Source organism: Miscanthus floridulus, chromosome 16 (genome assembly GCF_019320115.1).
Source record: "Miscanthus floridulus cultivar M001 chromosome 16, ASM1932011v1, whole genome shotgun sequence".
NCBI lineage: Eukaryota > Viridiplantae > Streptophyta > Magnoliopsida > Poales > Poaceae > Miscanthus > Miscanthus floridulus.
Window position 1 is genome coordinate 106,453,601 of NC_089595.1, and position 71,579 is coordinate 106,525,179.

The 71,579-nt window shown below is 44.9% G+C and overlaps 3 protein-coding genes across 3 annotated transcripts; 1 reads left to right on the plus strand and 2 right to left on the minus strand.

Moving 5' to 3' along the window:
• The first annotated feature begins 3,511 nt into the window (after window positions 1-3,511).
• Window positions 3,512-5,750, plus strand: LOC136511760 (calcineurin B-like protein 4). Its single transcript, XM_066505794.1, has 8 exons — window positions 3,512-3,905; window positions 4,024-4,106; window positions 4,220-4,279; window positions 4,411-4,516; window positions 4,691-4,743; window positions 4,901-4,981; window positions 5,078-5,190; window positions 5,306-5,750. Exons 1-8 carry the CDS (start codon window positions 3,824-3,826, stop codon window positions 5,358-5,360), a joined length of 633 nt encoding a protein of 210 aa, XP_066361891.1. The 5' UTR covers window positions 3,512-3,823; the 3' UTR covers window positions 5,361-5,750.
• Window positions 5,751-35,763: 30,013 nt separating this feature from the next.
• Window positions 35,764-41,091, minus strand: LOC136514334 (uncharacterized). The gene is made up of 3 exons (XM_066508316.1): window positions 40,602-41,091; window positions 40,361-40,436; window positions 35,764-36,253 (listed from the first exon to the last, which is right to left on the minus strand). The coding sequence occupies exons 1-3, from the start codon at window positions 40,962-40,964 to the stop codon at window positions 36,120-36,122; spliced, it is 573 nt and encodes a 190-aa protein (XP_066364413.1). The 5' UTR covers window positions 40,965-41,091; the 3' UTR covers window positions 35,764-36,119.
• Window positions 41,092-42,185: 1,094 nt separating this feature from the next.
• LOC136512934 (protein MLN51 homolog) lies at window positions 42,186-51,813 on the minus strand. Its single transcript, XM_066506938.1, has 11 exons — window positions 51,140-51,813; window positions 46,438-46,540; window positions 45,392-45,798; window positions 44,599-45,296; window positions 44,059-44,173; window positions 43,632-43,754; window positions 43,482-43,534; window positions 43,297-43,342; window positions 43,027-43,204; window positions 42,626-42,711; window positions 42,186-42,533 (listed from the first exon to the last, which is right to left on the minus strand). The coding sequence occupies exons 1-9, from the start codon at window positions 51,658-51,660 to the stop codon at window positions 43,177-43,179; spliced, it is 2,094 nt and encodes a 697-aa protein (XP_066363035.1). The 5' UTR covers window positions 51,661-51,813; the 3' UTR covers window positions 42,186-42,533; window positions 42,626-42,711; window positions 43,027-43,176.
• Window positions 51,814-71,579: the final 19,766 nt, after the last annotated feature.

Genomic DNA, 71,579 nt, shown 5'->3' on the forward strand with positions numbered 1-71,579 from the left:
AATTGGCTATTTGAGATTGCTTGTGTTGGGACCCCTATTAGTTGTTTAGATCTACAGTTTGTCGCTAGCATTGGCATTTGTTAAGTGGACATTGTTTGTCATTTGGTGATTGCTATGTGGGCTAGATGCATCTTCTTTTGTGGCACTGTTACACTGGATTTGGTTCATTTGTTCAAGAGCCTGTTGCAAGTTTATTCATCTTGAGGCAGTTTTAGATGGTTTGTCATATTTAGCTATTTTGTTAGAATGACATCTTGGTTGCAGCTCATCTATACCACTCTGAATTATTTATGAGGAAGTGAAAGTTGAGCTCCTATTTGAGTCTGAACTGAAGGATTTTGGTGCATCATGGAGTTTGGTCTCTGCATGGATCATTAAGTCCAAATTGAGGTCAACGTTTGGTATTACTGATGGTAGTACACTATGGTTGCACTTGTTTGTGTGAGATCTAGTCCAGAATTTGTTGGTACTCGATTGGCTATACTTTTGATAGTTCCTTTCACTCAAGTTTCTTGGAGGAGCAGATGTAAATGTTATTACTTTCATTAATCGGTAGTTTGGTGCACATAGTGGTGTTCACATGTGCAAGTTGCTCATTCAGTGAGTGTTGGTTGCTGAGTTATGTGTTTCAGGTGAAGCACACTTGGAGAGCAGGGTTTTGCATTCTTCACTATTTGTTCAATACCTCAGGTGATTTCTTGGCATATCTTTTGGTGATCGAGCAATTTGTTCAGACTTAGGTTAGGAGGTTAGTTGTACATGTTCAGATATTTGCTGGGGGTTAGACTTTGTTGAAGACTCAATTTTGTTCGTCTGGATTTGGTGAGATGTCATTTGGACTTCCTAGTTATTCTTGCTTGCTCGATTTGGTAGCTTCTTGTGAAGCATTTCTTGGAGGTTTTTTGTTTGTGCATTTGACTTGGAGTTGGAGATTTAAGCATTTGGCATCATGATCATGGGTGTGTTTGCCATGTTGTTCACTCATCGGAGTTCACTGATGCGTTTTTTGTGGCTTAATCATTTGCCAAGTCAAACAGAGCTATCTCCATGTTGGAGGCGATGAATTTGTTGCTTATTGATTTGAAGATGAAGCATTTGAAGATTCGACTTTTGACATCAAGAATTTTGGTGTGTTTGCTCTATGGTCCAATCGTCGTTGAGGTGAAGAATTGTGATGTCGTAGCTCCCATTGACACCATTTCTAGCTTCACAAGACAAAATAACGATAGGTAAAAGATTCATTCAAGTAGTCCCTAAAGTCGTCATGGCTGCCGCCCGGCGGCCATGCACAGTCTCTCTGAGTCAGATATGATTTTGCGTCCACTCCCCTCACAAATTGAAACAACAACCCTGTTCACTTGTCTCATAAGTCATACTATTTTAGCGAACGAACAACGTTTTTCTCTCACAACAAATCAACGAACAGTACTTTCAGCTATGGCTTTCCAGTAAAGCGAACAGGGCCAACGACTTTTCGGCGTTTCAAGCGGTGTGCGTGCGTGCGTCTGCTGTGCAGATGATCTACCAAGTTTGACATTAATGACCCAAAAGCTTTTATTTATTAAAGCAAGCAGTCCTCAGATGGCCGTCTACTATGATACTCAGAGAAAATGCTTCAAACACAGTAGCCCACATGCTCCAGTGTCCAACCCGATTTCTGGAACGAGATCGTCTGCAATTGAGCTGGAGGACTTGTCTCTGTAGTTCTTCATCCAAGCCGTTGATATCGGATCTAAGGGTGAGCTCCAGAGAAACTAAACTATCAGGCCTCCAACAGGCCCATATCAGCCCATCCGACCATCCCACAAAACACTTTCCCTTCCCGACTCCAACCTCCATCGTAGTTTCTCGTTCCCCAGGCTACACGGCGTCGCGGCTCCTCCGTCGGGAGCGTCACCGGAGCACTCACTCCTCCGGTCCTCCCATCTTCATCAGGTGCGACACCAGATCTGGCGCATCCGTCCTCTCCAAGCGCAGCGAAGCGGGCAAAGCGGGGCAGTCATTTCCTCTGCAGGTAGCAGGCCGGCGCCGCGTCACCATCCTCGCCATTGCAGGCAGTAGGTCGGCGCCACGGCCCCATCCTCGCCAGGCGCATCACCAGATCGGTGCGGCGCTCCCTTCCTCGTCATGCACAGCACCGGGCCAACGATGCAGCCCTCACAGGCGCGGCGCGCCCGCCATTGGTGTCGGCACTCCTCTTCTACTTCTTGTACGGGAGATTCACCTGCTTAATGATGGAGAGCACCATAGCAGCATAGTCCGATCGCCGCCGCATCGCTGCCGCACGCCCTTTCACGCCAAAAACGTAGTCCCAGCGCCAAAAGTGGCGAGCAGCCGCGCTAGGAAATAAAGTACCGAGTCTCTAGTACGTGAAAGGCTATGTGATATTGGGCCAGCCCCAGCAAGCTAAGGGGGGCATCTGTATATGCTTTGGTCACCGTTAGATAGGAATGTGCGACCAGATTTCCAGCAACCGTAGAGAGAAGTTCTTTGGCCAACTGCAGACGATCTCATTCCCAATTTCCCTTCTCACCGTGTGGTGGTGCCTCTTGCCGTCTGCCATGCCCTCGAGGCTCATCTCATCTTCCGAGAGTCCCATCTGTGATGTCGCAGCTCGCATTGACACCATTTGGAGTCTCATTTGAGCATTTAGATTATGAAAAATGTTACTTATATGTTTGGTTAGGTGTCTAGGGACTTATTTGAGATAAACTGTAGCTTTGGGGGGCCTTCCAAAGGGTGCCCAAACCAGCCCAAAAGGGCTACCCGAGCTCCCCTTCTCTTTAGTGGCTTGCTCATTTGGTTTTGAAGGGAGAGAGCTAGAGTTTGAGAGAGGAGAGGTGGGGCTTTATCTACTAAATCCACCACTAGAAGAGTGAAATTTGTGGGGATTTAGAGCCTTCCCAACTTTGTTGGCTTTCACCTCTTGTATCCTTCATCTTCATAGTGGATTGCTTGGTTGTCGCCGTCTGTGGTTTTTCTCTGCAAGGGGATTCCATGTAAATCCTTGTGTCTACCTGTGATTTGGTATTTATCTTGCCATACTGGTTGATTGGTTCCCATCTTACTTACTATTGGTGCCATTTTGTTCAAGTTCATGGTGTATGTCGAGTTGGCATATGAGGTATATATGGGTTCTTTGATACGTTGATAATGGGATTGATGTGTTAGTGAGCTGATCTTTACAAGTGTATTTCTTACTGTGAAGTTTGGACAGCACCATGTAAGGAGAATTGACACGATGGGACTTTTTTTTCAAGTATGCATATAAGGTATTTTGTGAAATGCTTGTGAGTAGTTAGCTGGCTAACTTCTATGCTTCCGCGGCCCCTCTGCGCTCACACCATCGCTCCGGGTTCGGTTCGGCGCACCTGTCGCCAAGGCCCAAGGGTCCACGCCATCGCCAACTGTGCGTGAGCGCCGCAAGAAAAGCCTTTTTTTTTTTTGGGGGGGGGGGGGGGGGGGGGGGGCGCATCCTATCTCTGACCACGACGCCGCAGCCGGCAGTCGGCAGCCGGGCCGGGAGTCGCTTCGCTACAAAGATCGCGGACCCGCGACTCCAAGCAGGGAGACAGACAAAAGGAGAGGCGTGGACACGGGACGCGTGGGAGACAGCGCGCGCGCTAGTGGCGTGTCGTGGCGCGAGAACACGCGACTTCCTCGGCGCGCGCACCAAGTTGCAAGGTCTCCTCGCCGTCGCCGGCCTACCGTATCTCTTACCTCTCGAACGGTCGGCGGCTGCATAGCCTCGCTGCGTGGGCCGGCCGTCGCACAGGCACACTCAGCGTGTCGCGTCCCGATCGAGCGGCTGCACGCCGGCGCGATGGGCTGCGCGTCGTCCAAGCAGTTCAGCAGGAGCGCGCCGGCGCACGAGGATCCGGCCGTGCTGGCGTCCCAGACCTCATGTGAGCATCTCATGTCATCTCTCCCCCCTTCTCACACCGGCAACGACGGCGCCGCTGCCGATTGCGTGACGCTGACTGACCCCGGCTGCTGCGGTTGTTGTGGTTGCTTGTGTGGCAGTCACGGTGAACGGGGTGGAGGCGCTGTACGAGCTGTACAAGAAGCTCAGCTTCTCCATCGTCAAAGACGGGCTCATGCACAAGGTGGGGGGTCGACCGATACATGGATCCATCTCCACTCCATTCCATTCCCTAGTTTCTGATAGATTGCGCCGCTGATGAATTGGAGTCTGTGTCGTGCTGGTTTGGTCGGTCAGGAGGAGTTTCAGCTCGCCTTGTTCAGGAACAGCAACAGAGCGAACCTCTTTGCAGACCGGGTAAGCGTCTCCTGCCCATTTTCGGCCTTACACAGTTACATGAGGAAACTTTCGTCTGTGCCTCCTCCAGTCCAACGAGCGCAAACGCACTTCTCTTCATTAATTAACTCGGTTCGTGTTTACTGTGACAGGTCTTCGATCTGTTCGATCTCAAACGGAACGGAGTCATCGATTTCGAGGAATTCGTGCGGTCGCTCAGTGTATTCCACCCTAAAGCACATATATCGGAGAAGACACGTGTTCATTCATCGTCTTCTCATGCGTTAGGGTCTGCTTGGAACGGGAGAATTTTTTCCTTAATCTTGATTGCTTTTTCATGTGAAATTCCTGTACAATTCCTGCGTCTCTAATGGTTACATGGAGAAAGAAGGAATTGACATGTTTGATTTGGGTTTCTCATCCTCTATGCAGTCGCGTTCAAGCTGTATGATCTAAGGGGGACAGGTTACATCGAGAAAGAAGAGGTGATCGATCATGCATTCTCATCTGTTTTCCGGAAAAAAAAAACAAAACAAAGCAGCCAGGGTTCATGCCTTAATCACTCTGCAAGTCCTAGTGCCTGTCTAAACTGCACCTGTTTGATTCTGATTAAATATCAATTTTGTTCTTTGAGAAACACAGCTCAGAGAGATGGGCTTGGCACTGCTTGATGAGTCTGATCTCTGCCTTTCAGATAGCACTGTCGAGACGATTGTCGATAATGTAATTGATCTACTGCTACTCTGCTAGTCATCAGGTGTTTGTTTGCAAAGATCTCATTTTTATTCTATGTGCTGCTCTGTTTGGATTGGAGTGCAGACATTCAGTCAAGCGGACTCAAATGGGGACGGCAGGATAGATCCTGAAGAATGGGAGGAATTTGTGAAGAAGAACCCGGCAACATTAAGAAACATGTTTCTCCCCTATTTGCAGTGAGTAGCGCATCTTCCCTAGGAAACGTTGTTATTCCTCTCCTTTCCTTTTCATGTTATCTTTCCTTTCAAAAAAAAAAACTGATTACTTTTGAAATTATTGTTGATTGTTCAGGGACATTACCATGTCATTTCCGAGCTTCATAATGCATTCAGAAGCCAGTGACTGAAATATTTGAGTACAGCTGCGTATAAGGAAGCAGAGTTCCATCAGCTCTGTTGTGCCTTAGTTAGCTCCTGAGTTTGTTGGAGCCTACAGCCTAGTCCATGGCACGAAGCACTGGAGCAAGTTCAGAATGTAGCAGCAACGGCCAGCGGAGTACATGAGGGTTGCTGCCATATGCTGCAACTTAACAAGATGATGGCGAAAAATTCATCTGAATGATAAGCTTCAGATGGTACCAGGCAACAATTTTCTCGGTACCGAAACATCGATGTTGCGTTAAAAAAATGTTTCCACGATGTGAACATATTTCCTTGTAGGGCAGTGCCTGAGTTCATCGAAGCAGGAAAGGAAAAAATAACTTGTGAACATCGTGGAGGATCAACAAGTCTGTTTACATCGAAGCAGTGCCTGAGTTTGTTATGCTGATATGCTTTTGTCTAAATCTCGTGTATAGTTGCAAATGAAAGGAAATAGTAACTTGTGTGTGTGTGTCTGGGCTGGGTGGGTGGGTGTGTGTGGGTGGGGGTCGGTGGGGGTGGGGGGGGGGGGGGGGGGGGGGGGGGGGTTCTTGTTGATGAACTCTAGTAGTTTTTGGCTGGTCAGGTGTTTTCATCTTTCTTCGCTGCATGCAGTAGTTGTAGCTTAAATAAATTGGCGGATCCAGCTCCCCGAAGGCCTTCTCTTTCACTCTGTTCGCTTGAGCTTATCGACCAGAATCAGCCCTACTTTTTAGCCATGAAAACATGTTTTTCTCTTACAACAAATCAGCCCTATAAATCAATCGCAACAGTAATAAGTCCTGCCGAACAGGTATTTCCTTGGACTGTCATCTTTTGTTAATGCATGTTCATATACAACGGATGCCAATTTTTCGAAAAATGGTGGATCCTACATCTGTCAAATTGTTATCGAGCATTTTTCATGCGGGCTTCACATGGGCCCCGATGGGAAAGTCTGTACAGGGGCCATGGGCCATGGCGTATCCAAACAACAGTCTTCTCTGGTAAAAAGGATCATCGTTCGTCCATACCTAAATCAAAAGAAGAAAAGAAAAGCCACGGTCGGCCTACCGCCCGGACGTCCTAGGTGAGCACCTACGCGAGGCGCACGAGCACCCTTGGACGAGCACCTACTCCGCGGCGTGGGTCAGCGCACGCTGGGCACGGCGGAGGATGGGCTTGGCGCGGCGAGGGATAAAGGCGCCGCGGAGGATGGTGGCGGTGGCGCGCCGGAGTGGCTTGGCAGGGTTGGCAGCCGAGCCCTATGCCTCAAAGGCGGTCACGAGGCGCGCCTAGCTGGGCCAGCGGCCGAGCACTAGAAGCGGCGGGCGAGCAGATAGGAGCAAGTGAGTGGATAGAAACGAGTACGTGGATGAGCTGGTTTTTTTTATTTAGAAACTAAAAGTGCAATCAAGCCTTTAATTATGGGTTTTGGTGATAATGACAACGTAATTAGAGAACTAGTAAGATTTATCGAGATGACAAGCAGAAAATTTGTATTCGAGGATGCCACATGGAATGGAGGAGTCCCCAACTACAAATATAGATGGCTTCAAACTCAAAAGAGTTTTAAATTCATTCATATATTGAATTTGAGTATAGAAAAAGCCGTACTATAAAGGGTGGCACGATGCTTAAGTTAATACATACTACCAAGTGCTCAAACAACCACAAGCATTCTCAGATTCATAGCCAAGACAGTCTACACTTCACTATTGTCCTTTGCTGTCTTGCGGGGTGCGAACTACGATTCGCCCGACCCCTTGGGTGCGAACTGCAACTCGCCCGACCTTTTGGGCGCAAGCTCCGACTCGCCCGACCCCTTGGGTGCGAGCTCTGGTTCGCCCGACCCTTTAGTCGCGGGCTCCATCTCGCCCGACCCCAAGGCCGCGAGCTCCGGTTCGCCTGGCTCTTTGGTCGCGGGCTCTGTCTCGCCCGACCCTTTGGTCGTGGCCTTGTCTCGCCCGACCTCTTGGGTGAAGTGTCCCTTGAGTGCTAGAGGTATATATACCTTTTCCTTTTCTCCCCAACGGCTATCTGCAATTAAAGTGACCATTGGGGACTCGGGAGGTATATATATCTCTTTCCCCTTCCTCTCTAACGGGTACCGATGAACGAACCAACCTGCTCTCTTCTTCCTCACTTCAGCACTCCAAAACAGAGCAGGAGCTCTCTCTCTCACTCCATTGTTGACCTCAAGCCCTAGGTAAATCCATTGATTTCTCCATCAATCCTTAAGGGAAAAGGGTCCAAAACTCAAATAGAGAGCAGCTCCATTGATTCCTAAACTCTAAAGAGCACTTGGTTCATGTCTTAGCCAGCGGTTGTGTTTATTACTCTTGGAGCTTGTCTCCTAGCCGGCTAGAGCGTCGCCTGTGGAGCTTGCCAACTTGTGTGGCAGCCCCGAGAGGTTTGTAACTGCCTCTTGCAGCAAGTAAAATTACCCCTCATCTTAAGAGTTCATTCTCTTGACTTGAGAACGAGGAAAGGGTTGAAAGAGACCCAAAGCCTTTCTGGCAACCTCAACAACGTGGACATAGGCAAGCCTTGGTGATGAGCTGAACCACGAGATAAATCCTTGTGTCATCTTGTGCTTGTGTTGCTACACTTGTGTTTTTGTGATTGTTGAGGTGATTTCTAGGATTGAGACCGATCTACTTGTGTGTGGTGTTCCCACCACTTTCAGCTGTCGATCTGCGATCTATTATCCTGTAGGAAGCTAAGAAAAATACCCGATCCAAATTTCATTAGGTAGATTTTAAACTGAGAACTAATCTCTCCTACAGGTGCAGTAGTGCTGCGCTTACAGAGCGGCAGTGTCGTGGGTGAATTTAACTTTGGTTTAAGTTGAATTTTTATAGGCCTATTCACCCCCCCTCTAGGCGTATCAGAGATCCTACAAGTGGTATCAGAGCTAGGTTACGTCGTGTGCGCTTCACCGCGTGAGGTATGGAGCCCGGGGGAGGATCCGGTGTTGTGAGGCCCATCAACGTCGAGGACGTTGGGCTGCATGACACCGACAGCAATGAGCTTAGCGTCTCTACAACAAGCAACTCTAGGCTCCCGCAGCTAGAGGCAACCGATGTTGAAAAGCTCAAAATGAAGAAGAAAGAAGAAAAAGAGTAGCTAGAAAAGAGAAAAGAGAAGCAAGAGAGAAGAAGAAGAAGGAGTAGCAGCGGTTAGAAGAGAAGAAAGCAAGAAAAGAAGAAAGAAGACTTAAGAGAGAAGCTAGAAGAAAAAGAAGAGAAGCAAGAAAGAAGAAGGAACAAGAAGCAAAAGCCTCCAATGCGTCTTCAAGTGAGCTATCTAGCAACTCCGAAGATGGTGATGATGATGAGTCCTACCGAGTGCATAGCAAGAAGGACAAGAAAGGAAAGGGCAAGAAGAATGACAACAACAAATATGCCACCGTATCATTTAACTATTCTTCTATGTCTATGACTAACCATGATCGCAAGTCCTTCATCAATGTGCCCGCGGGCAAGTTACCTCATTTCGATGGGACTAACTTTGCCAGATGGAAACACTTGATGAGATCCTATCTTATAGGTCTTCATCCCAGAATTTGGGAGGTTGTTTGCAATGAATTTAAGCCACCTGTTGATCCCAAAAATCCAACCATAGAAGAAATGAGAATCATCCACCTCAACGGTCAAGCTACTAGTGTGCTACTTAGTGCCTTGGATGGTAATGAGTACAATAGAGTGATTGGTGTGGATGTTGCCAAGCAAATTTGGGATACTTTACATCTTGCACATGAAGGAGTTGACAAAGTGAGAAAGGTAAGAATTAATTTATTGATGTCCAAGCTCAACCGATTTGTTATCTTGGATGGAGAAGGGACACAAGAGATGTTTGATAGGTTGATGACAATGGTGGGCAAGATTAGAGGCTATGGTTGTGATGAGCTAGATGATCATAAAGTTGTCAAGATTATGTTGGAAGCTTATTCACCTAGAAATGAGACCGTAGTCACTTTAATTAGAGACAAGAAGAAGTTTGAGTACTTCACACCCAATGATGTACTTGGGAGGATCTTGACCTTTGATATGCAAAGAGAAGAAGCAAATAAGAGAAAGAAGCTTGGAGAATTGCAAGCAAAGCTAGAAGGCATCAAGATCAATAAGGATGTAGCTCTCAAGGCTAACAAATCAAGCAAGCAAGGCTCTACTAGCAAGTCCAAGACCAACAAGCAAGTTTCAACTAGCAAGCCCAAAGCAAGCAAGCAAGTTCAAGAAAGAGTAGAGACCACCTCATCCTCTAGTAAGAGTGAACATGATGATGACCAATACGAGAAAGTGGATGATGTTGCTCTCTTTATGAGGAGATATCACAAGGGGCTAAAGAAGCAAGGCTACAAGGTAGTGAAGAGAAGCTTCCCAAACAAGAAAAAGAGGACATGCTATAATTGTGGAAGCACCGATCACTTCATTGCCAAGTGTCCATATGAGATCAAGGAGAACAAGCATAAGAAAGAGAAGAAGGAGGACAAGGCCGATAGGAGAAAGAGCAAGAAAAACTTGGGAGAAGCTCACATTGGGCATGAATGGGATTCATCTATTGGAAGCTCAAATGAAGAAGATGATAAAGTTGCAACCATTGCTATCCATGAACCATCTTCTTCACCAACATGTCCGATGATGACTACAACTCCCCTCACATTTGTCTTATGGCAAAGGGTGAGAAGGTAAAATCTAAATCCAAGGCTAAAGCTTCTCCACCTCCATCTCCTAGTGATATCTCTAGTAGTGTTCTTAGTGATAGCTCTAGTGACGGTGAATCTAGTGATGAAGAAATAAATAAGATAACAAAAAATTTGGATGGAAAGACCAAATTATTCATCACCAATCTAATGGAGGACTTAGAGAGTGTCCAAGCCAAGCTAGAATCTAGAGAGGAAACTCTTATCTAATAAGAGGATCTCTATATTGCTAGCAATGAAGCTCTTGCATTAGAGAAAAGTGAGGTAGAATCCTTGCGCAAGGCCTTGGCCAAGGAATAAGGGGACCATGCTATCACAAAGAAAGATAATATTGCTATTAAGAAAAAGTATTGTGACTTAGATGAAAAGCACAAAGAACTTGAGCTATAATATAACATTCTTTGGGACAGCAACTCACATCCCTCTAAGGCAAAGGATGCCTCTACTACCTCCACTAGTCAAGGTTGTGGAGAATATTATAATATTGGTTTGAATGCTTATTCCACCAACCTTGCAAACATGGAGGCAATGAGAAAAGAAATTGCTAGACTCAATGAGATCATTGGCAAGGGCTGCTTGAGTGGTAAGGCTCAAGCAAGTGACAAGAAGGCAAATAATTCAAAAGTGCCTCAATTCAAGCAAAGGAGACACCCCTCAATCAAGCATGGGCTTGGGCACACTGCAGGAGCCAAGACAAATGGAAGAAATATCATAAATTGCTATGAGTGTGCCAAGTTTGAGAGGAAGGAGAGAGTTGGTACAGATCAGCCTACACAGACAGTGGCAGTGCCGTAGTCCAGAGTGGCAGTGCTGCACCGTGGCAGTGCCGCAGTGAAGGCCGGCTATGCCGCTCCTCGCAAAAATTGGAAGGCTACCAATTCTGCTCCTGATCAAACTAAGCCCAAGAAGGTGTCACAGTAGAAACAGATTTAGCAGAAGCCAAAGGAATCAGTGTGGGGCACTATGAACAAGTATGCCAACCAACCAAAGTTTCAACCACCTCGACAAAGCTTGACATCATGCTTTGTTTTGAGGAACAACAGCAGTGGGAAAGTGGTTGCCAAATATGTTGGAAAGGAAGCCAACGTATATAGGAATACTTCTATTTGGGTTCCTAAATTTCTTGTGACTAACATGTAAGGCCCCAAATCCAATTGGGGACCTAAATCAAGCAACTAAATCTGTTTTGCAGGCATACTCCTCCGGTGGCTCAAGTTGGGTGCTTGATAGTGGATTTACAAATCATATGACCAGAGAAAGGAGTATGTTCTCATTATATTCTCCGATGACACACTCAAATGAAAATATTGTCTTTGGAGACAATTCAAAAGGGGATGTGATTGGTCTCGGTAAAGTTGCTATAACCGTTGAGCATTCAATTACTAATGTATTACATGTTAATTCATTGAGTTATAATTGGTTGTCCGTTTCTCAATTGTGTGAGATAGGCTTCAATTGTCTCTTTACGGATAAGGGTGTGGAAGTCTTTAGAAGGGAGGATTCCTCTGTTGTCTTTACAGGTCATTTAAAGAATAAGCTTTACCTAGTTGATTTCAACAAAAGTAAAGCTAATCTTGAGACTTGTTCAGTGGAAAAATCTAGCATGGGGTGGCTTTGGCATCGTCAACTAGCCCATGATGGGATGAGGAACTTGACCAAACTTCTAAAAGATGAACACATTCTTGGGCTAACAAATGTTCCCTTTGAGAAAGATAGGATATGTAGAGCTTGTCAGGCCAGAAAGCAAGTTGGCGTACCTCACCCACCAAAGAGCATCATGACCACGACACAACCATTGGAGCTCATACACATGGATCTCTTTAGATCGGTCGCCTACCTAAGTATCGGGGGTAACAAATATGGTCTTGTTATTGTTGATGATTATTCCTATTTTACTTGGGTATTTTTCTTGTTTGATAAGTGTCAAGTTAGAGACAAAGTGAAGACTTTTGTTAGAAGAGCTCAAAAGGAGTTTGGTCTCCCCATCAAGAAAATGAGAAGCGACAATGGGACCGAATTCAAGAACACCCAAGTTGAGGAGTTCCTTGATGAAGAGGGCATCAAGCATGAGTTCTCAGCTCCACACACCCCTCAACAAAATGGTGTAGTAGAGAGGAAGAACCATACACTAATTGACATGGCAAGGACAATGCTAGATGAGTACAAGACGCCGTACCTCTTTTGGTGTGAAGTCATCAACACCGCTTGCCATGCCATCAACCGCCTTTACCTACACAAGAAGTTGAATAAAACTTCATATGAGCTTCTAATCGGTAACAAGCCTAAGGTGTCTTACTTTAGAGTGTTTGGGTGCAAGTGTTTCATACTTAACAAGAAACCCAAAATCTCTAAGTTTGCACCTAAAGTTGATGAAGGTTTTCTTCTTGGTTATGGATCAAATGAGTATGCCTACCGTGTCTTCAACAAAACCTCTGGGAGAGTTGATGTTGCGGTAGATGTGACATTTGATGAATCTAACGGCTCTCAAGTGGAGTAAGTTGATTCAAGTGTTGTAGGAAAGGAGGATCCACCATGCGAAGCAATCAAGCAATTGGCTATTGATGAAATTAGACCACAAGAAGATGAAGTCACTAAAGTGGTGGTTCCTCGAGTTGCTGATGAACAAAGTTTCGCTGACGTACCTGATGCTGAGGGGGAGCAGACCCCTGCTAAAAACCATTAGAGTGACAGTGCCACACATAAGAGTAGCAGTGTCACACTCCCTCTGACAGCAGCAGCAAGTCCAACTCCGATTCAAGGATAGAACCTACAACCTATATTCGAGAAAGAAGATAATGAAGATCCAGAAGATTGACAAGAGGCCTTGATCATCCAAGGCTAAGGCAAACAATACAATGGGATCATCCCATTGACAACATCCTTGGGAGTCTTCAAAAGGGGGTAACAACTCATTCACATTTAGCAAACTTTTGTCAATATTACTAGTTTGTTTTCTCTTTGGAGCCTCTTAAGGTAGAATAGGCACTTGGAGACCTGGATTGGGTGATGGCCATGCAAGAAGAGATCAATAACTTCGAAAGAAACCAAGTGTGGACTTTGGTGGAATGACCCAATACCAATGTCATTGGTACCAAGTGGGTCTTCCGCAACAAGCAAGATGAGAATGGTGTGGTGACAAGAAACAAGGCAAGATTGGTTGCTCAAGGTTTCACTCAAGTAGAGGGCTTGGCCTTTGAAGAAACATATGCACCAGTGGCAAGACTTGAACTTCTAGCCTTTGCCGCTCATCATAATTTCAAGCTATATCAAATGGATGTGAAGAGTGCATTCCTCAACGGGCCCATTCAAGAACTTGTCTATGTTGAGCAACCACCGGGTTTTGAAGATCCCAAGTTCCCCGACCACATCTACAAACTCCAAAAGGCGCTCTATGGGCTTAAGCAAGCACCAAGAGCATGGTATGAAAGCCTTAACGAATTCTTGCTTAAACAAGGCTTTGAAAATAGGCAAAGCCAACTCTACCTTTTGTTTACACCAAAATTTGGAAGAAGAGTCATAGGGACTCGAAAGCTCCTAAGATCATGTCATCAAGGAATCAATTGCGTGTAGATCGGAACTAGCTGATTTGAATGCAAAATTGGAATCGACTTTCTTCAGATAGCGTCAGCAGATAACGACAAAGGCTATGATCAGCGCCAGGATGAGACATGTTGGACTCTACAAAAAGTGAAAGATTAGAGTCCAAGTTAACTTAAATTAGGAATGTTTTCTCTAGGGTCAAAAATTGTGATGAGTCGTGCTTAGACAGGAGTCATGCGCAGGTCCCAGGTATAAATATCAAAGCCCGGCTATTGTAAAAGACACACAATCAATTGAATACTAGTTATTTACTTTTTTTGGCTCCGGCCAACCCTTAGGAGTAGGAGTAGAGTAGATCTCGGTGAGTTCTTCAGCAAGTACGGCTACATCGATCTAGTTGACCTCCACTGCTTGTCTATAAGTACCGTCATGGCTTATACCACTGTTCCTACGGTTGCATCGATCCGATCGACCTCCACTGTGACTCTGGTATGAGGTAGTTATCGACTCTTGTTTAGTTCAAGTACGGCTGCATCGATCCAGTCAACCTCCACTGCTTGAACTAGATTAAGGTCAAGTTATCGGCTCTATCTAAGGGTGGCGCTCCTTTGGATAGATTCATTAAGTTACCGATATTGCTTATTGCTTCCATTATTTATTTAATTACAGCAATATCACTTCACCTCATTGGGATTGATCTAGATCGACCTTATATCTTTTTTAACGCATCGTTTGTTAATCTAAAGTGATCTAATCTGTACTTTAAATGATGAGTTATGTTTTATTAGTTGTTTTATATCAATCTTGATCGTGCATAGCGTGTAGTTAAGGCGTGTCTGATTTTGAGTAGATCTATTGGCTAGCGAAAACCGTTTCATGGCCCATTATCATGGCGTGTGTGATTCTGCCTCACACCCTACTGTTAGCACCGTGGAGTCGGGATCGTTATTTGGTAGATCTATTCCTAAGAGGGCATGACCTTGACTATGCGCTATGCCTGAATCGGTTGTTTTAGCCGATATCGAGCGCTTTCACGAACAGTTCGCATCATGAGATCGTTGAAGTAGCGATAGGTTGAAAGATGTGTTAGCCCCATGATCTTATTATTGTATTATGGCCTGCATGATTCTACCGCATGCCCCATTGATATTAGTAATAAGTTAGGGTTGTCGAGTCTATTATTGTTTCTACGGCCTGCATGATTCTGCCTCATGCCCCACTGGTCATAGCGATAGATGAGATCTAATATGTTCATTAGATTTACCTCTATTAAATGGTTGAATGATGATAAACTATTTCTTTTACATAAAAAGGGGTTCGGTTACTCACAGTCATTGGCTTAGCATGAACTAATTACTGTTGATATCCTTTTACCGGTGACTAATATTTGTTTAAAGAATGATATTCATCCTGAACGATAACCGATTCCTCTTACACAATCCCATGAGCTTTAACCGATTTATTCTTACGAATATGCTGGAATCAACTATTTAGTCAATTTCCTTTCATATCGGCTCTCAGAGCCGCACATTCGGGACTTTCTGGCAACAACGGCATGTTCTGACCTTAATTACTAATAAACTTTCTCTCCTTGTCAATTGCAGGGTCAAATTGACTGGCACGTCTCGGGAGGAGTGCATAGGATCGACCACCCCTACGCTGAAGCTAGGCGGATCTCTAGCTCCATCGAGCAGACCCTTTCGGCTTGCTCGTGTGTCCTCGACACGGGACGAAATTTCATGTCGACACATGTTTCTGGCACGCTCGGTGGGACACCACAATTGTCATGGCGGTTCACAACAACAATGACATCCTTATGATACATTACGAAGATCTACCTGACAAAGGTAAAGGTGTCATCAGCAAAGCTACATAAGAGTTTTAGAACAAGTGCTTGTTGTCCTACACCAAAACACGTGACAACACAATTGTTCAGAAATTTCCACTACTAAGAGTTCTATTACACGGGCAAACAGATACAACTGAAGCTAAAGATAGGCGTTTCTTTACGGAGGTTGTAGACAAATCTATTTGTAATGCCATATCAAGCCAAAATGAAGCTTTCTTGGACATATTCCACAACACCATGAAAGAAGCGATTCATGGGTGTCCAGTTGGTCAAGTTGGGCCGGCTTATTAAAACATTCCAGATCTGTCGACCCAAGGGACTAATCAAGTTGGTACCAGCCATCAAGAAGTAGCACCAGCTGGTAATGGTGATGTCCAGGCAGTTCAGGGTTCATCTGAACAAACTCAAGGTACTACTACAAATCAGATACAGTATAACCCTAGACCATCAGTACAGCATGTGCAACAGTCGACGGGGCAAAGTCAGAACCAGGTGATCAATTTTGGCACATCAGGCCACATATCGTCGTCGGCTCAAAAAATAGCACCATCAATTCAAAGGATCCGTAGAGATATAGATCCTTATGTCTATTATCAGAGACTTTAAGCAGCAAGCCAGCAAAGAATCCAGCAGATGGAGATTCCACAAGGGTATCACTATGGATTAGACTATAACACCCTTCACATGATTTTGAATCTAAGGTACCAAGGCACATGGGATTTTAATCCATAGATGGGTCAGTAGGTGTAGAGAAATCCGAATTCAAATGCTGATGAGTTGCTGCTGAGGGTGACCGAGATGATGAAAAATCAGTTCGGTCTGAAGCCAAAATGGTTGACCTTCTCGTACAAATGCTCATATCCAGAATGGTATGATTTGATCGCTCTTCCCACAAATTACAAGCTCCCAGAGTTCGCTAAGTCCACTAGCCAAGATAGTAGAAGCATGACAGAACATGTCAGTCGGTATATTACACAATTGTGCGAAGCATCAGTTGAGGATGCCCATCGAGTTCATTTCTTCTCCTTGTCCTTATCAGGGCCAGCCTTCACTTGGTTTTCATCATTGCCAGTTAATTCCATTGCCAATTGGACTGACTTAGAGAACAAGTTTCATACATATTTTTATACTGGGACTAGAGAAAAAGAAGATTACCAATCTGACAACTATAAGGTAGAAGACTAATGAATCAGGCACTAAGTTTCTTCAGAGGTTCTGGGAGACTAGGAACTTGTGCTTCTCATTAAACATGGCTGATGATCAACTAGCTGTTTTAGCTATTCAAGGAATGCTGCCAATGTAGAAAGAAAAGCTACTAGGACAAGAATTTGACAACTTGGGTTAATTGGCTCAACGAGTGGCAGCGCTCAATAGCCAATTCCAGAGTATGCGCAGAGATACCTGATTCTAGAAGAGTACCATAGTGGCCGAAGCCTATAATCCATACTCAGTTGATGACAACTATGAAGATGAAGAAGAAGAGGTTGCTGTGGCTGAATGGAATTGGGGCAAAAAAACAGTGATGGTGCCATATCCTTGGGGAAGAAGAGTCGAGGAGAGCTATGACTTTGATATCACCAAATCAGACAAGCTCTTCGATTTCTTGCTTGAGAATGGGCAGATCAAGTTGCCCGATGATCATGTTATGTTGCCTCCTGATCAGTTGAAGAATAAGAAGTTCTACAAGTTCCATAATGCTACTTCTCATTCTACTAATGAATGCAGAATTTTCCAGTAGCATATATAGAGGGCTATTCAGCAAGGGAGGCTCAAATTTGATACGCCTTGGAAAATGAAAGTTGATGATAATCCTTTCCTAGGAGATCAAAACATGGTTGATGCTAGGCTGATCAAAGGAAAGACTAAGGTCCTAACATCAACCAAATCAAAAGAAGCTGGAACAGTCGATCCCAAGATGTAAATATTGGCTGACGAATACAGAGAAATTAAAAGACGTCGCGATGAGCAAAAGAGCTGATATGAGCAGGGAGAAACGTCAAAAGTAGGGACGACAAAGCCACGAGTTATATCTCAGATTATGTTGAATAAGTGGCAGCGACAGAAGGAAAATGATTATCAGCGTTGGTTAAAGGATCAAGAATACCAGCGTCAATTGGAAAGAGAGAGGTATGAAAGGAAGCAAACCAAATCACATTGGAATTGACCTTTCTTAATACATTGCTGGAATGAAGGTTTGAAGTTGCCTACTAGACATGACTGTCCAGAATGCAGCAATCAATATTAAAAGTTTAGGCAATCTCAAACCAACCGCTGGTCTATCCATACTCAAGATGCATATCATCATAATAACATGGATCGGTGCTTAAAATGGAAGTATTCATAATCGGCTAGGAAAAAGAGTTGTTGACCAGGACTGGGTTGATTACGAAGAAGAAGGCAATGAAAGAAAATATGTTTGGCAGGAAGGCCAATGGTGTCCAGGAGATTTAACAAGAAGCCATAAGAGAAGGGTGCAACACTTAAGGAATAAAGAGTTAGAACAGGCTCAGGCATCTGGTAAACCACAAGTATGGCATACTAAGCAGACAGTCGATAGAAAGCAACCATCGGCTAATATCCAAATGGCTTTTCTGCTGCCATCATAATTCAGAGTCAATGGTGAAAGCCAACAACTGATCTAAGCAGTCGGCTTTGAAAATTTGTATTAATGGATAATCCAATAGATGGTACAGATGGCAAACTAGGACATGGCTTCAAGTCGGCCGATGAATTAGAAGAAGTAGATATTGGTCCTAGAGATAGACCTAGGCCGACGTGCGTAAGTGCTAAGTTGGATATGGAGTATAAGCGGGAATTAATTGATTTATTAAAGGAATTTAAAGACTGCTTTGCTTGGGAATACTATGAGATGCCTAGTTTAGATCGGTCAATTGTTGAACATCGGTTGTCAACCAAACCTGGATATCTATCGTTTAAACAAGCTCCAAGGAGATTCAACCCGAACATGCTCGATGATATCAAAAAGGAGACTGAAAGGTTACTTGAAGCAAAATTTATCCGACCGTGCCGATATGCAGAGTGGATATCGAATGTTGTCCCTGTATATAAGAAAAATGGAAAATTGAGAGTTTGCATCGATTTCAGGGATCTGAACAAAGCCACACCCATGGATGGTTATCCGATGCCGATAGCTGAATGTTAGTGGATGCAGCAGCTAGGCACAAGGTTATTAGCTTCATGGACGGTAATGCAGGATACAACCAAATTTTCATGGCTGAGGAAGATATAGCAAAGATAGCTTTTAGGTGCCCTAGCGCAATCGGTCTGTTCGAGTGGGTTGTGATGATCTTTGGTCTAAAGAATGGGGTGCAACTTATCAAAGGGCGATGAATTACATTTTCCATAAGTTGATCGACAGGATTGTTGAAATCTACATCGATGATGTGATGATAAAATCAAAAGGGTACAAAGAGCACCTGGCTGACTTGCAAGAGACTCTAGAATGCACAAGAAAACATGGTTTAAAGATGAATCCTAATAAATGTGCTTTTGGAGTATCAGTTGGACAATTCTTGGGATTCATGGTCCACGAGAGAGGAATCGAAGTTGGTCAGAAAAGCGTAAAAGCAATTGATGAAGCAGTTCCCCCGACTACCAAAACAGAGTTGCAATCTCTGCTTTGTAAGATCAATTTCATCAGAAGATTCATTTCAAATTTGTCGGAAAGGATCCTGCCATTTTGTCCCTTGTTGAAGTTGATGATCAAGAATTCAAGTGGGGTGACATACAACAAAAGGCGTTTGAAGAGATAAAAGAATACATGAAGCGTCCACCTGTGCTGGTCCCTCCTCAGCAAGGTAAGCCTTTTAAGTTATACATATCGGCTGATGACAAGACAATTGGATCAGCCTTGATGCAAGAATTTGAAGGAAAAGAGAGAGTTGTTTTCTATCTAAGTAGAGGACTACTGGATCCAGAGGCAAGATATTCTCCCACCGAGAAGTTATGCTTGTGCTTATATTTCTCTTGCACTAAGTTATGACACTACTTATTATCGGCCGAGTGTACAGCTGTATCCAAGGCCGATGTGGTTAAGCACATGTTATCAATGCTAATACTGAATGGAAGAGTGGGAAAATGGATTCTTGCGTTATCATAATTTGACTTGAAGTATGAATCGGCTAAAGCGGTCAAGGGACAAATAATGGCCGATTTTGTCACCCAGCATCATAAGCCAAGCATTGGTTATAAAGAGCCGATGCCTTGGATGTTATTCTTTGATGGATCATCATGCAAGCAAGGTGGTGGCAGTGGTATTGTTATTATTTTGCCTCGGGGGGCAAGTTTTGAGTTTGCTCTTTCAACCGAACCAATGATTACTAACAATCAAGCGGAGTATGAAGCTGTTCTTAAGGTACTTCAACTTCTTCACGAAGTAAAGGCTGAAGCAATTGAAGTATTTGGAGATTCATAGTTAATTATTAATCAGTTGATTAGCCTATATGAGTGCAAAGAAGAGACTTTAAAAGGATACTATGATAAGTGCCAAAAGTTGCTCAAGGAGTTTCTTCATATCTCTTTCCAACATATTCCGAGAGCATAAAACCAAGAGGCTAATCATCTAGCTCAAAGTGCATTAGGATATCGAGTGTTTCAAGAAGTCTTGAGTAGTGAAGCCTCAAGTGATGATTGGAGAGTCGAAATAGCCGATTACCTTAGAGATCCGTCTCAGAAAGTTACCAGAAAGCTAAGGTATAAATCGGCTAAGTATGTTTTGTTAGATGATCAATTATATTATAAAACAGTCGATGGGGTGTTGCTCAAATGCTTAAACCAAGAAGAAGCTAATGTGTTGATGGGTGAGGTGCATAAAGGGATATGTGGAGCTCATCAATCGGCTTATAAGATGAAATGGATTATTCGTAGAACTAGATATTTCTGGCCAACGATATTGAAAGATTGTTTTGAATATTACAAGGGTTCTAGGACTGTCAACGTTTTGGTAATGTCCAGAGATTGCCTGCGTCAGCCATGAATCCAATAATCAAGCCATGGTCGTTTTGAGGTTTGGGAATTGATTTAATTGGCTAGATTTTTCCGCCTTCAAGCAAAGGACATAAGTTCATATTGGTAGCAACAGATTACTTCACTAAATGGGTTGAGGCAATTCCTTTGAAGACGATAACCTCAAAGAACATGATTGATTTTGTCAGGGAGCACATTGTGTATCGTTTTGGGATTCCTCAAACTATAACTACCGATCAAGGGACAATGTTCACATCAGAAGAGTTCAGAGATTTTGCTGCCAGTATGGGAATCAAGCTACTAAATTCCTCTCCTTACTATGCTCAGGCTAATGGCCAGGCAGAGGCGTCCAACCAGATTATGATTAGGCTGATCAAGGAACAGCCAAGGAAGTGGCATTCGACGCTAAATGAGATACTGTGGGCATATAGGATGGCCTGTCATGGATCAATTAAAACGCCGCCTTATGAACTTGTGTATGGCCATAATGCAGTTCTTCCTTGGGAAGTTCAGACTAGATCGAGACGTGTTACACTGCAGAATGATTTGTCAGCCGAAGTCTACAAGAATCTTATGATAGACAATTTGGAGGACTTGAGTTGCCTTTGGCTGCGTGCTCTTGAAAATATCAAAGCCAACAAACTGAGGGTTGCAAAATATTATAACAAAAAGGTCAAGATTAAGCAATTCTCTGAAGGAGCCTTGGTCTGGAAAGTGAAATTGCTGATCGGGTCAAAGGACAGTAAATGCAGCAAATGGTCACCTAACTGGGAAGGACCTTATCGAATCAAACATTGTGCGCCTGGTAATGCTTATATTTTGGAAACACTAAAAGGAGAGGAAGAATTTGGCCGAGCAATCAATGGAAAATATCTAAAGAAATATTACCATAGTGTTTGGATTAATACTTAATAACCAGCTTGTTCGGTCGTCGGCTCTGATAGCCAATATCAGAAAGGTATCGCCTCTAGTGCAAAAATAAGCCCAAAGTGGTAAAAGCCGGTACGATGCGTATCGCCTATAGAAGCAAAGCAAACATGGATGAAGTAATGTGTATGAAGTATGAAACAAAGGAAAATCACTCAAGACGAAGAAATTGTTTGCTAAATATCACCTATTACAAGCTACTGGCCGAAAAACACTTTGCTTACTATATCATCGGCCAGGGTGTTGAAGGCTACAGAGTTGGCGGCGCTAGAAAAATCCTCAACCAAACGCTCATGCACCCCAGGGTGCGTCGCGTCTGGAAAACCATGGGGAAGAAGACAAAGATTGTGGCCAGAACGGGCTTGTGCAGCAGCCAACGCCATGGCAGCACCATGACGAACGCCATGAAGAGCGACCTCCCTGACACGGTTTGGGATGTCATGCAAGCGAACCACCAGAACGGTGCCCCTGGCATTGACAAATTCCGTTGTGTGCTCCGTAGCCAATCGGAGGCTCTCTAGTTGGGTAGACAAATCTAAAAGATTCAAAGGGGAGATGATAAGAGTCTTGAAGATGAAATTGAAAGAAAGCAAAGGTTATGACAGATATCTCACCCATAATTCTAGCCTCGGCCTTAGCCAACCTATCCTCCACTGAATCGGCCTCGGGAGGTGATCGATATCGAACCATGGCCAGAGCCGATTCTGCGGGGGAGAGACATTCAGCGAGACTCTGCCATGCCGATCAATGGAGGCAAGCAGATCATTGTTGTCAATCCACCTCCTTTGATAACAAAGGAGCTGGTGATGAGCTATTAACGAAGAGGGCCCTAAAGGCCAAACGGAATCGGTCCTATTCCCCAAGGTAGTGGGGGCACCACGAGTTGTACCCTCCTGACGATGAAGGCGCTGACACGATGATGCAGGTCCGTTGAGGGCCTCCTCAGCAAACTTCTTGTTGTTTTCCATGATCTCAAACCTACGGAGAAGCAGGAACTATACTAAGGATGTGGAAGGTTTGAGGTGAAGCAAGTTGTTTTTTGATCCCCAGCCGTGGCCTGTATATATAGCCCGGGAAGGCAAAGAGATAGATTTCACCAGCAGTGTGAAATTGAAATCAGATATAAAAAAGGATCGACGCTCCAAGAATTTAAGGAACAGATAACGAAGAGATAACAGATTCAGACTTATTGCTCTCCCAAGTTACAGAATGTCATGGGATAGATGCAAAAGATTTACATTGACCAGCAATCAGCCCACCAAGGTCTCTTTGGATTGAAGGAAGTTCGAATCCCCACAGGGCCGAAAGTCATCATAAACCAAGTCACATCGGCCCGTTAATAAAATTTTGACAGAGCAGGGGAAAAGCCACCTGTCTAACAGATGCCTAGCTGATTTCTCGAAGCCGCTGGAAAGAAGCTTGTGGCTTTCCCGATGGGCATTCGATTGACCAAACAAGGGGAAAATGTCCACGCATTTTAGCCCTTGCAAACACTAGAATAGCTCTGCGAGCATAGAGAGAAGACCCAGGTGATTATCACAAGGATTCTTCTAACCATAGTAGCTGATTCTCTTGTTCGATAAGGCGCTAAGATGCAAGACACAATCACCCTATGCACAAGAATTCTTTGAGCGCTCGAGATCTTCATAGCAAAAGGATAGAACATGGAGGGTCTAGCGGAGTTGGGAGCACTCAAGGAGGCAGGTAAAAGAGAAACATGGCTGAATTGTTGAGTTGCTCTCGCCAGGGTCGGATAGACATTTTATAGTCGGCCTGGAAGGATGAATCCAAGTGCCCGTAAAGCAATGATGCTCTCATAAAAGTTTTGAAGCATGGGCTCATGAGCTGACATAGACGGCGACAAATAGTAGACCCTAGATCAAGATTCTTTGTCCGTGACTGTGGACCTATCGGGGGCACAGACGTGATAATTTTGGAATAAAACTACTTTTATCCCAAAATTGGGGGCATGTGTTTACACCAAAATTTGGAAGAAGAGTCGTAGGGACTCAAAAGCTCCTAAGATCATGTCATCAAGGAATCAATTGCGTGCAGATCGGAACCAGCTGATTCGAATGCAAAATTGGAATTGGCTTTCTTCAGATAGCGCTAGCAGATAACGACAAAGGCTATGATCAGCGCCAGGACGAGATATGTTGGACTCTACAAAAAGGGAAAGATTAGAGTCCAAATTATCTTAAATTAGGAATGTTTTCCCTAGGGTCAAAAATTGTGATGAGTGCACTTAGACAGGAGTCATGCGTAGGTCCCGGGTATAAATATCAAAGCCCGACTATTGTAAAAGACACACAATCAATCAAATACCAGTTATTTACTTTTTTCGGCTCCGACCACCCCTTAGGAGTAGGAGTAGAGTAGATCTCGGCGAGTTTTTTAGCAAGTATGGCTGCATCGATCCGGTCAACCTCCACTGCTTTTCTATAAGTACCGTCATGGCTTATACCTCTATTCGTACGATTGCATCGATCCGGTCGACCTCCACTGCAACTCTGGTATGAGTTAGTTATCGACTCTTGTTTAGTTCTAGTATGGCTGCATCGATCTGGTCAACCTCCACTGCTCAAACTAGATTAAGGTCAAGTTATCGGCTCTATCTAAGGGTGGCGCTCCTTCGGATAGATTCATTAAGTTACTGATATTGCTTATTGCTTCTATTATTTATTTAATTACAACAATATCACTTCGCCCGATTGGGATTAATCTAGATCGGCCTTATATCATTTTTAACCCATCGTTTGTTAATCTAAAGTGATCTAACTTGTACTTTAAACGATGAGTTATGTTTTATTGGCTGTTTTATATCAATCTTAATCGTGCATAGCATGCGGTTAATGCGTGTCTGATTTTGAGTAGATCTATTAGCTAGTGAAAACCATTTCATGGCCCATTATCATAGCCTGTGTGATTCTGCCTCACACCCCACTATTAGCACCGTGGAGTGGGGATCGTTATTTATTAGATCTGTTCCTAAGAGGGCATGGCCTTAACTGTGCGCTATGCCTAAATCGACTGTTTTAGCCGATATCGAGCGCTTTCATGAATAGTTCGCATCACGAGATCATTGAAGTAGTGATAGGTTGAAAGATGTGTTAGCCCCATGATCTTATTATTGTATTACAACCTGTATGATTCTACCTCATGCCCCACTGATATTAGTAATACGTTAGGGTCGTTGAGTCTATTGTTGTTTCTACGGCCTGCATGATTCTGCCTCATGCCCCACTGGTCATAGCGATAGATGAGATCTAATATGTTTATTAGATTTACCTCTATTAAATGGTTGAATGTTGATGAACTATTTCTTTTATATAAAAAGGGGTTCGGTTACTCGCAGTCATTGGCTTAGCATGAAATAATTACTGTTGATATCCTTTTGCCAGTGACCAATATTTGTTTAAAGAATGATATTCATCCTAAACAATAATCGATTCCTCTTACACAAACCCATGAGCTTTAACCGATTTATTTTTACGAATATGCTGGAATCGACTATTTAGTCGATTTCCTTTCATATCGGCTCTCAGAGCCGCACATTCAGGACTGTCTGGCAACACCGGCATGTTCTGCCCTTAATTACTAATAGACTTTCTCTCCTTGTCAATTGTAGGGTCAAATTGACTGGCACGTCTCGGGAGGAGGGCGCAGGATCGACCACCCCTACGCTGAAGCTAGGCGGATCTCTAGCTCCATCGAGCAGACCCTTCTGGCTTGCTCGTGTGTCCTCGGCACGGGATGAAATTCCATGTCGACACACATTTCTGGCACGCTCGGTGGGACACCACAATCGTCATGGCGGTTCACAACAACAACGACATCCTTATGATACATTACGAAGATCTACCTGACGGAGGTAAAGGTGTCATCAGCAAAGCTACAGAAGAGTTTCAGAACAAGTGTTTGTTGTCCTACACCAAAACATGTGACAACATAATTGTTCAGAAATTTCCACTACCAAGAGTTCTATTACATGGGCAGACAGATACAACTGAAGCTAAAGACAGGCGTTTCTTTACGGAGGTTGTAGACAAATCTATTTGTGATGCCATATCAAGCCAAAATGAAGCTTTCTTGGACACATTCCATAACACCATGAAAGAAGCGATTCATGGGTGTCCAGTTGGTCAAGTTGGGCCAGCTTATTAAAACATTCCAGATCCGTTGACCCAAGGGACTAATCAAGTCGGTACCAGCCATCAATAAGCAACACCAGCTGGTAATTGTGATGTCCAAGCAGTTCAGGGTTCATCTAAACAAACTCAAGGTACTACTATGACTTAGATACAGTATAACCCTAGACCATCAGTACAGCATGTGCAATAGTCGGCGGGGCAAAGTCAGAACTAGGTGATCAATTTTGGCACATCAGGCCACATACCATCGTCGGCTCAAAAAATAGCACCATCAATTCAAATGATCCGTAGAGATATATATCCTTATGTCTATAATCAGAGACTTCAAGCAGCAAGCCAGCAAAGAATCTAGCAGATGGAGATTCTATAAGGGTATCACTATGGATCAGACTATAACACCCTTCACATGATTCTGAATCTAGGGTACCAAGGCACACGGGATTTCAATCCATAGATGGTTCAGCAGGTGTAGAGAAATCCAAATTCAAATGCTGATGAGTTGCTACTGAGGGTGACCGAGATGATGAAAAATCAGTTCGGTCTGAAGCCAATAGGGTTGATCTTCTCATATAAACACCCATATCCAGAATGGTATGATTTGGTCGCTCTTCCCACAAATTACAAGCTCCTAGAGTTCGCTAAGTTCACTGGCCAAGACAGTACAAGCACGATAGAACATGTCAGTCGGTATATTACACAATTGAGCGAAGCATTAGTTGAGGATGCCCATCGAGTTCATTTCTTCTCCTTGTCCTTATCAGGGCCAGCCTTCACTTGGTTTTCATCATTGCCAGTTAATTCTATTGCCAATTGGGCTAACTTAGAGAAGAAGTTTCATACATATTTTTATACTGAGATCGGAGAAAAAGAAGATTACCAATCTGACAACTATAAGGTAGAAGACTAATAAATCGGGCACTGAGTTTCTTCAGAGGTTCCGAGAGACTAGGAACTTGTGCTTCTCATTAAACTTGGCTGATGATCAACCCCTTGAGCTTTAACCGATTTATTCTTATGAATATGCTAGAATCGGCTATTTAGTCGATTTCCTTTCATATCGGCTCTCAGAGCCGCACATTCAGGACTGTCTGGCAACACCGGCATGTTCTGCTCTTAATTACTGATAAACTTTCTCTCCTTATCAATTGCAGGGTCAAATTACTGGCATGTCTCGGGAGGAGTGCGCAGGATCGACCACCCTTGCGCTGAAGCTAGGTGGATCTCTAGCTCCATCGAGCAGACCCTTCTGGCTTGCTCGTGTGTCCTCGGCACAGGACAAAATTCCATGTCGACACCTTTTCACTCACAACGTTGGTAAAGATATATTTGTGTGCCAAATATATGTCGATGACATAATATTTGGTAGTACTAATCATTCTTTTTGTGAGGAATTCAGTAGGATCATGACCAAGAGATTTGAGATGTCCATGATGGGTGAATTGAAGTTCTTCCTTTGATTTCAAATCAAGCAAGTGGAGGATGGAACTTTCATTAGCCAAACGAAGTACACCCATGATATGCTCAAGAAGTTTGACATGGTGAATGCCAAGCCTATCAAAACTCCCATGCCAACCAATGGACATCTTGATCTCAACATTGAAGGGAAAGCCGTGGATACCAAGGTATATCATTCCATGATCGGTTCTCTACATTATTTGTGCGTATCTAGGCCCGATATTATGCTTAGTATGTGCATGTGTGCTAGATTTCAAGCTAACCCAAAAGAGTGTCACTTGATGTCCGTTAAGAGAATCTTAAGATATTTAGTACACACTCCTAACTTTAGCTTGTGGTATCCTAAGGGCTCTAGGTTTGATCTACTTGGGTATTTGGATTCCGATTACGCCGGTTGCAAAGTAGATCGAAAAATCACTTCGGGGACATGTCAATTCCTTGGACGGTCTCTAGTGTCTTGAAGTTTTAAAAAGCAAAATTATGTAGCCCTTTCCACCACCAAGGCTGAGTATGTTACAGTCGGTGCTTGTTGTGCTCAACTACTTTGGATGAGGCAAACCCTTCAAGATTTTGGATGTCACTTCACAAAAATCCTATTATTATGTGACAATGAGAGTGCCATTAAGCTTGCCAACAATCCCGTAAGCCACTCTAGAACCAAGCACATAGACATCCGATATCATTTCTTAAGAGACCACGAAACTAAAGGAGATATCGAAATTCGCCATGTTAGCACCGAAAAACAACTAGCTGATATCTTCACTAAGCCTCTTGATGAGTCAAGGTTTTGTGCTTTGTACAGTGAGCTAAATATACTTGATTCTCGTAACGTGGTTTGAATTTTAGCATGCCTCTGTTTGATAAACTAGTATCTAGGCAAAAGAGTTGAAAATTTTCATATTGTGCATGGAAATGATCTCTAAAAGGCAACTTATGTATCATGATCATGGTTTGTATTGATTATTTGTTTCTGGTCATGGTATATAGGTGATATGTGTCCATATCTTATATAGAGAGAGTCATATAGATTATAGCTAACTTCAACTATTTTGGGGAGTGCGGCAGTGCCACACCTGCCGTGCGGCAGTACCGGGTTAGGCATGCGACAGTGTTGCACTTTGAATCTCAATTGAGATTCGACCTAAATGGTTTTACTGAGGGGTCATTTATTCTTCATCTTATCCTTTGGTCTGCAGTAACTCTTTCCCCTCTCTCTTTCCACTAACGCCGACGCCTGCGCCCCTCTCTCTCCTCTCGTGCCCGCGCCGTTGTCGTTGCTTGGCCACGCGTTGCTAATTTATGGCAGTGCCGCAGTAGCTGCCAGCACTCCCTCAACATCGCTAATGGCTACTACTGCCCCTGGCCTAAGCAGTTTCTTCCCTTTCCTCTCTATTCCTCGTTTGAGAAGATGGAGCATAGAGATAATGACCGAAAAGGGAAAAGGAATATGACTGAGCAAAGAGACAAGGATCCACCTCGCCGTGGTCGAGGGAGGTCAACAGCAATAGGCAGTAGTATAGCTCTAAGGGGACTTAGTGACTGGGGGAGGCATGAGCAATACATTGAAGATGAGGAGAGGCTTAAGATGATAGGTCGTACCACTGATGCCATTCCTGACACCCCACAACATCTCTCTGAGTTTGATTGTGGATACATGAGAGATTTTGAGGGTGAGATCATCATGAGACCTCCAGATGACTCCTGCCACCATGTTGTTGTCAACTATTCCAAGAGTTGGAAGCTGGTGGAAGAGGCAAGAAGGATCAATTCCTATGCAGTGCGTAAGGATTTGGGCATTGATTATAGATTCTGGAATGAGTTTTATTCCAACTTTTACGCCACTGCCATTCTTGCATCCAAGAAAACCAAGATCATCAAGATGCAGTATATTGATTGGGATGAGATGCAAGAGGAGCAGCCTAAGTTTGACAAGGTAATCAAAATTTGTGATAGGTTCTAGCTTTCAGACATTATGGGTTTCCAGTATAACTGGAATGAGGAGGTCCTTGCATAGTTTTATGTCACATACTTCTATGACCAGACCTCTGATGAGATTCACTGGATGGCTGATGGTTGGCACTACCGAGTCGACTTTGTCACTTTCAGCCGGATTCTTGGCTTTAGGGAGGAGCACAGAGGTTACACTTACATTCATGATGAGCCTCGAGCTGAGATCCGTGACATTAGTTACATGTGGAGACATAGAAGGATTGCAGATGGCAAGAGGAGTGCTCTACATAGCTTCTATTACATCCTCAACAACCTCACCGGAACACCATCAACCCAAAGGATAGAGCAGCCTCAGATATTAATGGTTTTTATGAGAAATGTGTTGGCCAGATTTGCTCCAGGTGAGGACAGGTTCAATGTCCCTAGATTCATGTGGACTGAGTTGAGATTTGTAGTGCGGGATGGGAGGAGGGGTCTGCCCTATGCCCCTTACCTCATGTTCATGATTGAGAGGGTCACTGGATTTTATTTTTCAAATGATGGGATACATATCGTCTACAAAATTGAGAAGACCCAGCCATCTGCAGCTACTCAGGGAGTGGGGACCTCTTATGCTCATGTAGATATCCCTGAGTCTTCCCGCTCTAGGTCTCACAGAGAAGGCAAGATGAAGAAGTTTGGCAAGTGGTTGAAGGTAATTTTCAGCAAGTGCACCTATGCAGCTAACAGAGCATATGAGACACATCTTGAGCAGCGTCAGCAGCATGGATAGGACCTTCCACCACTTCCTCCTATTCCACCTTCTCCACAGTATGACCTTCCAAGCCTCTTCGACACAGATTCAGATGATGATACGAAGGAGGAGGAGCAGGGATGAGCAGTAGATTGGGATGAGACCCTGGAGGGATACCATCAGAGATAGGAGCCGAGGTGTTCCACTCATTCCACTCGCTACACCACCATATGTATTGACTCTGATGATGATGATGGTAATGATGATGTCAGGACTGTTGCAGGAGGTGATGATATTGATTGGACGAAGATCCAGGGAGATGATGAATATGTGTTGATCTTTCTTCTTTTCTTCTCTTTTTGGTGCTTTATGCCAAAAGGGGAGAAAATAAGAGGGAAAATTAGAGGGGTCAACAACTTTTTGATGTCATGGTCAGCAGTTGCGCTTCATGTCCTATTCGATGAGTGTTTCGCTAAGTTTGAGAGTCGCTCAAAACTCTAAATTATGAAATAATGCTACTATTTAACTCTTTGTGTATCGGATATGGACATGTATCGTTTGTGTGGATTAGAAGTCATCCTAATGTGCTAGGTTGCATATATTTTTCTTATCTGAGCTAGCCATGTAGTGCTTGACTCTATCTTGTGCGGCAGTGCCGTACTCAGCTACAGCAGCAAGCATATGTGTGCATGATCTGTCATATGCATCACGTATATATTATTGACACAGTATGCAGCACCCTACAAGAGCATGGATGTAGGGGGAGCCCCATCACTTTCACTAAAATATGAATCTTGGCTTCTTATGCCAATTTAAGAATTCAATTCTCTATTCACATACTTAGAGGGAGGCTCTAGACCCATGGCTTGAAAGTCTTAGTATTTATTTAATATCTTTTGAAAGATCTAAATGGGTTGTCATCAAACACCAAAAAGGGGAGATTGAAAGTCCAATCAAGCCTTTAATTGTGGATTTTGATGATAATGACAATGAAAATAGAGAACTATTAAGATTTATCGAGATGACAAGCTGAGAATTTGTATTCAAAGATGCCACATGGAACGGAGGAGTCCCCAACTACAAATATAAATGGTTTCAAACTCAAAAAATGTTTAAATTCGTTCATATATTGAATTTGAGCATAGAAAAAGACGTACTATAAAGGGGCCACAATGCTTCAGTTAATCCGTGTTACTAAGTGCTCAAACAACCACAAGCATCCTCAGATTCAAAGTCAAGACAGTCTACACTTCACTATTATCCTTTGTTGTCTTGCGGGGCTGAATTTTTTGACATTTTAGCCCTTTTTTAAAAGTTTCTCACAAATAGACCCCTAACAGAAAGAATTCAAAAAATAGACCCTTAGCTCGGTGCCATTTATGCTAACACCGAGCTTCTAGATACGATAGATAACATGATGAGCTCAACGCCACTCACTCGCCAGGCAGCAGCGCTACCAGCACCGAGCGCTTTGCGCCATGTGCGCTCATCTGACCGCTGCTCGCTCTTGGTCCAGGTGCCCGAACGACCGGTGAAGTCGCGACCTCCTCCATCCGTTCGTGCGTCGCCCAGGTCCCATTCCCTGCTCTCCGTCCGTTCGTTCTTTTTCTCTGTTCTTGTGGTCGGCTTGTGTTCATCGCTTGGAGGAGAAGTGCAGGGGATGCCAGTGCCCCACTTGTCCAGCGCCTAGTGCCCAGGCCGGCTTGGCCCCTAGTGCCCTCGCGTGGGTGCAGCAAGCGCGTGAGGCGCTGGCCCTCCGTGGCCGCCTATCGAACACCGAGTCGAGCGTAGCGCCGTGCGCTCGCCCAGGCTCATGGTTGTTCCCCAGCAGGTGCCATGCAATCCTCTATGTGTTCGTTGCCTCCCTGTATCCGTTGCTACGTGAGTCGGATTCTTGGGAGAGCACTGCTACTGTATCGATTTGCAAGTGAATCGATTTCCTCTCTCTGTATTCGTTCGTTGGTCCCTCTCCATGCTCTGTCTTCCCTCTGTTCTGATTCATTGCCGACAAGAGTGCAGATTCAAGCAAGTGACCGTGAGCAAGCAGCTGCTCCTTGTTCGGTGGATTTTTGCAGCAACGTGATTTGCTTTTGTAAATCCTGAATTATCACTTTCATGCTACAGGGAGCTTTCATGGTATGCTAATTAATTCCAGTGATGTGCATGTAATTGTTTTGGGTTCCCAATATTTCATGTGCTCGCTATTTTGTCCGCGGATTGCGTGTGATTCGCGTTCCATTTTTTTTTTTCGTTGGTTCCAATCGATTCAACCTAGGTTATCTGTCATTGGCGGAGGGTTAGGAAGGGTGGAACCCACCGCTTGAAGTGCTCACGTGGATGTCTTCCTCTAAACCAATCGTCGAAAAGGAGGTACCTAGGATCAAACTTGTCTGAAAAAAACACCTCTCATGGTCCTACACAATGAGATTCCAACAAAATATTAGTAGCATACTTACACAAATAAAGAAAAATGATAGTGGAAACAATTTCTTACATTAAAATGACTGCATGTGTAGAAGCAACATCACAAATAAATATCAATGAGAACCATAACTACAATACAACAAATTTCATTCTAAGAACCCAAAGCAGTTAACATTAAACCATAAACCTAGGGTTTCCCATTTGATGCATAACAATGAACCCATAACATAACTACATGCGCCTAGGTTTGCTAGCTTTTCCATGCCTTGGCATCATCCTACGATTGTATAATACATATATTGATGGATACAATGAAACCCTAAGTGATGACGGTTATTACGTTCAAAAATTCGACTAATACATACCAAATCGATGCGAAAAAAACTAGGAGGAGAGCGAGGATACCTTGCTCTCGAAGATCTACGGATCAAATCAAACTTTCCAAGGTCCAATATGCCGATTCATGAGGTAGGGTGAAGTGGGGAGAGAAAAAACCCGAGAAGAAGGAGAAAGAAGAGGAAGAACACTCGGGCAGGAAGGTTGGTCGGGGTTAAATGGTAGTGAGCTCGGCGCCAGCCACCTATCGTGCCGAGCTCGGCGCCAAGTGACTGACACCGAGCTCACTGCCATGTCATCTACCGTGCCCAGGAGCTCAGCGCTAGAGACGCTGGCGCCGAGACGTGTTAGCTCGGCGTCAGCACCAATGGCACAGGGCTAAGGGTCCATTTTCTGAATTCTTTCCGTCAGGGGTCTATTTGTGAGAAACTTTCAAAAAAGGGCTAAAATATAAAAAAATCGGTCTTGCGGGGTGTGAACTACGACTCGCCCGACCCCTTGGGTGCGAACTGCGACTCGCCCGACCCCTTGGGCGCGAGCTCTGACTCGTCCGATCCTTTGGGCGCGAGCTCCGACTCGCCCAACCCCTTGGGTGTGAACTGCGACTCGCCCGACCCCTTGGGTGCGAGCTCTGACTCGCCCGACCCTTTGGTCGCGGGCTTCATCTCGCCCGACCCTAAGGTCGTGAGCTCCGGTTCGCCCGACCCTTTGGTCGCGGGCTCTAGCTCGCCCGCCCCCAAGGTCATGGGCTCTAGCTCGCCCGACCCTTTGGTCGTGGCCTCATCTCACCCGACCTCTTGGGTGCAGTGTCCGTTGAGGGCTGGAGGTATATATACATTTCCCTTTTCTCCCCAACGACTATCTACAATTAAAGTGATCGTTGGGGGCTGGGGAGGTATATATATATCTTTCCCCTTCCTCTCCAACGGGTACCGATGAACGAACCAACTTGCTCTCTTCTTCCTCACTTCAGCACTCCAAAACAGAGCAAGAGCTCTCTCTCTCACTCCATTGTTGACCCCAAGCCCCAGGTAAATCTATTGATTTCTCCATCAATCCTGGAGGGAAAATGATCCAAAACTCGAATAGAGAGTAGCTTCATTGATTCCTAAACTCTAAAGAGCACTTGGTTCACGTCTTAGCCGGCGGTTGTGTTTGTTACTCTTGGAGCTTGGCTCCTAGCCGGCTAGAGCGTCGCCCGTGGAGCTTGCCAACTTATGTGGCAGCCCCGAGAGGGTTGTAACTGCCTGTTGCAGCAAGTAAAATTACCTCTCATCTCAAGAGTTTATTCTCTTGACTTGAGAACGAGAAAAGTGTTGAAAGATACCCAAAGCCTTTGTGGCAACCTCAACAACGTGGACATAGACAAGTCTTGGTGACGAGCTGAACCACGGGATAAATCCTTATGTCATCTTGTGCTTGTGTTGCTACACTTGTGTTTTTTGTGATTGTTGAGGTCATTTCTAGGATTGAGGCCGATCTACTTGTGTGTGGTGTTCCCACCACTTTCAGCTGTCGATCTGCAATCTATTACCCTGCAGGAAGCTAAGAAAAATACCCAATCCAAATTTCGTTGGGTAGATTTTGAACTGTGAACTAATCTCTCCGCATGTGTGGTAGTGTCGCGCTTACAGAGCGACAATGCCGTGGGTGAATTTGACTTTGGTTTAAGTTAAATTTTTACATGCATATTCATCCCCCCTCTAGGCGTAATAGAGATCCTATAGAAACGCAGGCGCGGGGGTCTTAGGCTGGCGTCCAACGACCCACCAACAGAGCGTCCGGCTACCTAGACATCCGCTTCCTAGCATTAGCGAAAGTAAAACAGTAATGCCTGAGTCAAGACGTCCCTCCGCGTCGGACGCTCCTTGACGGGCATGCACGCTACCACTACCGACCAATAGTCCTGTGTACTCTATACGCACCTCATCTCCCACGAAAATATCTCCCCAGTCTGCTCGCCCATCACGTGCTTCACCACGTGAGGCTGTGACTGTGCTCCGTCGTGCCTTCCGTATGCCTCCCTCTCCACCGCGCCTTTCGCCGGCCTTCATCTCCACCGTCGCGGTGTGCTCCCCCACGATCGCACAGCCGATGCCATCTCGCTGTGCTAGGCCGCACCCACCTGATTGCTACTGTCACCTACACCGCGGGCACCGCTCGTCTGGGGCACCGCACGTGCCCTATCGTCGGGCGCAGCGCAGCCACCCGCCCGCTGCCATCCGCCTTCTCTGCCGCGACCACACAGCCATATCCCGCTGTGCAGTGCTCCGCCCGATGCATGCAAGGTTTTACTGAAAGCGCATATCGCAAGCGTATGTTTCAAGCATTTCAGATGTTTCAGAGGTATGTTGCAAGTATTTCAGATGGATGTTGTAAAAGTAGATCGGGATGTTGCAATGGTTGCACACTTATGTTGCAAAGATCGGTTACCAATGTTTCATCTGTGTTTTTGGAACGTATGTTGCAAGTGTTTTTGTCTGGATGTTGCATATGTCCACACATATATTGCAAGTATTTTATCTAAATGTTGCATATGTTTGCAAGGATTTTTAAGTGTTTCAAGTATTTCAGAAGTATGTTTCAAGTGTTTCATCTGTCTTTTTTTTTGTATGTTGCAAGTGTTGCATCTGTATGTTATAAAAGTAGATCGGGCGAGTCTATTGGATCTCCCATCTAGTTGGTGTGGATCAGATTTTCGATGGTGTTTCTCGACTCCACAGTGGTTAGGGCAGTCCCAATGAAAGAAACTAGTAGTTTCTATAACATAGGATACCGCACCAAAAAAGTACTGTTTTCCAACCCATGATTTCTATGAGTAATAACTATTTTCTCTTTCTCTCTCCCAACTCTATCTTTTCCTCCAATGGGAGTGCGACACGAGCTCCCTAAAAACTGGTGGTTTCTCCCCAATGGTGATTTCATGGTTTCTTAGTGCATTGGGTTAAGAGTAGACCTGGTTTCTTCATGAAGAAACCATTTCTATGATTTTTGCTCTCTTTCTTCATTAATTACGTTGCCACATCAACGTTTTGCCTACGTGGCAAGTCATTTAATGAGGATAGAAACCATCATCAATGCACCATTGGGACTGCCCTTAGTGACGGTGGGCAGACAACGCCCCTGCAGCGCCCAATGGTCAGCAGCGGCTTGAGGCAACTATCGGGCAGGTACCTCCGACGTGTGGGCCCACGTGGGACGCGTGAAATGGTGTGGAAGCGGACTGCCGGTGCAGACGTCCGAACGCCCCGTCTATCCGGACGTGCGTGGCTCCGGGCGCTAGCAGTGCCTAAAGTAAAAGCATCACCGCTCTATTTATTTTTTTCAGATATAGAGATATAAGAGAGGGAAAGTACACGCCTTTCACTGTTTAAATTTAGTGCACTGCGATTTTGTACAGCCCTGGAGATATCAAAGTCCCGGCCTGTGACACTAATACCAGTATCAAGTACTCCTACTATACCAGCAACAACAGTAAAACACCTAACTACTACTGCCACAGACGCACAGTAGAGTAGCGCACACAGCCTTGACGAAACGCTGCAGCGGTGCAGCCTCTGCAAGCGCGCGCGATAAAAGCCAAGTCTTGGCGCCATGCATGGCGCGTACGAACTTGCCGAATCTGGGCGCGATGTGGCTATGAATGCCGGCCCTTCTTCAGAGAACGATGGATGGAGGACAGCCTGGGCGTGTGGCAGCGCCGGCGGTCAGCTAGGCCGGGGCCGGGGCCATCCACAGCTGCGCGAACTTGACCTTGGAGACGCTCTGCAGCACCTCCAACGGCGTCACGTCCCCCTTCACCACCACCTTCTTGCTCTCTAGATCCACCTCGAACCATGTCACGCCTGCAGACACCAACGTTATCGGATAAACTATAAAATGACTGTCATAAGAGCATCTTTAATTTAGCGTGCCCCAACAATTACATAGGGGCTGAATCTGATGTTTCTTTTAGCAATCGGCCAAGTCTAATATGGTCAACAAAAATAAAGGACCATAATGGTATTTTCTTGCTAATTGGATGATGGAATTATAAGTACTTATTTAAGAAATTGTTTATACGAGGGGGCTATCACCCGCTTTGGCCCCAATGAAGCTCCGTCCCTCTTAGCCTCTATTTTATTTTTGAGTTTATACAAGGGGAAAAAGACAATAAGGTGTAGCATAGAATCCTCGAGCCCTCTAATAAAGGAAGCTCTCAAATCCACACTCAGACCTCAAGCCCATATTCTTCGGGTGAAATAGGAGTTATGGACCCACCATTTCTCTAGCTTCCTCTCTCTCTCTCTCTCTCTCAAGGTCTCCATCACCTTCACGCCACCACTATCGTCCCATTCTCTTCCTTGGCTTCTCCAACCACTGTCTTACAACACCAGCGGTCCAAGCACCCACCAACCGGCCGCTGCCAGCGCCCACGACCCAGATCCAGATCCTGTCAGCCCCCTCCCTCCCGTCTCCGGCGAGGTCGCCGCAGCGACAGGGAGTGGGTCCCCCTTCCTAGTACTTAGTAGCTAATAGCTATAGAGCAGTAGAGGTCCCCAAGATGGGTGTCAGCCTGGCCGTCGCCGTCGCCATTGCTGTTGCTGTTGCGGCCTTCCTCGGCATCTTCCTCGCCGTCGACGACGTCTCCGCCATGGTCAGTATAAATAAAATAAATCCGTTCTCCTGCTATGCGGATCTCCCCTCCTCTATCTCCGCTTCCACCTCCACTCACCATCACCGAAATCCGTTCTTCTCTGCTCCGCAACCTTCGCTGCACGCCTCCACCTCTTTCTTGCAGCCACCAGTCCTACCGCTCCCTGCTTCAGCCAGGCAGCTCCTCCTCTGGCGTTGGTTTGACAGCTCCACCTCCACCTGGGATCCTGGCTTGAGCCTTTTCTATCTCCGGGCGACGACTTCAACAACATCCTTCGGTCGCCGGCATGAATCTCCTTCGACGGCTCTACAGACCCACCCTTAATCGACGCTATGCGCGGTCTGTCCATCCGGGTGCAAGCGTCTTCGACGCCCCTGCGGCCCCTCACTGGCGGATTCGCCTTCCTCAATGCCACTGACGCTGTTGCATTCTTATCCAGTTGCAGGACTTTGTTGTAATTTGGTCTTCCATGGAGGATCTCTTGATAAACTGGCTGCTTTAATTATATAATATATGTTGTTGTTGTAAAAAAACCACTGTCTTACGAAATCTGAGCCCTGCACCGCACCTACGACAATTGGGATTAGGCGCGTTAACCTTGGCCACAAGCTTTGCCACTGTCATTCTGGTCCTGATCTCGTGCATCGCTCTCCATGGTCACCCGCGCCGATCGGCACCCTCCACCTCTGAATATAAAATTATCCTGGCCTCCAACATTCACAAGGGAACGAGTACAAACTTGCTACACTAAAACTGCACCTCACCGATAAAGCATTTTTTCACCCGATTCACTAATGGTTATTTTCCAGGAATGGTCATAATGGAACGAGTACAAACTCACTGCATCAAAACTGTACCTCGCCGGTAAGGCATTTTTTTCACCAGATTCACTGATGGCTATTTTCTATGGATCGACCCAATCTTCCTTCTGGATAAGGCCTAGCAGTAGTACAGTACTTCCTCCGTTCCAAATTATAATTTATTTGACTTTTTTTACTCTAAGTTTGATCACTCGTCTTATTAAAAAAAATTGTGCAAACATAGTTAAATTTAAGTCATTCTTGAAGAACTTTTTGTTAATAAAGCAAACTACAACAAAAAAAACTGATATTTAGCACAATTTTTTGAATAAGACGAGTGATCAAACTTAGGATAAAAAAAGTCAAACGAACTATAATTTAGAATGGATTCAGTAACAACTAGCAGTGTGTGGCGTCATGCGTTCTGAATATCTGTTGCCTGTTTTTTTTTTTTGTAACTGAATATCTGTTGCCTGTTGGCAAATGGGGAAATGGGAAATGGCCATGGCCAAATGCCCAATGGATGTGATGTAAGGCATCCGCAACCGCAAGCGACATGGGTACAGTGCCAAGGACAGATCCATCAGCGAGCGCCGAGCGGCAACGAGATGACGGTTGCCGTCGATGCTTGGGTGCAAGGTTTTTAATCTCGGTATCGCCAAAATTTCGGCCACCACCGAAATTACCGAATTTCGCGAAATTCGGCCGAAATTTCGCCGAAATTTTTTTAGAGATTAGCACATGAAGTATGTTTTTTCTAAAAAAATTTGGATCTAAACAAATATTAGTATGATTTATGACTACATATCTATTAAATAGAAGAATATGCAATATAAACAATAGAAAAATATAAGATTAGAGTTATATAGCACATGTATGCACATGTATTAGTGTATTAAAAAATTTCGGAGTTTTCTTTCGGCCACCACCGAAATTACCGAATTTCGTGAAATTCGGCCGAAATTTCGCCGAAATTTTGAACCCTGCTTGGGTGGGCCTGGCCCAAGGGGCAAGGGCAATGTACGTGGATGGGAGCAGGAGGCACCCGATGTGATTTGATCGCTGACGAGATCAACAACCGGTGATCCTGTGACGTTGCATGAAGGAACCACGCATGGCCCTAGCATGCAGCAGTCATATTACTGATAGAGTACTGCTATACACTACACGTACTGCCACTGATACATGCGTTGATGCAGGAGTAGTACGTACATAGTGGCACCACACGAATTGCAGCTGCATTCAGTGCAAAGCTCTCCAGCCAAGGCCCAGTTTAGTTGCTGAAAAATTTGGCAAAACGACATTGTAGTATTTTTGTTGTTATTTGGCAATTAGTGTCCAATCATAGCCTAATTAGGCTTAAAAGATTCGTCTCGTGGATTTCGTCTAAACTGTGTAATTAGTTTTATTTTTTATTTATATTTAATGCTTCATGCATGCGTCTAAAAATTCGATGTAACGGAGAATCTTGAAAATTTTGGTGTTTCGGAGGGGAACTAAACGGGCCCCAAGTAAATGCCTCTCTTCGTACTTCCACCATCAATTCCATCGAGATAAATAGAATATAGATGACGTCCTGTGCTACCGAAGATCTGGACAGCTTTTTCTAAAGATTTGATAGTAGTAGTACTCTCTCTCGTTAAAAAATTATAATTCTCAAGTCAAATAATTTCAAATTTGATCAAATCTATAAAAAAAATTATAAACAATTTATGATACAAATAGATATCATTAGATTAGTTATGAAATATATTTTAACAGTGAATATATTTAAAGATATAAATGTTGATATTATTTTTTGTATACTTAGTCAAAGTTAACAAAGTTTGACTTGTTTAAGACCTAGAATCACAATTTTTTAGGATGGAAGGAGTACACGGTAGCCAGCTAGGATGAGCATAATGATAGATGATGGTGGACGACTGGATCAAGCTTAAATACTCCTTCCTTCGTGTAAACAATGCGATTCTATAATAACCGAGTAAATATATTTATGATATTAAATAAATGTCATTAGATTTATTGAAATGTACTATTTCATAATCTACATATTTTGTGTCATAAATATTGACACTCTTTTTAATAAATTTGATCAAATTTTAGATAAGACGCCTAGACTGTATTACACCTTTACTCCTATTCAGCAGTTGGAGAAGATACGCCCTGATCCTACTGAGAACTACACTGTAGGTAGCTTGCCTTGGCATGCAGGGCAAGGGTCTGGTCTCTTTCAAAATGTGGGAACGATATATTCATAATTCATTAGTCCAATACAGAGTAGCTGACGATTGAGTGAATCAGGGAAACACAAGTGAGAAAAGGGCAGGTCTTTGACCGACCCAAAAGGGCCGTGGCTTATCTGACAAAATGTATCCTACTAAGTTTGGCATGAATCTGGCCTAGAGTAGTTCAGAACTTGAGATCAGTTTGACTGGCATACGAATCAATGCAAACACTCTTGCATTGCAGTGGAAGACCGATCCAGTGAAATAATTGCGATAGATAGATGAGTGTACCTTCCATCTTGGAGATGTGCTTGTGGACCTTCCTGGCGCAGCCGTTGCAGTGCATGGACACCCTCAGCTCCACCGTCTGCATCGATCATCAGGATCATACAGCAAGACCACCGATCGGTCGGAAAGAGAGAACACATCAGACAGACAGACATACAGACAGAGAGAATGGTGCAGTGCATCGATCGGAAGCACAGGGAGAAGGAACGGCGGAGCAACCACACATGCAGAACAGTGGCCATACCTTGGGTTGCAGATGGAAGCCGAGCGTCCCTGCCCCATCAACGAGGTCCTTGAGCCGCAGCTGCCGGTGGTGGTGGTGGTCGCTCGCCGTCACCAGCGCCGCCCTCTGGACGGCCTCCTCGTCGTCGTCGTCCTCCAGCGTGCGGACGCAGACGCAGGTGCTCGTGCACAGGGACAAGGAGAAGCAGTCCAGCAGCACCCTGCCGATGCGCGGCCGCCTCATCGCCGCTCTCTCTCTCTCTCTCTCTCTCTCTCTCTGTGCCGCCTCAAGCAACAAAGCAAAGGCGGCGTACCGACTGCCGATTGAATTGATCTCTTTCTTAAAAAGGAGGGGAGCTGGGGAGGCAGTGTTCTCCTTCTCCATGCGATTCTCTGTCGTCGAGATCTAGGCAATAGTTATGGCCATGGTAAATGAAGGCCTGCGGGTACACACTAGCTACACAGTCGCCATGGGGCGCCAGCGACACACTATCTCTAGTTCTGGCCGTGGCAACTGGCAAGGGATCGGCGGGCTGCAGGTACACGAACACGAGGGAGCAGTAGGGAGACCTACACCTACCCCTAGCTACCATGCAGTGCGTACTCTGTAGTCTGTACTAGTACCAGTGTACCACCAACAGTGCCGGCCGTCTCAGTAGTATGTTATCGGGCTCGTACGTCTCGTAGTTCAAATACACCCTACGTACCTCAATTGCAGCTTAAATTAATCACGAGCAGGGGATTAAGGATGACAGCTATTTCTGCAGCTAGGTAGCGGGGACAAGGTGCCGATCTCTCCATGTGACAATGTGCTGCCACTACACCAATCGCGCATCGCAATATATTGTTGGTTTTCATCATGCATGCATTCACGGCCTGGAAACTGTACTCTCGATTGGAGATGTTAACACTAGATGACAGCGGCTCAATCATTGAGGCTCTTTCTAATAAAAGAGGGATCATATCATGCCGGCGGTCGGCGGACGACAGTGTTGCCAACTGGCTAGCCTGAATGATTTCCAAAGATTCAGAAGGACTGTGTGTGTTTGAAATGGCTAACAAACAATGGGCCTGGGCGCCGCGTATATACACATGCATGTGTCTACTCCATTCTCTGGGATACGTTATATTCCGGTCCCTTGGTTGAGATCCAATCCAGTGCATGTAGGCGAAACGGCACGGTGTGGGATCGTAGGACAGGGTATGCTGTGGTTGCAGTAATGAAAGGCAGTGGCTGTACACGGACCAGGACCAGAAATTGATCCATGCCCCCGTGACAATAATAAGTTTACTGTTATATTCACAGAGCCATCGGACAGTTGTAGGCCCCGTTTTGAACACGAGATTGTTTCCTAAACACTGTTTTTTTTCCTTACAGAATTTCTGCAAAATTCCAACATTCCAAAGAGAGGCTAAACCTATAATTACCGCGTTCCAAACGAGGCTATAGTTAATTTGTAATGCCCACGGTACAGATCGCTCCTGTGCAAATAGACAAGGTAGAGCACGTTTTTGATTGGAAAAGTTGCTAGAGCACGTTCGGAAAAAGTTGGCGTCTCCGGTCTTTGAATGCAAATGCCCTGATTTGTCAACATCCAAAGCAAGATTCACCACCATAAATCAGGCTCCTGGTATGTTTGTTATTAACTACCAATACCGTACCATTGTCATGGGCAATTACATCTTGAACACAGTGGATCATATAACAAGTTTACAGGTTCTTCGTAATATAACGGATGCAAGTCCGCCGGGTACCAAAGAGCTAAAGAAGGCACAGAGGCACAGAAGCAAGCACACACCCAAGTACACAGACTGATGTACAATGGAACGCGAGCTTTACAGTACGGAGGAGTCTCACGATTTCCATCAAGACCTTCACACTTATGGACTGTATGCAATATGCTGCGACGACGTCTGATATTGTGGTGACATAAGAGTACCATGTAAATCTCACCTGACAATGTAAACACACCAGGGTCACACAACCGTTCACTTCATAGCAAGGACCAAGAATTCATCATACACTTGAAATGCCGACAAACTCACCTAACAATAATGTAACAACACCAGCCCGGCAGAATAATCACAGCAAATGACCATAGTGATGGTTTGAGCACCTTCAACTGTCAAACCTGCACATGGGCAATGTCCAGATCTTGTAAGCACGACCAACAACAGTGTGGACAATAAGCACTGAAACGAGATCTAGGCTAGTTATTACAATACTCCCTCCAGCCAATAATACTTGGCGTTTCTGACAGGGAAAACAACTTAGCTTGTTTTTGCTGTCTGAAACGTCAACAAACCATCACTAGAGGTAATATCTACACTAATGAGAATATTTTCCAAACCAGGTTCTTCACTACTTCACTCAGACTTAACTGTGAGCAGAGAAAAGATACAAGAGTCAAACCATAAGGGGTGATATACAATAGAAGTGTATGTACCTGGCATTTTTTGGGTTACAAGATAGCCCAAAGTGCTAGACATCAGACAGTGAAATGTTACAAGGATTTGGTAGGCCTGGGTCTCTTGCACAGGTCTTACTTGGATCCAAAGCTCCAATGAGTCCTCACTGATTACTATCATCAATATGTTCATTGGCCAAAGTTCATCTCCGAGTATCTTTAGCAAAAAAGTGGAATGATGTCAACACATACTATAAATTAAAGCAGCAGAGCAGAAATTAGTATATTAATGTTATTTTTTCAACATACCGACGAGGTTTATTTTGGCGTTGAGTTCTTTCATCACTTGCAACCTCTGCACAAAGGAAAAGGTGTCAAAACATTTCTAGGACATAAACTACATAAGCAAGGCAAAGCTCCTAACATAAATGAAAATAGAAAAGTGGTATTTGGTGGGGAATTGCCAATTAGAGTAAAAGAGAATCTTGATCTACCTGTTATTTCTTGGGACTTCGACAGAGAAGAAGCATTATTTGCACTAGGTTCTCTGCATACAGGAGAGAGGAGAATAATTCAACCTACTTTAATAACACGTACAATTGATGAAAACAAAAAATTTGATATCGCACCATAGGCCAACATACCTAATAGAAACTGATGAAGATGCTTGTTCAGATGGTCGAGAGTAATAACTTCCATCCACGGCTATATAAGGTGAACCATAAGGTGCTCCTAGAGCTCCAGAGGCACCAGTCAATATCGGTAGCCTAATGTCATTAGGATACCAAAGGAAGGGAGTTAGGTACTTAAGTACAAGCTAATTATGAGTACAATACTGGCACATTCAACTGATAAATACAAGAGTAGCACTCAGTCTGAACAAGTAGTATGCAGCTGCATATTATTATATTATAAGATTTGCTTTACTTCACATGGTTATTAATGTCAATGCATACTCTCCATAAACATACCAACAGCAGAATGGCAACTTAATATAATACCACATTGCACCAATTATAGAAAACAAGACAAATGTGCTTTCAAAAGGTCCTGATTTAAACAAGTCCTTACCAGGTCATCTCAGAATTATTGAGACCAAGTTGTTGTTGAGACACAAATCCTGGCAGAGCCATACCAATTGAAGGAACACCGCGCCCAACTGGTCGCTGACCTCCAAACTGCATAACTGCACCCCCAAAAAAAAAGAGTTGATGGTTAAATTTAAAAAACATATATGCAGGCTAAAGCAAGTACGAAGAGGAGGTAATAAGCAACTGAATGCTTGTATGATGGTGCATTCACACTATAAATAATACTGCCCATTTACCAGGAGGCTGATAACCTTGAATGCAACATGACAGTATGGAATTGAACCCAATTTTTAAAAAAAAATAATAATAGCCACCTAAAATATAGTAAAGTTTTTTTTATTTGTGTAGCTTCCTGGGTCGCAAACTCTGTTCAGTTACTTCACTTAACATGACAGGATTGGAAACTATGTTCAGTTACCTTCTTCACTAGCTTACGGTAAGTTTCAAAGTAGTTTATTTCTTTGATATGCTTCACAGAGCATGTTATTGAACTCATATTTTACTGAGTGATGATACAAACCTGGCAGCAATGCTGGGGTACCATGGAAATTTTGATCACCAAGTGTAATGCCCATTGCACCTGTAGCCCCAAGAACATGAGCCCCACCATAGAGAAACGAAGACTGCTCTTCTCCTTGGTCATCAGGTTGTCCCTTAACTGTTAATCGAGAATCAAATTTGTTTGATCCAGTAGGTGAAGAAATTTCAGCGTCATCACCCAAAATAGTTGATGTAGGTTGTGCAGGTGATATTCTACTACTATTGCTGAATCTTGCACCAAACGTCTGGGCAGGCATCCTGGGTGCAGATCGTGTAGGGGATTGAACTGGGTTTTGTTGAACAATTGGATGCGCAGACTGGCCATAGTCTCTATTGACTTGATTAGTGGCTAAAGGAAATGGACGATTTGATGATGATGCAGCTGGAAGCAGTGCAGGTCTATTCATGCCGTTCATAGCAGCTTCAACATGCCCAGCTGATGATGGTACAAAGGCCTTCCCTCTCAGTAGGTTATTACTAAGTTGTGCATGCCCTCCTTGACCAACTGGGAACTCTTGAGTGGATGACCTCGCAGGATAAAATGATGGTGAAGCTGAATTCAAGTTTGATGCAACAGTCTGCTTAATAGGAAGGACTTGTTCAAGTCGCGAATTTGATCCTTGAGTTTGGTCTTTTCCCAAGTTTGCATTCGGCGAAGTGTCTTCAAGGCTCTGAGATCTGAAATGTGATAACAGAAACAATTCTGATATTAGTTATATATCTCAGAAGAGAAGGTGTGAAGACATAAGATCGCATAAAGGACTTCCACTCACTTGGTATTTTGCTCTGAAGATACATCAGTGGTACTTTTCAAGCGTGGTTGGTAACGCTTGGAGCCTCTTCCTCTAACCAATCTTGGTGCATTCTTTTGACTCTTAGCATCACCATAGTAAGTGCGAGATTCATTTGGGACAGTATCATAACTTTTAGCATCATCATAGTGATCACGAGATGGTTTTGGAACTCTATTCTTCCCATTAGAGTATGACGAATGACGGGTATTCTTGGTGTTATCATGGTATGCATGAGATTCCTTTGGAACATAGCTATAGTTCTTGCTACCATCATGATAGTATGCTCGAGATCTGTTGCCTCTGAAGTTACCACGGCTAATGCCACGAGTTCTACCACCTTGTCCACCACCACGTCCTTTAAAGCCACCTTCCTGCTTTCTTTTTGGCTGAAAGTACAGTTGAAGAAACAGTAACATGTTAAGAAAGGAAGATGGGCGTACCCAGTGCAGAGAGCTCCCGCTCTGTGCGGGGTCTAGGGAAGGGTGTTAGTGGCAAGCCTTACCCTCGCCTATGCAATGCGAGGAGACCGCGACTCGAACCCGGGACCTTCCGATCACAGGCGGTAAGACTCTACCGCTTGCACCAGGCCGTAAGACTCAACCGTTAAGAAAGGAAGATGCATCCATAAAAACAAAACAATAAAATGCATGGATGGTCCTTAAACTTGTCCTGCAGTGTCATCTAGATCCCTATTCTCTTAAAATGCACATCCATGTCCCTAAATTTTATGTGGTTCACTTGAGGTACAAATTACCCTAATCAGAAAGTGATTACACATACGTAGCACTCTAGTGTGGAGCCCAAGATGCCCCCCTACACCCCATGCTCTACTATGTGCTCATGCCATCACCACGGTGCACATTTGTATATATTGCAATTTATAGGTAACACATTTGCATGCTACATAGACAATTCTATGCTAATTAGAGTAATTTGGACTTCAAGTGGGACACTCAACTAATTAGGGACCTACTAGATGACACCGCTGAACAAGTTTAAGTATGGCAAAAAAACATAAAACGTACATTGCCACCATGAAAATCGTGCAGATCCATCTCATCAAATCTGTCATGGACCCAAGCTTGCTGGTCTTTAGGACTCCACAACCTTCTACTGTTCACCATTCTCCTACATGAGCAATACTGAAACATTAGCAATCAAAACCTCAAATCATAAATAAATGATCTTAAATATCAAGCTTATGTGACAGAGCATCACATCAACATTCTTAATATAAAGGATATCCATGCAAACATAAGGTTCTGTATTCTGACTGAGTTCAGTACAGAGTTCCCTCACTGATCAGGCCATAATGTTGCAATGCATGCAGTATAATTTTTAAAAATATAACAAATAATATAATATATACAAATTCCACAAGCAAAATGATGTTGGTCAACTACTCCCTCTGTCTAACTCTACCAGAAACCTTTTTGAAGCTCCCATCCAGTACTTCATTTATATCCTCCTCCTTTACTCCCTGTGCTAGAACGATGCATGATATATTTCCAATGGTTGAGATAGCAAGCTACATTCCGGCAGTACTTTTCAGCGAACGAACAGTGTTTTTCTCTCACAACAAATCAGCATAAGCATCAGCATAAGTCAAATTTCAGTGAAACGAACAGGGCCCATACCATGCTTCAAATCCCACTTGCCCTGTTTCATAGTGATTCTTGTCTGTTTTCATGCACAATGTATCATGACTCACGAGGGAAAATTGCAGTATGCACTTGAATTTTGTTGCCCCATTCACTGCTCTTTAATGCAGTGCATTATACAACAACAACAACACCAACAAAGTCTTTAAGTCCCAAACAAGTTGGGGTAGGCTAGAGTTGAAACCCAGCAGAAGCAATCAAGGTTCAGGCACGTGAATAGCTGTCTTCCAAGCACTCTTATCTAAGGCTAAGTCTTTGGGTATATTCCATCCTTTCAAGTCTCCTTTTATTGCCTCTACCCAAGTCAACTTCGGTCTTCCTCTGCCTCTCTTCACGTTACTATCCTGGCTTAGGATTCCACTACGCACCGGTGCCTCTGGAGGTCTCCGTTGGACATGTCCAAACCATCTCAACCGGTGTTGGACAAGCTTTTCTTCAATTGGTGCTAACCCCTAATCTATCACGTATATCATCGTTCCGAACTCGATCCCTTCTTGTATGACCGCAAATCCAACGCAACATGCACATTTCCACGACACTTATCTGTTGAACATGTCGTCTTTTCGTAGGCCAACATTCTGCACCATACAACATAGCAGGTCTAATCGCCGTCCTATAAAACTTGCCTTTTAGCTTCTGTGGTACCCTTTTGTCACATAGGACACCAGATGCTTGCCGCCACTTCATCCACCCCGCTTTGATTCTATGGCTAACATCTTCATCAATATCCTCGTCGCTCTGTAGCATTGATCATAAATATCGAAAGGTATCCTTCCTATGCACTACTTACCTTCCAAACTAATATCTTCCTCCTCCCGAATAGTAGTGCCGAAGTCACATCTCATATACTCAGTTTTAGTTCTACTGAGTCTAAAACCTTTGGACTCCAAAGTCTCCCGCCATAACTCCAGTTTCTGATTCACTCCTGTTCGGCTTTCATCAACTAGCACTACATCGTCCGCGAAAAGCATACACCAAGGGATGTCCCCTTATATGTCCCTTGTGACCTCATCCATCACTAAGGCAAACAAATAAGGGCTCAAAGCTGACCCTTGATTTAGTCCTATCCTAATCGAAAAGTCATCCGTGTCTCCATCACTTGTTCGAACTCTAGTCATAACATTGTTGTACATATCCTTAATGAGCCCGACGTACTTCGTTGGGACTTTATGTTTGTCCAAAGCCCACCATATAACATTCATTGGTATTTTATCATAAGCCTTCTCCAAGTCAATAAAAATCATGTGTAGGTCCTTTTTCTTCTCCCTATACCGCTCCATAACTTGTCTTATTAAGAAAATAGCTTCCATGGTTGACCTTCCGGGCATGAAACCAAATTGGTTCATAGAGACCCGTGTTATTGCTCTCAAGCGATGCTCGATAACTCTCTCTCATAGCTTCATAGTATGGCTCATCAACCTAATTCTCCAGTAATTAGTACAACTTTGAATATCCCCTTTATTCTTGTAGATCGGTACCAATATACTTCTTCTTCACTCATCAGGCATCTTGTTCGATCGAAAAATATGGTTGAACAGCTTGGTTAGCCATACTATAGCTATGTCCCCGAGGCATCTCCACATCTCGATTGGGATACCATCCGGTCCCATCGCCTTACCTCCTTTCATCCTTTTCAACGCCTCTCTGACCTCATATTCTTGGATTCTCCGCACAAAGCGTCTGTTGGTGTCATCAAAAGAGTCATTCAACTGAAAGGTTGTGTCCGTATTCTCACCATTGAACAATTTATTAAAATACTCTTGCCATCGATGTCGGATCTCATCCTCGTTCACCAAGAGATGCTCCCTTTCATCCTTAATGCACTCAACTTATTTGAAGTCCCTTGTCTTTCTCTCACGAACCCTAGCCATCCTATAAATGTCATTCTCTCTTTCCTTCGTATTCAAACGTTGGTAAAGATCCTCGTACGCTTTACCCTTTGCCACACTTACAGCTCGCTTTGCAGTCTTCTTTGCCACCTTGTACTTCTCTATGTTGTCCACACTCATGTCATGGTACAAGCATCTATAGCACTCTTTCTTCTCCTTAATAGCCCTTTGGACTTCCTCGTTCCACCACCAAGTATCTTTAGCCTCGCCTCCACTTCCTTTGGTTACTCCACACACCTCTGAGGCCACCTTCCGAATGTTGGTTGCCATCTTCTCCCACATGTTGTTTATGTCCTCTTCTTCCTTTCAAAAACCCTCTTTGATAACCCTTTCCCTGAATACCTCTGACGTCTCCCCTTTCAGTTTCCACCATTTTGTTCTTTCAATCTTAGCTTGTTTATCCCTACAGGCACACACCTAAAAACGAAAGTCTGCCACCAAAAGCTTTTGTTGAGAAACAACACACTCCCCTGGTATCACCTTGCAACCCAAGCAAGCTCGTTTGTCCTTTCTTCTTGTGAGGACAAAGTCAATCTGGCTAGAGTGTTGTCCGCTACTGAAGGTCACTAAATGAGATTCTCTCTTTCTAAAGAAAGTGTTGGTTATCATCAGGTCAAAAGCTACCGCGAAGTCCAGAACTTCCTCCCCCTCTGATTCCTCTACAATACTCAAAACCTCCATGAACTGTCTCGAAACCTACGCTTGTAGTACCTACATGCCCATTAAGATCTCCTCCTATAAAAAGCTTCTCACTACTGGGTACAGCTCTAATCAGGCTATCTAAGTCTTTCCAGAACTGTCTCTTAGCACTCTTGTCGATGCCTACTTGGGGGGCATACGCACTAATTACGTTCAAGACCATATCACCAATGACAAGCTTGACTAAGATAATCCTATCTCCTTGCCTTCTCACTCCCACCACACTATTCTTGAGGCTCTTATCAATCAAAACTCCTACTCCATTTCTATTCGCAACTGTCCCTGTGTACCAAAGCTTGAAACCTGTATTGTCCACCTCCTTCGTCTTCTGACCCTTCCATTTAGTCTCTTGAACGCATAATATATTTACACGTCTCCTAGTCGCGGTATCAACTAATTCTCTTAACTTACCTGTAAGCGACCCTACATTCCAGCTGCCTAAACGGATCCTAGTTCATTCGACTAGCTTCCTTACCCTTCGCACCCGTCGAATCAGATGTGAAGACCCTTGCTCATTTTTCACTACACTCGGGCGCCGATGTAGCGCGCCACTAAGGATGCGACGACCCGATCCTTGATCACTTGACACCGTGCCCAGATCGCGACACGGCGCGTCACGGGGGTGACGACCCGGCCCTTGCTCATTTAACACCATACCCGGGTTCCGATATGGCGCGTCGCTAAGAGGGTTACGCCCCAACGATTTTCTTTCGGGTTTCATCTCCATTAGAATGGCGATTTAACGTTGGCTCGCCACGCCTATCACAACCCTCCTCCTTTGCCAGGGCTTGGGACCTGCTATGTTGAGACCAACACACTCCCCTGGTATCACCTTGCAACCCAAGCATGCTCGTTTGTCCTTTCTTCTTGTGAGGACAAAGTCAATCTGGCTAGAGTGTTGTCCGCTACTGAAGGTCACTAGATGAGATTATCTCTTTCTAAAGAAAGTGTTGGCTATCATCAGGTCAAAAGCTACCGCGAAGTCCAGAACTTCCTCCCCCTCCTGATTCCTACTACCATACCCAAAACCTCCATGAACTGCCTCGAAACCTCGCCTTTTTGCTCCATGTTCTTTTTGAGGGAAATGTTTGCTCCATGTTACACAAGTAACGGCCATGCATGCAAGTTATAGATGCATCGTTATTCTAGAGTACAAAGAATAGAATAAATGTTTTTATCTACCAAGTAAATGAGTGAAAAAATAGATAAATCAACTCTGTCATAAGTTTTTTAGCTATATTGATTCATTATAGTAACATTAGGTGGAACACTTTGGTATTTTCACAATATTATACATTAGTCAATGTACCAATGTCCATAGATGGAAGGAGCGGAAAACAGAATCCCGTCAAAGGGCTCCAATTAACTCCAACAATGCAACTAAAGTAGAGTACCAAATGCATGTCTATGGTCCAATTTCCATATCACTTGCGAAATCAACAGCAGGATAGGCAACAAAAGTCCAGGAAAGGCTCTACCTTTGGCGCCCGCGGCCACGGCCACGGCCCCGGCCCTCCTGGAAGCGGTCGTCGTGCATGTAGAAGGCGCCGGTCGTCGGAACGGCGTAGGGCTCGTTCCCCTTCTTCTCCTCCTCTTCATCCCCTGGCGCTGCCTCACCCGCCTTTTCAACTTCCCCATCCCCCGCCGCCTCGCACCACTCCTGCCCCGCACCGGCAACCGCCTCGGCAGCCACCCCGCGCACTCCGCCGTCCCCTGCTTCGAACCCCCCGTACTCCTCCTCCTCGTATTCCTCGTACTCCTCGCCTTCCTCGTACGCGCCCTTCTCGTCGTACACCTCAGCGGCGCCCTGCCCGTCGGAATCTGCGTCGGATCCGGCCTTCCTCCGCCTGAAGGGCGTCCCTCCATCCTCGTCCTCGTCCTCGTCCTCTTCCTCGTCGTCGCTCGCAGCGTCGCGGCGCCGCAACGCGGAGAGGGGCGCGTCGTCGAGGTCGCTCTCGTACTCCTCCTCCTCAGCCTCCGGCTTCTCCTTGTCGGCCATTGGGGCGAGCCGAGAGATCGCGTGTCGGATCAGGCGAATCCAGCGACAGAATTTAGGGCTCGGGCAAGGATTTCGACGGAATTTGGAAGGTTCGAGAGGCTGCGTCTGCGGAAGGATTGCTTATGCACGGGTGGAGAGGTTGGATTGAGATTATAAAAAAGATTTAAAACCATTGGAGTGTCCAAATCCTCGATTTGAAGATGTCCTTTCCGGACATGTGGGCCCTGGTGACTGGTTTCTTGTAAGGCTTTGTCGAATAGGATTCTGCCTGCGAAAGCACTTCGGCCCGCTTTGTGTTGCTATAGTTGTCTTTGAGTTGCTACTATAGTTGTAGTTGGTTTTGATTTTTTAGTTTGGGTTCAATTCAAATTGTATGATTCATCATGATGATGGGAAGAATTATGCTCTCACTCCGTTTTTTATATTCCTGGAGTCTTAGGGGTGTTTGTATTCAGTGGCTAAAATCTAGGAGGTGTTGTGAGGATGTCATATGGGGTGTTCGGATATTAATAAAAAAATAAATTAGAGAATTCGTAAATACTCCACGAAACGAATTTATTAAGCCTAATCAATCCGTCTTTAGCACATATTTACTGTAGCACCACATTGTCTAATCATGGACTAATTATGCTTAAAAGATTCGTTTCGCAAATTAGTCATAAACTATGTAATTAGTTTCATAATTAGTCTATATTTAATACTCTATGCATGTGTCCAAATATCCGATGGGACAGCGACTAAAGTTTAGAAGGAGTAACCAAACACCCCCTTATGCCATTCAAAGGAAATTTCAAGTTCCATAAGACGTATTCGCTCTGTTCTAAATTGAAAGTCACTTTGACCTTAGCAAATTCGGTGTACCAAAAAATTAAAGTGACTTATAATTTGAAAGAGATGAAATGGTAAGGTACTGTGGCAGAACCGTCTAATCTAATGCCTCCCAGGAGTACTTATCTTCCATTAGACACTAAGTACTTAAGGGAGAACACCAAATTACGTAGTTTCGTCGGGCATACCCCAAGGGAGAACCCAAAAATCCACATTTTTCCATCAGGATAAAAAATGAGAGAATAAAGCTTACGTCATTATTAATCATTTCTTACATCACTTTTATTACAACATCAGAGTATAATATTTATTGCTATAACAGTGGAATGTAATAATGTTATCAGAGTTAGGAACAATTTAAATTAACAACAGAATATAAACGTGTGATCCAAATTACAGCGGAAATAAATAGCTATTCATGGCATGATAAATCATTGATAAATAAACTATGACAACAGATTATAAAATTTTCATTTATAAAAATATTTAGTGAGAGTTATAAATAAAAACTATGATCGCAACGTAAAGAAATTCTCTCTAAGTCCACCAAGAGGAACCCACACACAAGGGTCAGTTCAAGCATCCACCTGTCACCTGCAACAGGGAAAAATAAAATCCTGAGTACTCAATTATACTCAGCAAGACTTACCCGACAGGAGGAAAAAAAGACTCCAAAGATATTCAAGGCTATCTGACTTGTGGGTTTATTGCATCTGCAGGAAGCATTACTAAGCGTGCGTTCTTATATTCGATTTTTATTAGCACTCGCATTAGTTCATTAACTAACCATTCTATGTAAGCACATGTGCTACTTACAAGTAGGTGGTAAGCAATCAGATTTCCTTTTACCATTTTTCATCTTCTAGTTCTTACTATGGTGCTAGATCCATAGACAAGCCATACTGGATTGCCCAGCGATTTATGAATCAATGTCCCCAGCTGGGTACCCCGAAAACACACGCCCCACTTGTACCCCAAGCACAAGTAGGACCAACCCACTACCCACCTGTCACAGGGTCCAGGTCCCCGTCTAAACTAGGACTACAAGCCCCCGCTCCTGAGTCCCGAACTCAGTGTGGTGCGAGGACCTCCTACTCAAAAACCACCTTGATAGTCGGTCCGAAAAGAGCCGAAACCCATGACAAGAGAATAACAAGTCTTCCTTACGCCCATACCCAAGTATATACACAGGATAATAAGTCTGTGACTTGCCTAAAGTCCAATGCAACGGCCGGTCCTTAACCGACACAGATAGGAAAAACAGTGTAACCAAACTATGTCTCATTAGTCGTAGGACATAACCTCTTACACCCACCAATACTTAAATCATATCCCTGCCCGGTCACCATTTTTTCTCTCTACCATTTATATTTTTCAAGTGATAATAATACAGTAATATATTTTCTATCTCTCGCGAGTGACAGACAATCACTCAACTTCTATCGGAGTCCTATTGCATAGCAATCTATATGATCCTGTCATACTAGTAAGACTCATAGGATAAAGATATATATATATATATATGCAAGTGGGTTTCATTCAACTCCTTAAAAATTAATGCACAAACATAATTTAAAGTGCAGAAAAGTAGGGGTTATGCACCAGGGCTTGCCTGGGTAAGATATAACCAAAAGTTAGTATTTGTATCTTCAGATCATCCACCATCAACTGAATAGAAAGTCCATTACATCATCTCCTGGAGAGAATACAATTACACCATGTTCGGATTCCCAATCATCCTTCAATTGATCCGTTGATCCATCATCGTACCTATATGATATACATTGATACAAATGCATACATGTAAATAATCAACGACAGCCAAAATGCTTAGAAATCTGATCACGCCTCATAAGCTAACGAGATAGCTCTAACGCTGATCTACGTATCCATGTTGTCGAATAAGGTGTTATTTTTCAACCAATGTTTTAGTTATACAAACCCAAGTTGTTTCTTTACTCCATTCTATCGATTTAATCTTTATTCAAAATGGGGTATCATTATCTATGTAGCAACTAATTATTCTGGAGCTATAAAATTACAGTGAGCTACCATTAATAGTAGAAATCTATTGTATAATTTTTAGAGTCAACACTATCACCGATTTATCACGGAAATTCCTACAAGTTCACCTTTTAACAATATTAAGCATGTTAAAATAATTAGAGCAACCCTACAAATATACCGAACCTATACGAATAAAATACACTATTAGATAGAGCATGATTTTAGAAACTCAACAAAACTGGTTTAACATTTTTATGATTTTTCTACTATTTATTTTTAATTTTTGAAGAGCACTGACTTAACCAAAACAAAAATTAACACAAAAAGAACAAGGGCCTGAGCGGCCGGCTTGGCCCACAGACACGCGCATGGCCTGCTAGCCAGGCGCAGTAAAGGGCGCAGCGGCCCAGGTGGAAATCTGCGCACAACTGGCCCAGGTGCAGGAGCGGCACATGGTCGGCCCAGCACGTGGGCGCGAGTGGCCCAACACGGCATGGCCCAGGCAGGTCGCTCATTTTTGCAGAAACAACCCCGTAGTTCTACCAAACCGACCCGCAGTCCACTTTATACTATTCATCTAAGTCTAGCGTTTCACGTCTGGATCCAAAGAAAAGTTCTATTTCCATTTCTCACCTTTTCTACCTCCTCAAAACAGGGCACGAACAGGGGAAGCAGAGCGCCGGCCGATACGATGACTCATCAGCGGCGGTGCTGTCGTGGCGCCACGATAGCCTCGCATGTGCTCTAGGTAGGGCGTGACTCGGCTGGAGGCAGCCCGCAGTGGTGGTTTGGCTAGGCGTAGGCGGCAGTCGCCCCTGCCACACGTGTGGGTAGCAACGGCTCAGCCAGGCATGGCCAGTGGAGTACCCACCACACGCACACACGGACAGCCATGGGGCGACGGCGGTGGCTGCCTCGTCGGCGCTAGGCAGCAGGCGGTGATTGGCGAGGGCAGCTCCTCAGCACTTGGCAGACACGACACACCCCTAGTGATGAGGATATCACTACTTCATCGCATACAAGCCAAGTAGAGGAGGAGGTCCATCATGGGCGTCCAATTCATCTTTTTCATGGTGGAAGCCCAGTCCAACTCAAGTTCGAGTCTAGTTCGGGCTCCAGGACCAGTCTGCCTTAAACTGGTCACCCAGGACGTATCTGGACTCCGTTTTCGATGATCCATATATGGTTGGAAAGCTAATTTTATAAGGAAGCCAATCCAAGTGGTTTCACATTAAAATACCTTCAGAATCAATAGGAATTGTTAAAACAAGTCAGCATCCAGAATCTGCCAGTGTACTACGACACCGTCTTTTGGTCTGTTGGACCATGTATCGTGTTTGGGTCCATTAGGGGGCGCGTCCAGGGGGGTGACGCTAAAGACTCTATAAATAGTAGCCATCGCTCTCCTTAGGGTTTGGGATTTTGTTTAGTTCTTAATTTCCTCGTGAAACAGACATTGTTTTGCTGCAACTGTCACCGTCAAAGCCGCTTGCTGTGAACCAGGGCCCCAGTTCTTGATCTTGTTCGCCTATGGCGATTAGTCCTTTCGAATAAATACTTGAACTCCTTCTTGATTTCATAAGCCTCATATTTATTTACAATTTCAGATTGCGTTCATCATGTTCTTGCTTGTGTTCTTGATTCGCTTGCAGGAAAGCCTTCTCGGCGAGGTCAATCGCATTCGCGTGGTTGATAACCAACAGAGCAGTGGTGTAACGGTTGTGGGGATCCGAATCAATCTTGGTTCGAAGCCTAGATCGTGAACGTCGAGTCTCCACCAATCGACGCTATCATACATTTTGAAAGATCGGGCCTAGTCTATATCAAGTGGTATCAGAGACCTTGTTGCCCGTTAGGTATAACTTTATTTTCCTCTTTAGATTGTTACTGTTTTTGCATTACCTATAGTCCACAAAAAGCAAAAAATATACATCGTCACATATTCCCTATCCTATAGCCTCATTGTGCCATGCAATTTTGTCTCTGTTTTGCGTTGTTGAGTTTGTGCCCTAGGTCAAGTTCTTGTTGTTGGTTTTAGATCATTTTTAGTCCAGTTTGTGTTTTCTCCTTTGTTTTTCATCATAATCCATGAACATCTCCAAGTCTTGTTGAGTTTCCTTTATATTCATCAAACCCTAGTCCACATCATCTTATTTGTTATACTTGTCTTCACTGTTTCCATCAAATCCTTGCTGCCGTGACCAATTTTACGCATATTGTTCCCATTTTGTCCTCTAATTCGGAGTCCGTTTTTAAAACTGGTCTAGTTTTCGTATACGAACTCGGATTTCGACGTTCCATATATCAAAATTGATTAGAAAATTTTTTGGATCTGTCCACCCCTCGCTTTATCAGGGTCGGAGATTTTTATTTTAGTCAAAAAGTGGTCACAAGATTCTCTTTTCGTGGTCACAAGGTCTTTGTCGATTTCGAGCACGTCTTCTGGAAATTCCACAGGCCACGTCTTTCCCTTGTTTAAGCTCATATTTTCTGTGGTTACTTCTTTTGTGCTCCTAAGTGAAGAAAAATATCAAAAAAAGAAAAAAGAAAAAGTCAAAGAATCCCAAAAAAACAACGACGGCCCAAAAATAGAGAAAAAAGAGAGGAGTAAAAGTGGAATAATATCTAGAGGAGCACTTAGAGAGCGCCATTTGAGCTGTGTTTGCGTGTGCTGATTTCTACCTTGTTTCTAATCATATTCTTGCTGTTCACATCACTTGATACATCTGGTACTTGGAACGTGAGTAGGCCAGCAACTAAGACAAGTACTTGGGATACTTATTCAGCTTTGCTATTCAGTTGCAAATTTTGTTATTCCTTGCTACTATATTGTGCCTGTCCAAGCTCCACTTTCTTCTAACCAAGTACAGGTTCGCCTTACAACTGTTACACTCTAGCTACAACGGTATCACAGTTACCGACCGATTGCACCGCCTGTTGCTTTGGTAAGAACACTTGTAAGACCGTGGTAAGACGCTTGAGAGTTGAGTGCCTTATTTTTCCTTGTTCACAACCTAAGTAGTTGGTAGGGATAATACTATTTATATTGTCTTTTTCTTTCTACTAACCATGTCAGGAAAAGCCAGAGACAGCGGCAAAGGAAACGAGGACGCACCTATAGATTTCAATGACTGTGTTTCTAAAAATGAGCTTCGTGTCGTTCTTGATGACAAGTTCAATGAGATCCTTCAACAAATCACCAATTTGGCCAAGAGGATTGAAGATGTTGAACAACGACATCTTAAACCATGTTCTGAAGATGATGATGATGATCTCTCTGAGGAGGACGATGGCGACGTCGAGGCTGAAGCCGAAGCTCAACGACGTGCTGAGGATGTACGTAACCGTAATCGGTTGAACTTTAATCGACGTGGTATGGGAGGTAACAACCAAGGTAATAATGATGCTTTCTCTAAAACCAAGTTTAAGATACCTCCTTTTTCTGATTCTGCTGATCCTAAAGCATATTTAGATTAGAAGATGGCTGTAGATAAAAATTTAGCTCCCATCAAGTACCTGAAGAATATAGAGTTAGACTTGCTACTAGTGAGTTTACTAGTTTTGCTCTTTTTTGATGGAATGATATTTGCAATAATGCTAATGCTAATGCTCAAATACCTCAAACCTAGACTGTACTTAAATGACGAATGAAATCAAGATTTGTTCCTCCATACTATTAGCGTGATCTGCGATTAAAACTGCAACGTTTAAATCAAGATAGTAAAACTGTTGAGAAATATTATCAGGTGTTTTTAATTGGTCTAGCACATAGTAACATACAAGAGGATGATATGGATAAGTGTTCTAGATTTTTTGGAGGTTTACATCGTGAAATACAGGATGTTCTTGACTATAAAGAATGGACTAGATTTTCACAATTATATCATTATGCTATTAAAGCTAAAAGGGAAGTACAGGGACGACAACCTAGGCGATCCACGACTCCATCCGTGACTCCATCCATTCCTTCACGTTCAACCGATGTGAGTAAATTTTCTAATGTGCAGACACCACCAGCGCCTGTAAAGAAGAATTCTCCTATCACACCTTCTTCCAGTGGATCTGCTACACCTTCCTCTAGCAGCTCTTCTAAAGTTGTGTGCCATCGCTACAAGGGCATGGGACATATTGCTAAAGAATGCCCTAGCAAACATGCATATATTGCTACTGATGATGATGGGCATGCTAGTGCTAGTGATGAAGAGAATGAATTTGCACTTGCAACTGATCTTTATGCAGATAAATTTGTGGATAGTGCTAAAGATCCTGATGAGGTAATTGATAGTGTGGCATGCACTGCAGACTACAAATCAATCCTTGTTCAGCATGTTTTGAGTATACAAGTTGAGCCAGTAGACAAGCTACAACACCATAATTTGTTTCAAATGTTTTTCATTGTCAATAATTTCTATGTTCGTGCTATAATTGATGGAGGAAACAGCAATAACTTGGTAAGTTCTGAGCTTGTCAAGACTCTTAGTTTATCTACACGTGCTCTTCCACATTCATACCATGTTCAGTGGTTCAACAATAGTGGTAAGGCAAAGGTAACACAATCTGCTCGTGTGCAATTTTCTATCGGGTCATACCATGATTATGTTGATTTTAATGTTGTGCCTATGCAAGCTTGTTCACTTTTGTTAGGCCACCCTTGGCAATATGATAATAATATTGTACATCATGGTAGGCAAAATAGATATACTTTTATGTTTAAAGGAAAGACCATTGCTTTACTTCCTTTATCACCTGCTGAAATTATGCAATATGAAAAGGAACTTGCTGAAAAGAAAAAGAGAGGCCATGATAAAGACTTTAGCAAACCAACAAATGAACCATCAAGTAACATGAAAGAAGTTTTATTTGCTCTTAAATCTGTTCTTGTTGATCATGATGAACCATGTTATGCTCTAACTTGTACATCGCCTATATGTCCACTTGGTCCTACTCCTAGTGCTATGCCTCTTGTTGGTACTAATCTTTTACAGGAGAAGGAGGATGAATTCCCAACAAGGAAGCCACCATGGTAGCCGCCTTTGCGAAGGATGGGGCGCCAAGATGAACGTCTTTTTTTGGAACCATCGTTGCTGTCATCTAATGGAGGAGACGATCTACTTCAGTCGAGGACGATTTCAATTCAAGAAAGGGAGGATGATGAGGACATCACTACTTCATCGCATACAAGCCAAGTAGAGGAGGAGGTCCAGCTTGGGCGTCCAATTCATCTTTTCATGGTGGAAGCCCAGTCCAACTCAAGTTCGAGTCCGGTTCGGGCTCCAGGACCAGTCTGCCTTAAACTGGTCACCCAGGACGCATCTAGACTTCATTTTCAACGATCCATATATGGTTGGAAAGCTAATTTGAGAAGGAAGTCAATCCAAGTGGTTTCACATCAAAAGACCTTCAGAATCAACGGGAATCGTCGAAACAAGTCAGCGTCCAGAATCTGCCAGGGTGCTGCGACACCGTCTTTTGGTCCGTTGGACCGTGTATCGTGTTTGGGCCCATTAGGGGGCACATCCAGGGGGGTGACACCCAAGACTCTATAAATAGCAGCCATCGCTCTTCTTAGGGTTTGGGGTTTTGTTTAGTTCTTGATTTCCTCATGAAACAGACATTGTTTTGCTGCAACTGTCATCGCCAAGGCCGCTTGCTGTGAACCAGGGCCCTAGTTCTTGATCTTGTTCGCCTGTGTCGATTAATCCTTTCGAATAAAGACTTGAACTCCTTGATTTCATAAACCTCATATTTATTTACAATTTCAGATTGCGTTCATCCTGTTCTTGCTTGTGTTCTCGATTCGCTTGCAGAAAAGCCTTTTCGGCGAGGTCAATCGCGTTCGCGTGGTTGATAACCAATAGAGCAGTAGTGTAATGGTTGCGGGGGTCTGAATCAATCTTGGTTCGAAGCCTAGATCGTGAATGTCGAGTCTCCACCAATCGACGCTATCATACCTTTCGGAAGATCGGGCCTAGTCTACATCACCTAGCTAGGCCCTGCTCGTGCCATGGCAGAGCACAACAGCCTGGCCGCCTGGCGCCTGCACACAACACGGTGGTGGCCCAAGCAGGGACTATGGGCATGGCGGTGGCCACGCTACTCTGGAGGTGGCGCACAGCAGCGGAGATGAAATGACATAGGGAGGTGCACGGCCACGACCAGGCTCGCCTAGTCATGGAGCGGATCGAGGTGGAGCAACATGGGGAGGGAGGGACATCATAGTGGTGGGGAGCGGGACGAAAAGTCACGCGCGGGCAGGCAGCGCTGGTGGAAGCTACGGCGTGGAAGGGGCAACGCATGGGGTCTACAGCTTCAGCGCGGGGCCGTGGGAGGTGTGCACGCACTCGCGAGGGTCTGAGCCATGGACGGCGTAGCCATAGTGGTGGTGCTCTAGGCTCGAGCGGCTGCGGGCACAGGCGCACAACGCGAGGAGGGAAAAGGAGGGGCGACGCTGCGGGGCCGTGGGAGAGGAAGCGACGAAAGCAAGCAGTGAGGGAGGAGGAAAAGCAAGCAAAGCAGTACACAGCAGCAGCAACCCTGCCAACTTTCTTTAAGGCGCTCTCTGAGAAAGGACGCGAGGGAGAGGGAGCAGTGGCATGGCGACAGGACTCGACAACGCGGTGCCACGCGAATAACTCCGATGATTGATGGATTCAGAGCAGGGTTACCACCGTATTTAAGCGGCCAGGATGGCAGTGAGGCAAGGACAGCAATTACAGCAGCAAGGACACAAGGGATCATGTAGTAGCTGAACGCATGGGCGTCACGTGGCTCTGCTGGCTACCTGCCTGCGCGTACGACACGGATGTGAACAGCGATACGTCTTCGGCACTCCAAAAGATCTAAATCCTATCGACTTCCATCACTAAATATTTCACGTGACAGCTCCTACTCCATACCCAGCCATAGAACAAAATATTAAGGTGTTATGTAATTATTTTGAGTTTTATTTGCTCTTAAATCTGTTCTTGTTGATCATGATGAACCATGTTATGCTCTAACTTGTACATCGCCTATATGTCCACTTGGTCCTACTCCTAGTGCTATGCCTCTTATTGGTACTAATCTTTTACAGGAGAAGGAGGATGAATTCCCAACAAGGAAGCCACCATGGTAGCCGCCTTTGCGAAGGATGGGGCGCCAAGATGAACGTCTTTTTTTGGAACCATCGTTGCTGTCATCTAATGGAGGAGACGATCTACTTCAGTCGAGGACGACTTCAATTCAAGAAAGGGAGGATGATGAGGACATCACTACTTCATCGCATACAAGCCAAGTAGAGGAGGAGGTCCAGCTTAGGCGTCCAATTCATTCATGGTGGAAGCCCAGTCCAACTCAAGTTCGAGTCCGGTTCAGGCTCCAGGACCAGTCTGCCTTAAACTGGTCACCCAGGACGCATCTAGACTTCATTTTCGACGATCCATATATGGTTGGAAAGCTAATTTGAGAAGGAAGTCAATCCAAGTGGTTTCACATCAAAAGACCTTCAGAATCAATAGGAATCGTCGAAACAAGTCAGCATCCAGAATCTGCCAGGGTGCTGCGATACCGTCTTTTGGTCCGTTGGACCGTGTATCGTGTTTGGGCCCATTAGGGGGCACATCCAGGGGGGTGATGCCCAAGACTCTATAAATAGCAGCCATCGCTCTCCTTAGGGTTTAGGGTTTTGTTTAGTTCTTAATTTCCTCATAAAACAGACATCATTTTTGCTACAACTGTCACCGCCAAGGCCGCTTGCTGTGAACCAGGGCTCCAGTTCTTGATCTTGTTCGCCTGTGGCGATTAATCCTTTCGAATAAAGACTTGAACTCCTTGATTTCATAAACCTCATATTTATTTGCAATTTCAGATTGCGTTCATCCTGTTCTTGCTTGTGTTCTCGATTCGCTTACAGAAAAGCCTTTTCGGCAAGGTCAATCGTGTTCGCGTGGTTGATAACCAATAGAGCAGTAGTGTAATGGTTGCGGGGGTCTGAATCAATCTTGGTTCGAAGCCTAGATCGTGAACGTCGAGTCTCCACCAATCGACGCTATCATACCTTTTGGAAGATCGGGCCTAGTCTACATCACCTAGCTAGGCCCTGCTCATGCCATGGTAGAGCACAATAGCCTAGCCGCCTGGCGCCTGCACACAACGTGGTGGTGGCCCGAGCAGGGACCGTGGGCATGGCGGTGGCCACGCTACTCTGGAGGTGGTGCACAGCAGCGGAGATGAAATGATGTAGGGAGGTGCACGGCCACGACCAGGCTTGCCTAGTCATGGAGCGGATTGAGGTGGAGCAACATGGGGAGGGAGGGACATCATAGTGGTGGGGAGCGGGACGAAAAGTCACGCGTGGGCAGGCAGCGCCTGGTGGAAGCTACGGCGCGGAAGGGGCAACACATGGGGTCTACAGCTTCAGCGCGGGGCCGTGGGAGGGTGCACGCGCTCTTGAGGGTCCGAGCCATGGACGGCGTAGCCACGGTGGCGGTGCTCTAGGCTCGAGCAGGCTGCGGGCACAGGCGCACAACGTGAGGAGGGAAAAGGAGGGGCGACGCTGCGGGGCCGTGGGAGAGGAAGCGACGAAAGCAAGCAGTGAGGGAGGAGGAAAAGCAAGCAAAGCAGTACATAGCAGCAGCAACCCCTGCCAACTTTCTTTAAGGCGCTCTCTGAGAAAGGACGTGAGGGAGAGGGAGCAGGTGGCATGGCGACAGGACTCAACAACGCGGTGCCATGCGAATAACTCCGATGATTGATGGATTTAGAGCAGGGTTACCACCGTATTTAAGCGGCCAGGATGGCAGTGAGGCAAGGATAGCAGTTGCAGCAGCAAGGACACGAGGGATCATGTAGTAGCTGAACGCATGGGCGTCGCGTGGCTCTGCTGGCTACCTGCCTGCGCGTACGATGCGGATGTGAACAGCGATACGTCTTTGGCACTCCAAAAGATCTAAATCCTATCGACTTCCATCACTAAATATTTCACGTGACAACTCCTACTCCATACCCAGCCATAGAACAAAATATTAAGGTGTTATGTAATTATTTTGCGCAAAACAATTCGCCACAAACAGCGCTTTAAAATATAATTTTTGATTTTTTTTACCGTTGACGCGAAAAGCTAGTTTTTAAATTTTAAATTCGATTTTTGAGCTGGCAAAAACCCTAGTTAACAATATTCGTTCACTACGACCAAAGTTGCATTATTATCTACTAAACTTGCACTTCAATTTTTATCTAAGTATGAATTACAAGCTATATTTTATTTGGTTTATAAAATTGTTTTTCACGCTTAATCCCATAGAACAACCATCCACTACTTATTTTCTAGAATCGTTGTTAGACATTGCTAAATATTTTTATGCACTGAGTAATTTAACTTAGGCGTTATTTAAGTCTACAAAACTAAGCCACACAGGATTCACTTATCACATCAAGTATGTTTTAAATCAAAAATTCAAGAAACTCGTTATGGAAATTATTCTTAGGTCTAAATCTCAGTGCTAAATGAGCTCGTAACATCAGAGGTGTTACAGGTACTCCACATATATATCATTGACTTCTATTTTTCTCCAAAACACAATAAGATATGGACACTCGTATATACTCACCCAAGCAAACGTAGTACATATCTCTGCTCTATGCTTATGATTCGATGATCAGGTTGGAAAGTCTTATAAGGCTAATAAAATCAACACAAATGCTTTGTCATCCACAATCACGTTACCTTCCACTAAAAAATATATTTTATTCTAAAAAACAATGATTAAACATGTAAAATTCAGTGACACTAAAATTGTACCTTTTGCATGAGAGCCGCAAGTCCTAATCAAATTTTAACACGAAGATTCTAATTTGAAAATTCTAATTTACCCATCATAAAACTTATTTTATTTTGCGTGCTCAAGGTTCAAGACCTGGATCTTTTAGTAGGTATGTGTACATTTTTCTACATTCATCAATGTACTTATGAGGGTGTACGTACACGTATATAAACATCTGGCTTTGTATTATGTCGGGTCAACTCCAGTACTAACTCCTGAGATCTAGATTAGGAGTGCGTCGACGGCAAAAGCGATAGGGAGCCGTCGATACGCAGCAAGCCAAGAGAAACCACGTGGAGCAGACCTTGAGCTCTCTCCAAGCTTAGAAATGGACACTTGTCAGTGTTTTATAAACTAGATTAGTAAACTTATTTGATTGCCATGCTGTTCTAGGAAGACGATGGTGGCATCCAATAGACACGAAGGATTTATACTAGTTCAGGCCGGAGCCCTACGTCTAGTCTCAAACATAATCGAGTGCGTATTCCTCGCTTAAATGCTCTGAAGTTCTTACAATGGGGGTGCAAGAATGGTGAAATGTCCTATGCTAGGCGAAGGGCTACCCGAAGTGAAGCTCCAGGAGCCCTACTACAATGGTGAATGAATATAATGGTAGAGGATGTGAAATCATGTTGCATTGGCGGTCCTTATATAGAGTTTGGGGCTAGGGCTCATACAAAGAGGAGGCTCTCCCGACTGAAAGGTCGTGAGCTTGAGGGAGGTCCTAACTAACTTGGCTTACAAGCTATGTCGTCTTCTAATACATGTCCAGTCTTGGCCATCGTCATGGTCTTCTGGCCATGTTGTGGCAGGATGTGACGTGGCGCTACTGTGCCGGTCGTGGTGGCATTGTAGCCTCGATGGTGGTTCGTCAGCCATCCTATGCAATGCGATATCTGTTGTGGCCTTCGTCATCGTCTCCTGGTTCTTAGGGGCATCATACCCGAAAGTAGGTAGCTACCCTTGGGTCACCGTTCACTTGGTCGCTTCATGGGGCCAAGGGCCATGACCCCAATCGTCAGGGTCAGGGCACTCTGCCGGTCTCGATGGCCTTTTGGCCGAATCCCTTGTTGTGGATCCCATCTCATAGTGTGTGGGATCATACAAGTGTCTAGCCGGTCCATATTTGCATGGCTAGTATCGTACTCGTTGCCATCGCGGTGCGGTGTTGTCTCATCGGTGCGGTTTGACGTAGGGATATTGTCTGACTGGGCCGAGGTGACTATTGTCCCCTTGGTCCTTGTGGGGTCAGTGTGGCATGCTTACTCTCATCAGAGCAGGCATGCCTAGATGTGCTCAACCTCCCCTCATCCCTTCAGGGGGTCATGACGGGGAGAGGTCGTGCATCTTGCGAGCACTGTGTGCTAAGGTGGATGGAAGGGGTCGGGGATGACCACGGTCTTAGTGCCATGCCTGCTTCGCTGGACCTTTCACTGGGCCTCGATCATTTAGGCCTTTGTTAGCCATTATGTTTGTGGGCCACGTGGCCTACTAACTAATCGGTGCCTTGAGAGACCCCCGGGGTTGCAACCCCTATAGTAGCCCCCGAGCATTTTTTTATGATCACGAAGTGATCGTGAAAGCGCTGGTATGCATGTGCATTAGAGCGTGGGCTCATGGTTGTGTTGTTGGCACGAAGTCACCAAATAGGAAGGGTGTTCCTTTTGGAATTGTTTGAGGAGTCATTTCCCCAACCTCTCTTTAGCTCAATCTTGAGGATTTTTTTGCGATCGTGCCCTGGTTCATAGGTTTTGGACCTTCTGTCTCTTCTGCGTGACCGAGCCATGATCATGCTTTGGGTTCTGCATTGTGCATCACCTCAGCCTCTTGCTTCATTGATCTCATTCAAAGAGGTCGTGGACCCCTAACAGTTTATGAGTCTCTAGAGCAGGCCTTAGGTTAGAGACCTAGATCACAGGGTGGAGTTGGTCGAGGCTTGGCCCTAGCCTTTTTTGAGGTCATGGAGACCTAACTCCATTTCTCCCTAGCACCCTTGTTGACCCTAGGAGGTCATGTTGCCTTGTTACAGGCAGATTCGGTTTTGCCCCATGCGGGGAGAGGCATGTCCACCGTAACCATGTGGTTGGAGCGGTGCGCCTCATTGGGGTCTATGGGTAATCTGAGTGGGACCCAATATCCTCCCCAATCGACATAGAGTTTAGCTGTGCCTCGAGTGAGACGTCCCATAAATCATTGGTCGTCAATCCCGTTGGTCCCCAACCGCCTCTATAGCGGCTAGAGGGCAAGATGCCTCCCCTAGAGGGGGTCAACCTGGGACACTTCAAAGCAAATGACTCGAATACAAGGAGAGATGGTCATGTGGCTTCACACCACCGATTAGAGCCATGGAGGCCCATCTCCTCCATGCCCCTTATCCCTTTTGTGGCCTCAAGCCCTTCTAAGGACTGGCCTGATAGAGAGTTTTCTAAGCACAACATGGGTCATGGATGTGGAGGGTCGCTCGGCATGTGAACCTAGGGGGTTGTCGACCTCCCCTAGCCATGTTGCATCCAGGCAGTGCCCTCTCATGTACAGTTGTGTGCCCTTGAATGCAGGTGCACGAATTTGTGAGATAATCAAGGCAAAAGGTTCAAGGCTTACTTGGGATATGTTGTCGCGCTGGCATCCACTGCTCAATCTTTCATCCAGTCACCTCTGCCTCCCCTATGCTATGAGAAGGTGGTAAGTAAATGGCAAAGTGTATGCGTGCGTTTGATGTACCTCAAGTGACCGTTGCTAGGTCATGTGTCGCTTGGGAGGCTGAATTGCCGCGTCTTTTGCTTCTTGATTATGAGGGCATCTTGGGGTTCATGCATGTCTTGAATGTCAACCACCATCTTTTTCAGCTTTGTCTTTGTGCTATCTATTTAAGTCAAGGGAGAAGAAGGCAATGTGCCTGATCCCCACTTCTTCCCTATCTTCCAAGTTTTCCCCGACGTTTGATCTGAGTGAGAGAACGACTGTCTCCATCGGGCGTCTTGGTTCGTGGTTCGTCCTAGTGGTTCCACCGCTATCGAGAAGGACCCTCAGAGATTAGGCTTTGCCGCACCTTGCCGGCATTCATCCTCCATGGGTGTTAGAGGAAGTTTTGTGAAGATGGGGAGGAATAATGTTATGGGAGGATTAGGCCACTAGGCTCCCCCATGGTTGGTGGGCACGTGGCTCCCAGCTCTCGGTCTGGGAGCATTTGAGCATCGACTTGATAGCCCGCTCGATGGCTCATTGCTAGGTGCTCCTCCCCTGCTCTACCGAAAGCGACATCGGGATGGTTTCTAGCGGGCTCCTCTTCCTCAGATGTTAGAGGGAGCTCTACGAGGCAGTCGTCCCTAAGGCTTCTTTCGATGGTCCTCTCCTACTCACGGTGGAGCTCCAAAGGTTAGAGACACCTTGTACCGGTTTCTCCACTTCATGAGATGTCCATCGCAAGTGGGAGGGGATCTGACAATTATTGTAACCTTGGGTCCATCTAATCCTATAACGCGCTAGACTAAACGTTTTTATTCGTGGCTTTACAAGCCGATGATCCTGATGTTTAGGATAGTGTTGTAATCAGCAAATGCGTAAGCCCCCAAGGTTGTGATGTATGCATTGCCCTTTTTAATTTCCCTTTTGTCATTACCAATATCAGTTGTTTGAATGACTTGTCTCGATGATCCTTGGCATTAAGGGTTTTTACCCAAGCTATTTATTCTCCATGTTGTCGACCTTCACGAATTGTTTTGTTTGGCTAGGCTCATCGTTGAGCCATTATCAGACTATGGGGGTTCATGCCCGCGTGCCACAGCACGCTCTGCCATAATCAAGAGGGGTGGCATGTTTGTCACTTCCCGCTAGGGCCTCTTTCTAGGGAAGTAGTTGCCGTGGACTCGGGTGGAGTGGCCCTGATACGCCATTCGAGTGTGCACCGAGGCGCCCTGGTGTTCTCGAGCGGGTCATGCTTCTTGGGGCCTCATGGAGTTTTTGACGATTTTGTTTGGTCAGATGATGTGCCTGCCATGGTCATTTAGGCAAGCGTGAGTGCTCCGCAGGTGAGTCATTCTTACCGGTTCGGCCCTCATCGAGCTTGTCGTGTAGGATTTGTTCTTGCTGAGGTCGTTCGCTCGGTCTCCTTTTCTTCAATGTGCCATGAGTGACTGTGTGCTTCTGGCTTGGCCTAGGCCTGACTTACTCGAGCGTCATGCATGCTAAGGGCTACTCGGTGGTTGCAGTGCTTGCTACTCCCGCATGTGATGTTGTTGGTGTGTGATCCCACCTTGTTGCATTTCCACCTTTGTTCCTCTTGTTTAGGTCAGAATGTGCTCCCTCTCCATTAGCCTTGCAAGCACAGGGTGTCTGTTCTAGCCTAGGGGTTGGCTCGCAGAGCTAAACATTATGCGGCCTGATGTTGTGGTCGAGGCATCAGGGTTAGGATGTCGATCCGGTTGGATGCAAGGGGAAAAAGTGAGCAGAGGGTGTAGGCTTTGATTTTCCCTATTCTACCTACTCGGGCAGAGTGGTGATTTGCTTCTTTTTGCTCCCCATCCACGTGAGTGCTCGACTTTGCCCTAGAGCTAGCCTAGGGAGGCTTGGTCTGAGGGGTGTCTCATTGTGGCAAGGAGTTTGGGAAATAGTTTGCCATTCTGTCCTACTATGGGTACACGTGGAGAAGCTTGAAGCAGGTCTCTCATTCGATGATGGATGGTGCTTGGGGTCTCTGCACCTAGAGTGCGATTGGCGTATTCGCTTGTCATTACGCCGTTCTTTTACTTACTTTCTGTTTGAATTGGAATGTGCTTCATCCCCCTAGGTCTATGACTATGAATGCATATCTTAACCTGCGAGCTGGCCTACGGGGCTAAAATGTGTGCGATCTATTAGAGTGACAAGACTGGTGGAGGATGAACACAGATTCAGCACGATGCGAGAAGAAAGCGAGAAAACGACATGAGCCCCCCTTCCTTTCGCTCTCCTGGTCCTGAGCGAACGGGTTTCCCATTTCCTCCTAGGCTCATGCATGGGTGCCTAGCCTCGCCTAGGAGCTGGTCTGTTAGGTCGACCAGGGGCAACCCGAGCGAGAGGTCAGGACATGGGTTACTGGCGCATCATGGCATTGGGAGCGATCAGAAGATGTTCAGGAAAGGGGTCACTAGGACTGGTGACAAACAGTGCTACATCATGGGACATATATATGTGCCCTCACATGCATCCTCCATGAGTGACTCATGTCCGACAGCTGGCGCGAGCCGGAGCAGATCACTCGAGGATCTAAGCAGGCTCCTAGATGGGGTGCTCGAGTGCACTGTTCTGTGGTGTGCTCCATGAGTTGGTCAGTGGTTTTCTAAAGCTAGGGGTAAGCCTACATGTGTATGTGGATGTGTTTGGGTAGAGTGGCTAGAGCTAGAGATAGCGTTATTGACCGATGTCTCAGGAAGATGTTGTGGATCTGGTTGTCATAACTCGAGGCGTGTTGAGCCCCTAAGCATCTAGTTCATGGTGGAATTGCTACTCGAGGTGTTGCGAGCCCTCGAGTGCTTGCTTACGCTGGAGTCCATCGTGGCCCCTAGGCCGCAAGCCGATGAGGTCACTTCTACATCGCTCTGAGCGGTTCGCAGCTGGCGAGGATTGGCCCCTCAGGCAGCCTTGGGCCGTTCCATGCTAGCTTGATATCCTTGAGGGGCCCGTGAGCCTTCGAGGATGGCCTCTTCACATCCAGCTTATTGTAGCTTCTAGCCAGGAGGGCTCATGCGTGTTGGTGCCTAGGGTCCTCCTAGCTCGACATTGCCGCTGTCGCCACATCTCCATCTCTAGGTGGAGCTACCTGCTTTTGATGAAAAGCTATCACGATCTGTCACTATGGGAGCTAGCCTTGAGTGAAACAGGGTTCGGTCCTGCTTGTCACGACACACATGGTGCGCTTGGGGAAGCCCGCTTCCTCAGGATGCACGTGCCTCTAAATGACAGCTGATAGTTCACCTGTGGTGTGTCATGCAGCTTGCCCATTATGTAGGATCGGATCCTGGTTCCTAGGCTTGACACTACGCGGCATGGTGTCGGCTACCTGTCGTGTCACTCATGATGATGTCGAGTGACGGTGGGGAGTTTCATTGTTCGTGCGTGCCCTGGTTCATTGTGTTTCGCTGGTGGTGACTATGGCAGAACCGCTCGAAATAACACACTTTCGAAGGCGCTCGTCTTCCACTATACACTAAGCACCCTGAAAGTTAGCTACCTCGGATAGTTCCATCGAGCACACTCCAAGGGAGAACTCAAAACAATCCACGTTTTCCATTAGGATCATAAATGAGAGAATACAACTTACAACATTCTTAAGTCATTTCTTACATCACTTTATTATAGTAATAGAATATTACCTCAATTGATTATAACAGTGGAATATAACAATGTTATCAGAGTTATAGAGGAAACAAAGATTAATTTAATGACATGATGGAGCATTAACATAGTGGACATTTTTATACAAGAGATGCTAGCAGATTTTACATCTTTTCTTATAAAAACATTTAGTGAGGGAAATAAATAAACACTATGGTCGTAGCGCGAAAGAAATCCTCTCTGAGCCTATAAGGAGGTTTCCACACACAAGAGTCAACTCTAAGTACCCACCGATCACCTGCAACAGGGGAAATAAAACCCTAGGTACTCGATTGTACTCATCAAGACTTACTCGACAAGAGAAAAATAAAAGACTCTAAGGATATGCAAGGCTTATCTGGCTTGTTGTTTATTGCATATGTAGGAAGCATTACTAAACATGTGTCATTATAGTTAATTTTATTAGCAGTCATCATTAGTTCATTAACTAACCATTCTATGTAAGCACATATGCTACTTTCAAGCAGGTGGTGAGAAATTAGAACCATTTTACCATCTTTCATATTCCAGTTCTTACTATGGTGCTAGACCGTAGCCAAGTCGGTACCAGTCTCATAGAAATGGTGATTCGTGAATCAATGTATCCCAGCTAGGTACCCCTAAAACACATGCCCCATTTGTATCCAAGGCACAAACAAGACCAACCTATTCCACTCCTGTCAAGGGGTCTAGGTCCTTATCCAAACTTGGACTCTAAGCCCCCACACTTGAGATCCCAGTCTTAGTATGGTGCTTAGACCTCTATCTTTCCTCGCCTCCAATCAGTCAGGTCCGAAAAGAGTCGGAACCCTACGACAAGAGCGTAACGAGCCTTCCCACTCCCATAAGCAAGTATGAGCTCAGGATAATAAGTCTATGACTTGACTACCATCCACAGCAATAGGACGGTGCTCAATTAACATAGGCGAAACA

Excerpts from the sequence above, each read along its gene's own strand:
- LOC136511760 (XM_066505794.1), top strand. The coding sequence starts at position 3,824 with ATGGGCTGCGCGTCGTCCAAGCAGTTCAGCAGGAGCGCGCCGGCGCAC. Across the intron at positions 4,744-4,900 it reads GTTACATCGAGAAAGAAGAG|CTCAGAGAGATGGGCTTGGC; the intron begins GTGATCGATCAT and ends TGAGAAACACAG. Across the intron at positions 5,191-5,305 it reads ATGTTTCTCCCCTATTTGCA|GGACATTACCATGTCATTTC; the intron begins GTGAGTAGCGCA and ends TTGATTGTTCAG.
- LOC136512934 (XM_066506938.1), bottom strand. The coding sequence starts at position 51,660 with ATGGCCGACAAGGAGAAGCCGGAGGCTGAGGAGGAGGAGTACGAGAGC. Across the intron at positions 46,541-51,139 it reads CGTGGCCGCGGGCGCCAAAG|GAGAATGGTGAACAGTAGAA; the intron begins GTAGAGCCTTTC and ends TTGCTCATGTAG. Across the intron at positions 43,755-44,058 it reads AATAATTCTGAGATGACCTG|GCTACCGATATTGACTGGTG; the intron begins GTAAGGACTTGT and ends TAATGACATTAG.
- LOC136514334 (XM_066508316.1), bottom strand. The coding sequence starts at position 40,964 with ATGGAGAAGGAGAACACTGCCTCCCCAGCTCCCCTCCTTTTTAAGAAA. Across the intron at positions 40,437-40,601 it reads GCTTCCATCTGCAACCCAAG|ACGGTGGAGCTGAGGGTGTC; the intron begins GTATGGCCACTG and ends TGATCGATGCAG. Across the intron at positions 36,254-40,360 it reads GCACATCTCCAAGATGGAAG|GCGTGACATGGTTCGAGGTG; the intron begins GTACACTCATCT and ends TGGTGTCTGCAG.